Source organism: Cyrtonyx montezumae, unplaced genomic scaffold, assembly GCF_038088225.1.
Source record: "Cyrtonyx montezumae isolate F1298 unplaced genomic scaffold, pur_monq_1.0 scaffold_8, whole genome shotgun sequence".
NCBI lineage: Eukaryota > Metazoa > Chordata > Aves > Galliformes > Odontophoridae > Cyrtonyx > Cyrtonyx montezumae.
The window spans coordinates 89,996,206-90,057,153 of NW_027072089.1; the positions used below are offsets into that span (position 1 = coordinate 89,996,206).

A 60,948-nucleotide genomic window follows, 5' to 3' on the forward strand; every position below is an offset into this window, starting at 1 on the left:
GGGGAGTCAGCATGAAGCAACTGTGAATACATCATCAACATCCGTTTTGCTGCCACTAAGGGTTATGCTAAAGCATGATGTTGGTGATGGGTGGCCAGGGGGAAAGATTTTTTTTTTTCACAGTAATTTAGACAATTCTTGGTTTTCATTTGCATACTTTTGTCCTATAGGAAAAAAATAAAAAATAAAAATAAAAAAACACCTAAATTGATTTAACATTGCTTACATTCTTACTTCAATATAATTATTGATAAAACAGGGTAAAAAATGCAACTCATTCTTCAGTATTCATTTAAAATCCCTCACTGTATTTTAGAACAAATGCATTTTCTCAATTTATTATAAAAATCCTGAGTTGGGTCTAAAAACAAGTCCAAGAAAATTCATATTTCCCTAGCAGCACCAGAAACATGATATCAAACCAAAAGCAAGTCACATAAGGTTTGTTGACATATGGTGCCACCTACCTTCCATGTACTCTTTATGTTATATATTACAGATCTAAGTGAGATGGCATATACTCCTCTTATAAATTAACTAAACATGAAATATCTATCAAAACTTTTCGATCATAACTTTCAAAAATGTATATGATATTACACTTAAACAGAAAGGTAGACGTACATTAAATACAAACTATACTTCAAATAACATTTTTCAAATTCTTAATGTTTTACAGAAGTATAAGCTTACTTTTTTTTTTCTTAAAAATTTCAGTGTATTTAGTATGATCTTATATTTAACAGAAAAGAGCAAACGAGACATGGTTTAGGTTCCCTTCCCACACTTCAAATAAGTAGTAACAGGACTGGAAGAATTGAATCCTAAAGCTTTCCTTGAGCTAGAATAGAATAAATTATGAAATGCAGCATACTGCTGGCACAGGAATAGAAGAGAGGGTTCATTTTTCAACTTGGAATCAGTAAAAAAAGCACTATTACAAAAAGCTGAACAGAAAGTAGTCCCTCTATCTTAATACACTGAGTAACTTTGTAAGAAAAAAAATATGAGGCTGCAAACATAGAGTCCAATCTTTCTGGAAAGTGTAGGGGAAAGATTTCTCAAAGCCATGTAAAAGATTTCTTGAGGCATTCAGTACTCTCAGTACATTCAGAAAACAGAATTCAAGTCAATGTTTGCCATTTATGGGAAGACAAAGTAGCATACAAGAACAAAATTTTGCTTCTGGGAAGGACTCTGACTTAGGTACACTGTGTCCCATTCCTCCCTCCTCCCAAGAAAGAAGTCAGTAGGCTTATTAAAAGGGCTGTCTATCAGCCTTAGGATCTGCAGTTAGAGATTACTATGTAGAACTGACATTGCCTAAGGGTGAGGTATACTAAACAAATAGGCAAACCTTCCTAGGCACAAAGTGCTTCCTGGAGCGGTAGTAATACAAAGACTACACAACCATTTGTGCAGATAAACCACGGAATCTTAAAGGCTGATTTACAGAATTTCAGTGCTTGAACAAGTACTGTGTGCAACCCAAGAGGAATATAAGACAATGTGTTATTTCAGTTTTCAATTGTTCACAACAAAAGTTTAAGAAAAACAAACAAACCACCACGTCACTGTAGATGAGTACTTAAAACAGTGGAATTTTATTCAAGGGCAAAAGTAAGCAATGCAACAGTAACAATATTTTCACTAAAAATTTTCTCATAAACTGTAAATATTAATTAGAGTATATTACAGGAATCGATTTAGATTTACATATAGAGTATGAGAAATTAATCCTGCTGTATTAGACATCAAAAAAAGCATTAGCTTTAAATATATTTTTCAGTTATTATTCTCTTAGAGATTATTGACCAATGCAAGACTGAGTGTCCATGCAAAGACTTTCTGGCAGTCAACACTGTCCAGTGCAACAGATCATACTTGTTACTTTCTGGAACACACACCGGCCATGATGTATGCATGAGTAGTAGACAGCCTGTACACATTGCCACATTGCCAAGCACATATACACATACTTCTAACAGCTCCCAAAACAGAAAAGCTGAACTCTGTTCACTTTTGCATTGTGGCAAATGGTGGGGAAACATATATGCAACAGAAGCAGTAATTTATCTCATTCATTAGCCACCAAAAACAGTCCTTAAGCGGAACTTTTGCACTTCATCAGCCTGATATCTGGGAAAGGTTCCTAAAGACTGAAAGAGAGCAAATGTCACCTCAATCTTCGGGAAGGGAAACAGGAAAGCTATAGGGAGCTATTGGTTGGTCAGCTTAACCTCTGGGAAGATGATGGCAAAAATCCTCCTGGAAACGATTTCCAAATTACTTGAAAGTGATTGAGAGTAGTCAGAATGGAGTGATCATCCCCCTGTACTCAGCTCTGGTACGGCCGCACCTCGAGTACTGTGTTCAGTTTTGGGCCCCTCACTACAAGAAGGACATTGAGGCCCTGGAGCGTGTTCAGAGAAGGGCAACAAAACTGGTGAGGGGCCTGGAGCACAAGTCTTATGAGGAGCGGCTGAGGGAGCTGGGATTGTTCAGTCTGGAGAAGAGGAGGCTCAGAGGAGACCTTATTGCACTCTACCACTTCCTGAAGGGGGGTTGTGGTGAGGAGGGGGTAGGTCTCTTCTCCCTGATAAGTAATGACAGGACGAGAGGGAATGGCCACAAGTTGCGCCGGGGAAGATTTAGATTAGACCTGAGGAAGCATTTCTTTTCTGAAAGAGTGGTCAGGCACTGGAATGGCCTGCCTAGGGAGGTGGTTGAGGCACCATCCCTAGCGCTGTTCAAGAAGCGTTTAGATGAGGTGCTAAAGGACTTAATTTAGTAGTTGGGTAGAGATAGTGATAGGAGGATGGTTGGACTAGATGATCTTATAGGTCCTTTCCAACCTTATGAACTTATGAACTTATGAACTTATGACAAAGAGGAAATCGTGCTTAACCAACATGATAGCTTTTCACTATGAGACCAGCTGGGTTAATGAGTGGAGAGCAGTGGATATTGTTTACTTTGTCTCCTATAGCACTCTCTTAGATGAAGAGACAAAGTAAGGGTGAAATAAGTAGACAGTGAAGCGCATTGATAAGTAGCTGAAGGTCTGGTCCTATGCAAAGATTTGTAATAAACAGCTTTAAGTCCCATTGTAATCCAGTTACTCATGGCACTCCACGGTTCAATACTGGACCCAGTGTTCTCTGACATTAAACAACCTAGGCAATGGACAAGTGTACCCTTACCAGGTTTGCAGATGTTACAAAACTAAAGAGGAGTGCTTGACAGACCAGATAGATGTCCTGCAATTCAGAGGGATCTAGACAAGCTGGAGAAATGGGCAGAAAGGAGCCTCATGAAATTCAACAAAAAGAAGCGCCGTGCACCTGGAGAGGAATAACCCAATGTACCAGTAAATAACGAGAGCCCACTGTCTGGAAAGAAGCTCTGCAGGAAAGGCTCTTGGCATCCTAGTTGACATCAAGCTAACCACAAGATGCACCTCTGCATCAGAAGTGGCCACAATTTTTCTGGACTGCATTGTCAACAGATCAAGAAATATGATCCTCCTCTACTCAACTTCAGAGAGGCTGCACTTGGAAGTACTGTTCTGTGCTCCTCCCTACAGGAGAGATAAAGACATAGGGAGTTGATTCTAACACAAAACCACAAAGATGATTTAAGGAGGAGAGGCTGAGACAACTACAACTGGATTGGGGAAGAGGCATCTCAGGGTTAGGGAGTGGTCTCAGCTAATGTGTATAAATACCTAATGAAGTGAAAAAATAAACATTCTTCTCAGCAGTGCCCACTGACAGGACAAAATATGACTGGGAGAGCAGTTATCCTGACAGCCTGCTCACAAGGGCACGTTGATGTCAGCTCTGAATCTAGACACAAATACAAGGTTTTATCCTGCAGCTCTGAAAGCGCTTCAAAAAATTTCTCTCCGAAGAGGCAACTTCGGCCTCTCAACTTTCTGGGAAAGGAAAGCTGAATTCTAGAACTCTGATTTTGACTTTCCATCATGACTATGTTTTGAAGGCTAAAGAGAAATTGGTTAAAAAGGTGATTATGTTAAGGATATTCCATTCAAATACATTTGAGACAGTGAGTGGAAAAGGTGTGAAGAAGAGCATAAATTTCCATGTTATTTCTTTGGCCTTTGCACTCCATTTAAAGTTTATTTTTTTACATATTAAACAGAAATTTATGTTTTTATCTCTTGTATACTGTGTAGATTTAAAAAAAAATGAGATTCTTTGTGAATGTATTTATCATCTAGTTGGAGGTCAGTAACTAGGTGTATAGCTCAGGGGTATTGATATTGGGTCCAATAAATGTATTCATTAATGATCTGGATGGTGGAGCAGAGCGTTCCCTCAGATCGCTCACAAACACCACAAAAATGATAGGAATGGCTATCACAACTTCTACTACCAATCAGGTAGTAGTAAACCAGTACCAGTAGTAAACCTTGACAGTCTGGAAAAATGGACTGACAGGAACCTCACACACTTAAATGAGAAGTGTAAATTTCTTCTGTGTGGGGAGGCACAACGCCACGCACTAATATACACGGGGGGCCAATCAGCTGGATAACAAGTTGGAAGAAAAGGAACTAGAACTAGGGTGGATACTAAATAGAACATGAGTTGACAAAGTGCGCTCTTCAAAAAGAGAGCTGCAAGGATATCCTTGACTGCACTAGGCAAAGTACTGCTGGCAGCTCAAGGGAGATGATCCTTCCCCTCTACTCAGCCCTGCTGAAACTACATCTGGAGTACTGCAGTTCAATAGTGAGCTTCCTAGTATATGATACACTCATACTGGAGGGTACAAAGAATGAAACAAAGACAACTGATGAACATCTTGTATGATGTAAAGCAAAGATAACTGGAATTTGGAGAAGATAGAGCTGAGGGACAAATCTCAACAATTCCTACAAATACTTGAAGGGAGGGTGCAAAGACAGAACCAGGCTCTTTTCAATGCTACTTAGCACCAAAAGAAAAGGCAAACTTATACATACATAGGACGTTCCTTCTAAACATCACACTTTACTGTGAGAGTGACCAAGCTTTGGCACAGGTAGCCCAGAATGGTTGTGAAGATCTCCAAAAGGTATCTAGATGTAGCCCTAGGAAAGTGGCTGTAGGGTTGAAGAAGGGGGTGAGACCAGATGACCTCCAGAGGTCCTTTGCAACCTCAATCATTCTGTGATGCAACATAAGAATTTTTTCCAATACAGCATGTAATACGAGAATAAGTTTTTCTCTTACATATATATGAAAATATTAGCAACACTGAAGCCCCTGATTAAAAATTTTCCATAACGAAGAGGCTGAAGAGGGACTGCCATTCACTTTATGATCTGTACCTGAAGAGGGAGCTTAACCGTTCTTAATTTTTTCCCAGAGGTTATGTCTAATCAAACATTAATTTTAAAGTGGTATTAAAATATGAAAATGTGATACAAATAATCTATTTGTAAAGTGTAGTCCTCTTGGTTTCAAAAGATGCTATTAGTTGAATATATACTTTCATTCCTTGCTGTAACATATTTTCATTTAACAATCCTGAAATCCAGTTCTTCAAGTACTAAGGTAAATGCCTAGGATTTTTTTCAGAAAGGGTGTTGTGTGGTTGAAGGAAATACTAAAAGTAAATAGCAAAACATTTACCTCATAAACCTTGAACTACTACCACTTAAAGCCTAACATTTGCACTTCATTTGACCTTTCACAAATGTGACATTTTCTATTACATCTCTAGTCTGAAGAAAAAAAATCCTCCTCCACCAAATAACACATTTGTATTTTGAAATACATTTTACTATGTTCACAGAATCAATCATCCTCCCTCATTACCTCTTTTGATGAGTATATTCTTGTATTTGCTCTGACCTCTACCAGTTCTTCTTCCCATTCTAGCCTTTGTGAGTTTAACTCTTCTAGTCCAACATAAAGAGCTTACAGACATTTTGATTTTTAACTTTCTCCTTAAGAGGACTCACTGAACTGTTTCTGGAACTCAGGATGAACTGTGAAAACAAGATCTTCATCTGAAAGGCTTATTTAGGCAGGCTAGATACTTCATGTGACTATCTTATTGAAACCTTTGTGTTACTTGTTCACTATTAAAGGAAGACACCAGAAAAGATGTACTGGCAGAGTATTACTTGAGGAAGCATTTCTTTTCTTTTCTGAAAGAGTGGTCAGGCACTGGAATGGCCTGCCTAGGGAGGTGGTTGAGGCACCATCCCTAGCGCTGTTCAAGAAGCGTTTAGATGAGGTGCTAAAGGACTTAATTTAGTAGTTGGGTAGAGATAGTGATAGGAGGATGGTTGGACTAGATGATCTTATAGGTCCTTTCCAACCTTATGAACTTATGAACTTATTAGATGGGTTTTCTGCAGAATTTCATTCTCAGAGAAGAACAGATGCCAGAACTTTGACAAGCAAGAATGCTTATAAAATAATTTGCAAAGACAGGTTGATAGCAAAGGCTGCACAGGCAATATGGATGACAGCACTGGTTCCTGATCCTCACTCTTTATTGTTACAGATTTACAAAATATTATAAATTTATTGACACATCCAGCTTGCACATACCAGTAGTACGCTCCCCCCAGCCCCCACTAATTACATGAATACTGAAGTCCAAAGATTCTACTTTAGAATTTCCAAAGAGCAAGCTGCATGCAATATTTTTTCATCCAATTAAATAAAAATACTGAATACTAAAATATCAATATTGTAATCTCTTCATTTTTCAAGACACAAGTGATCATAAAAACATCTGTCTTTTTTAGACCCAGGGTAGAATTAGCATGGTAAGCATTTTAATGCAACTGCAAGTACTGTTACTCTCATATTAAATACTCTCCATCATGATGAAACAAAAGTTTTACAAAGAGACAGAAACACAAACTATTTCTACAGATTAGAGGGTAGAAGATGGAAAGTAAAATAATGACCACAATTCACTCAGTTCTGTCACTGCTGAAGTAAAATATTCCTCCTTGAGGATGTCCAAGTTAAGATCAAAAGAGAAACTGGTACATAATTCTATAGGAAGCATTTCAAGATTGCTGCCATAATGGTGGAACAATGATCACTTTTCAGTTTTTATAGCACAGAAATTTTCTAACACAGTACTTACTGTTTTCCAGTCAAGATTCACGCACTCGCAGACAAGGTACACACCAATGTGCAGAGCAAAAGCAGACCTAGGCACACTGCTAACATCATGATGCACTAGAGTATCCTACCATTTTTGGGGTTGTTTTTTTTGTTTTGTTTTTGACCAGTATATATACAACATTAAACTGGAATCCCCACACAAAGTAGGACAAAACTGAGTTTTCTGTCATGTACAAAAACTTCATATAATAACAATACAATTAAAATACAAAATATATATAACATCAAATTAGTTAGTCGTAGCATTTGAGGTTTCTGGGGACTGAAGAAATTCATAAGGATCATGAACTATGTCTTGCTGTTCTCCAACACTCAGGTGAGAAGGGCTTCCTGAAGAAAATGGGAAAAAAAAATAAAAACTTTCAGAAGTACAGAGAATTTGTATGCACGCGCGTGCGCACACAGAGACATTTAAATGAAATTTAAATATGGAGATTCTGAAAAAGAAAGCAAGATTTTTAGGAATTCACAAGCTTTTCAAAAAGGCAATTATTATCATTTCAAGTTGAAGAATTACACAAGATGTAACTTAAAAACATACAAGACGTTGTTTGGATAATATTTAAAAGTGACACCAAATTGTTTTGTTACCTTACTATCCCATCACTAAATTACACAATTGAAAATGGAAGGTTATTGCAGAATCCTATATGTGACTTGCTGCATATAAGTACATTGAAATTATATATTTATTTTTATTATATAGTATCAAAATAAATATTGTATTCCTTAGTATTTCCCAAGAGCACAGAATGCAAGAGTCGCTCAGTATCAATTTACTTCATGTATCAGGTTTATATAGCAAGATTTTGTTAGCAGGAGGCCTGCTCTGATGGCCTCTTTGAGAAGAGATCAGAAGGTGCCCCTGCATTAGACACAGCTAGTTCAACCTTGCTCCACAACAGCTGTCAATGCCAAAGCTGATCCAATAAGCAATGCCACTAGTACCCTTGTTGTGACATTTATGAAATGTTAAAAAAATTAAAAATGCCTTGCATAAGCCGCAGGAGCAAGGAGTGAGAAAAATGCAAAACAACCACGCAGACATCAATCGAGGCCAGTGAGGAAGGAGGAGGAGATGATCAATGCACTGAACTGGACTGCTCCAGTGCAATCTAAAGAGAAGATCACAGTGAATCAGGTTGTTCCCTCCTGCAGGCCATAGAGGACGCAATGCTGCAGCAAGAGGACATGCCTTTAAGTAAGCCACAGGCTGTGAAAAGCCTACAGAAGAGCAGCCCCCTCGTAGGAACTGCAGCCATATAGAAAGGAGTCCAGCCTGGAACAGGTTTGCTGACAAACTCTGGCCCATGGAGGGCTGCATCCCACGAAAAGAACCCATGCTGGAGCAGTTTGTTAAAGATTGTATCCTATGAGAGGGACTCCACATGGCCGTAATCCCGTTCCTCATCCCTCTACACCACTCATTAGGGAGAAAGAAGAATTGAGTGAAACAGCCTCGAAAGAGGAGGAGGAAGGGTTATTTCTGACTATTCTACTCTTACTAAAATTGGCAATAAATGAATTTAAGCTTCCTAAATTCAAGTCTGTTTTGCCCATAAATGGTAATTAGTGAATCACCTCTCTGTCTTTATCTTGACCCATTAATTCTTTTTCCACTGCATTTTCTCTCCATTTTGCTTAGGATGAGGAATGAGAGAAGAGCTTAAAGGGTGGGTACCGGGCAACAAGGCAGAGTTAAACCACCACACTTCACAATTACTTCAATTGTGCTTAATCTAAAACTAAAATAACTATAACTAGTATCTTCTTAGGTGCTTTTGCCATACATACTTCAAAATTAAAAAGTTATCCAATAAAACAGTGTTTAAATGGCAGGAGTAGTTTCTTGCAGAAGACGTATGTAAATTAAAAGTTAAATTAAAGATTAAAATTAAAGCAGAAATACTACAACTTCTGTGACACAGTTAACTTTACCAAGATGATGCTGATCTCTTTCAGAAGTATTGGAGAGGGAACTTAAATTAGATGATGGTCGGGATCCCACTCTGTCAGCTTGAGCCTCGTGAAGGTCCTGAAGAAGCTTAGCTGTTTCATCCAGATGTAAATGGTTATCATCATGATCAAGCTCCTTTTTCACTTTTCCTAAACGCCACAAGTTAACAAAACACATAATCAGCATATGTAGATTGACAAGTCACTTTAAATAAAATCTAAAATAACACAAGTGTTCTCTCGTGGACAAAAGACTAGAATCTTGCACTTTCCTTCGCACTTCTAAAAGGTACCAGATGCAAATCTGTTTTCAGTTTCAAGAAATAAAAGTTAAAAAACATTCAGAGATATTAGAGGACAAAGGACTCATCCCTCGGAAACAGAACTGACTTCCAGTACAACAATTTAATATATGTCTTTGCGATCTGATGATCTTTAGACAAGAAATAATAGATCTACTTTGCATCTAAGGTGATGCCAGTGGAAGGGTGACTTAAATACCTAACCTAAAATACAGTTGAAATAGACCATGCCATTCAGGAAGGTCAATAAATTGCCACTGGAGGATGTTTTTAACAGTCTCGATACACATGATGTCTTCATGTAAAAACATAAATAAATAAAGCTACTTGCCTTCTCTTTGGGCTGTCTTCAGTACAGATCTTGCCTAACTTTCCAAGAATTGTGGGAAATAGAATATACCATAATCTCTCTCCAGAAACTAGAATTTTATTTATATAAAAACAGTAGTTTTCATCAAAGCAAGGAATTAATAGCAAAACTGACACTGTTAAACATTACCAATAAAACAGGTATTTATTCATCTTTTTACTGAACTACAGTCATAAAGAGAGCTTAAAAAATGTTTTTCCAAGGCTACTGCAATCTTTCAATCACCTTGCTTACATTTTATAATAGGTAGTGTGACATCTTCCACATACAGTAAAAGCAAATTAAACTCTAAGTAATTATTATTTTTATTAAATTCTTGAAGATATTCGACCAACTCAGCAGCCAGCAGAATTGAGAATGTTATTTGCTGAATATTTTAAAATGTTGTATTTATTTGTGTCACGGTATTGTCCCTGACAGTGACCCAAGGGAAACCGAGAAGGGAGAGGGGAGAGAAAAAGAAACTGCGTCAGTGGCCGCGCGGCCGCCCGAGCAGAGCCGCGCTCCGGGAGGGGGAGGGGGAAACAGCGGGAAGAGATGGGTCTACAAGAAAACAACGGCACGATCTGAAAAGGAACCGTAACTTTACTAAATCTAATAAAACTGAACAATTGAGAAAGAGAAAAAATTCCAAACCAAAAGCTATGAGCTTACGTTAAGGAGGACCTGCAGGGGAAGCACACGTGCTGAACCTCCACGGCAGCCCAGAGCAACGCGCCCAGACCGAGCGCCGCCTGCATCCGGTGCGGAGCTCCGCCCCTCCCCTCTGCTGCTCCCCCAGCATTAACTCCTTAACTGCTGCATGATGCTCTGATGTGGAATACCGGCATCAAAACCACAAAACCACAACATTCCACCCCTTATTCCACATCATCACATCATGCTTAACACACATCTATACATAACCAAACAGTAATAACATAAGTTACATAGAAACATATATATGTATATATATATACATACATACACACGTAATTACAGACTGCATTCCCCCAATATCAAATTCCCTTGTGGGACACACTGGACGTCCCCATTTTTATCCATTACCCACCAGGTGCACCCAGGTCCCTGTGCAAAAACGGTTCCACGGGGGGGTTTGCCCTTTCCAGAGGCTGGAAGGACCCACACCGCTTTTCCCAACATGCTCCTTACATGTACCACAGGGACCTTATCTCCCTCTATGGTCTGTAGGGAGCTGGACTGTGTAGGACCCACTCGGCTGACTGATCCCCTAGTGTTGACCAGCCAGGTGGCTTCTGCCAGATGCTTCTCCCAGTGCTTAAATGTCCCGCCACCCATTGCTCTCAACGTGGTTTTTAACAACCCGTTGTAGCGCTCGATCTTACCAGCAGCTGGTGCATGGTAGGGGATATGGTAAATCCATTCAATGCCGTGTTCTTCGGCCCAGATATCCACAAGAGAATTTTTGAAATGAGTCCCATTATCGGACTCAATTCTCTCTGGAGTGCCATGTCGCCACAGGACTTGTTTCTCGAGCCCTAAGATGGTGTTTCAGGCGGTAGCGCGGGGTACTGCGTATGTCTCAAGCCACCCAGTGGTCGCCTCCACCATCTTGAGCACGTAACGCTTACCATCGCGAGTTCGTGGCAAGGTGATATAATCAACCTGCCACGCCTCCCCATATTTATACTTTTCCCATTGCCCTTCCTGCCAGAGACGTTTCATCCTCTTGGCCTGTTTAATTATGGCACATGTGTCACAGTCATGGATAACCTGTGCAACGGCATCCATAGTTAAGTCCACCCCTAGGCCTCTAGCCCACTTATAAGTTGCATCCCTTCCTTGATGGCCTGAGGTCTCATGGGCCCACCGAGCTAAAAATAGCTCTCCTTTGTTCTGCCAGTCCAAATCGATCTGAGACACCTCAATTCTGGCAGCTCGATCTACCTGATGGTTATTTCTCTGCTCTTCAGTAGCTCAATTCTTGGGCACATGAGCATCTACATGGCGCACCTTTACACCCAACCTTTTTGTTCGGGCAGCAATGTCTTTCCACAGTTCAGCAGCCCAAATAGGTTTACCCTTCTGTTGCCAGTTGTCCTGTTCCCACTGCTGTAACCACCCCCATAAAGCATTTGCCACCATCCAAGAGTCAGTATAAAGATATAGCATGGGCCACCTCTCCCGTTCAGCCACATCTAAGGCCAGCTGGACAGCCTTTACCTCCGCAAATTGGCTTGACTCTCCTTCTCCTTCGGTGGCCTCTGCAACTCGTCGTGTGGGGCTCCACACAGCAGCCTTCCATCTGCGATGCTTCCCAACAATACGACACGATCCATCAGTGAAGAGGACATACGTCTTTTCATTCTCTAGTAGTTCGTTATATGGTGGGGCCTCTTTAGCACGTGGTATCTCCTCTGATGGGGATGTTCCAAATTTCTTGCCTTCAGGCCAGTCCATGATCATCTCCAGGATTCCTGGACGGTTGAGGTTCCCCATCTGAGCTCGCTGTGTAATCAGTGCAATCCAATTACTCCAGGTGGCATCGGTAGCATGATGGGTGGGGGGAACCTTTCCTTTGAACATCCAGTTCAGCACTGGCAGTCGAGGTGCCAGGAGGAGCTGTGTCTCAGTACCAATTACTTCAGAGGCAGCCCGAACCCTCTCGTATGCTGCCAAAATCTCCTTCTCAGTTGGAGTGTAGCACTCCTCTGAACCCCTGTACGCTCTGCTCCAAAATCCAAGGGGTCGGCCTCGGGTATCCCCTGAGGCTCTTTGCCACAGACTCCAAGAGGGACCTTTCTCTCCAGCAGCAGTGTAGAGGATGTTTTCCACATCCTGTCCCAACCATACTGGCCCCAGGGCCACAGCACGGGCTATCTCCTGCTTAATTTGCTCAAAGGCCTGCTGCTGTTCAGGACCCCATGCAAAATTATTCTTTTTTCGAGTCACTTGATAGAGGGGGCTTACTATGAGGCTGTAGTTTGGGATGTGCATCCTCCAAAAACCTACTACACCCAGAAAAGACTGTGTCTCTTTCTTGCTAGTGGGTGGTGACATACTGGTGATTTTGTCAATCACATCTCCTGGAATGTGACGACGTCCATCTTGCCATTTTACTCCCAGGAACTGAATTTCTTGTGCAGGTCCCTTCACTTTGTTCCATTTAATAGCAAAACCAGCACCCAGAAGAATTTGGATTATTCGCTCTCCTTTTTTAAAAACTTCCTCTGCTGTATCACCCCACACAACAATGTCATCAATGTACTGGAGGTGCTCAGGTGCCCCACCCTGTTCCAGTGTGGTTTGAATCAGCCCATGGCAAATGGTTGGGCTTGTTTCCACTCCTGGAGAAAACGGTTCCAGGTGTACTGAACGCCCCTCCAGGTGAAAGCAAACTGTGGTCTGCACTCTGTGGCCAAAGGAATAGAAAAGAATGCATTGGCAATGTCAATGGTGGCATACCACTTGGCTGCTTTTGACTCCAGTTCATACTGCAGCTCCAACGTATCTGGCACAGCAGCACTCAGTGGGGGTGTGACTTCATTCAGGCCACGGTAATCTACCGTCAGCCTCCATTCTCCACTGGCTTTACGTACTGGCCATATGGGGCTGTTAAAAGGTGAGTGAGTCTTGCTGATCACTCCCTGGCTCTCTAGCTGACGGATCAAGTTATGAATGGGGAGCAAGGAATCCCTGTTGGTGCGGTACTGCCGTCTGTGCACCGTTTTTGTAGCGATAGGTACCTGCTGCTCTTTCACTTTCAGTACCCCCACAACAGACGGATCTTCTGACAGGCCAGGTAAAACAGACAGCTGCTGAATGTTGTCTGCATCTACAGCAGCTATTCCAAAAGCCCATCGGTACCCCTTGTGATCCTTGAAATGTCCCCTTCTGAGATAGTCAATACCGAGTATGCATGGAGCCCCCTGTCCAGTCACTATGGGATGCTTCTGCCAGGTTTTACCGGTGAGGCTTATTTCTGCCTCCAACACAGACAGTTCCTGAGAACCCCCAGTCACTCCAGAAATATGAATCAACTCTGTCCCTTTATAACTCGAGGGCATCAGAGTGCACTGTGCACCAGTGTCCACCAGTGGCTTATATCTTTGTGGCTCTAATGTGCCAGGCCATCTAATCCACACAGTCCAATACACTCTATTATCCCTTTCCCTCCCCTGGCTGAGGGCAGGGCCCCTCTATTGGTTACCTGCAGTGACGGGAGCAATTTCATTGGTGGCTGATCTCTGCTGTAGTTCTCTCACCCGTGCTCGCAGTGCAGGAGTGGGTTTTTTATGCCACTTCCTCATGTCCTCTCCGTTTTCTCGTAAGAAGCTCCACATGGCCACACGTGACATGATGTTACTGTCGTCATTTGCTCGTGCAGAGGGGCGGTTGCCTTTGGTGGACGAGACTTTCAACAGTTTGATAAATTGCTTCATCAGATTCTTTGGGTCATGCTTGTCTTCATCAGGTGTTTCCAATACTGACACAGGTTCATCCCTATTCATCAGTAATGACAGTTCCTCCAGTATAGTTTTCTGTGTCTCCTTAATCTCACCTACTTCTTCTGCTACTATAGCTGCAATGGAAGCACGTGATGGTGGAAACTGTTGTTCAAAGTTTTGGAGTATAATAGTCAATTCATAAACTGGGAGTCTTCTGTCTTGACCCTCGCATCTATGGAACACTGCTACCAGTGTACTTGCGTACCTCTCTGGTGCTGTTTTTGAGAGCTTGCGATATACATCAGGTGTGCACCTTACTCTATCAGGATCACGGTCCTGGTGTGGATTGTTAGGGACGAAATTGGGATCATACAGCATCTCTACTACGGCTGTTTCTCTCAAAAATTGAATGCCTTTCTCCACGGTGTTCCATCTTTCCATCTTAGGCTCCAGATTGTCTTCGTAAGGATATCTCACCTTTACAGCCACTAGTACTCGTTCCCAGAGGGTAGCGACTCCATTCAGACATCTGCCAATTCCTCTGTCGATAGCTGGGTCTCGGGCAATGCTTGCCAGTTGGCGGGCTTCGCTGCCATCTAGGGACACACTGCTGGCACCGCTTTCCCAACACCGCAGCAACCAGGTGACAATAGATTCACCCGAGTGCCGTACAAACTCCTTTCTTGAACCTTGTATTTCAGTCATCTTTAGGGGCCGACGAGTAGTGGTAACAGTGACTCCATCATCATCGCTGTCTTCTCCATGTCTCTCACTTTTCTTAGTGGCCTTTTTAGGTGGTGGTGGTGGTGCTGAGGAGGGCCCCTCGCCTGGATCTTCCTTTTTTTTTCTCTGCTTCTTCTTCTTTCCGTTCTAGGCGCAAAGACGGCCGTGTCCATTTCTGGCCTTCCACAGGGGCAACCGACATTGATGCCAGTGCTTCCTGTGATTGGTCAGGTCTTACTTCGAGGTTCTCATTTTTGCTTTGGACCTTGGTTTGGAAACCATTTCTCTCCAGAATATCAATTATAGCTCGATAAGCACAAGCCAGACCCCAAACAATACATTCCTTCTCAGATCGTCCTGAGTCACATGACTCCTTACCTAAATACTCACTGAATTTCTCAGGATCCCACAAGTGCTCAAGATCAAAATTGCATAACACCGGGGGTCCCCACGCTTCTAATTTCTTTCCTAATTTTTTCCACCTTCCCTGCCATTCAACACTCTCTGGTTTTGAGGAACGCTCCCTCCACATGATGTAAATTACTATTGCAGAGAGTGCATTCAGAAAAACAGCTAACACAGTTGCCAGGCTGACATCCTGAATATAGGTAAAGACCTGAAAAGAGTAACTGGAAACCAATCCAAATGCTGCATAATCTGTCACGTTAGCCAGGGTGTTTAGGCAGGAGGTATGTAACCCCCTCAGCACACTAAAGTAGCTGTATACATACATTACTCCGGTGCTGAACACGAAGAGCTTAAAAAAACGCCAGCATGCTATAAGGTACATGAAAAACCTTAGTCCACTTAGCACCAGATTTACAATTGAGTACAAATACTTCACTGCCCGCATTCTCCACCAATAATTGTCACGGTATTGTCCGTGACAGTGACCCAAGGGAAACCGAGAAGGGAGAGGGGAGAGAAAAAGAAACTGCGTCAGCTCGGCCGCCGGAGCAGAGCCGCGCTCCGGGAGGGGGAGGGGAAAACAGCGGGAAGAGATGGGTCTACAAGAAAACAACGGCACGATCTGAGAAGGAACGGTAACTTTACTAAATCTAATAAAATTGAACAATTGAGAGAGAGAGAAAAATTTCCAAACCAAAAGCTATGAGCTTACGTTAAGGAGGACCTGCAGGGGAAGCACACGTGCTGAACCTCCACGGCAGCCCAGAGGAATGCGCCCAGACCGAGCGCCGCCTCGCATCTGGTGCGGAGCTCCGCCCCTCCCCTCTGCTGCTCCCACAGCATTAACTCCTTAACTGCTGCATGATGCTCTGCTGTGGAATACCGGCATCAAAACCACAAAACCACAACAATTTGACACATCCCAATACATTATAGCCACCTTATTTGAAGGTGAAATCTTTTCAGTACCTCAAGTTTCTTTCTTTCTTTTTTTTTTTTTTTGGTCTGTTTTTGTTGTTGTTGTTGTTTTGGGACATTCAAGTGGTGGTATCATTGAGTTCTGTAGTTTTTATTACCTAATTCCCAAGTTAGTTCAAAAGATAACATCCAATGCAATAACATTCTTTAGCCAAAGCTCCACAGTGCTTCCTAGAACTTAGGTTAATATGAACATAAGATATAAGCATAGCTATCAAAATTGTAAGGTACAAATAATTAAGTTCCTACATTAGTACAGGAAAAGTTACCTTCTCTACAAAACAGCTGTCCCAAATATAAATTAAACTAAGGTTTCTTGTACCTTATATCAGCTCTAAGACTTCTGGCTAAATCAGCTGTAGATTTGTTACTACTTTTTTTTTTTTTAGCACTTCTTTGCAAATGCAAAGCCTTGCCAAAATGGTACAACTAAACCATAATAGAAAGTTTAAATATTTAATTACTTACCTAATGAACTTAACATTGAAATATCAAGAGATACATCTGAATATGATTTCATTGACAGAAAGTCCAATTCAGAAGTGTTACTGTCTCCAGCAGATTCTTCCACCTAAATAAAAATTCAAGAAATAAAAGACTAACAACAGCAGCAAGCTGCAACAAGAGTATAAAGTAAATACATGAATCCATATTCTGACAATGTGTGCACAACCAATGCTTAAGACTGGAACTTCCATAACCATACTGGTTAACCTTTAGCTTACAGGCAGCTTAATCACAGTTACATGTGATTGTCACATGAAATGGACAAAGGTCCATCAAGGGACATGCACAGTAATCCAAATCTCAACATCTGGGACTGCTAAAACCATTATCATTAAATGCTGCAGGACTGAATTTCTTCCCAAACTCATCCCTGTTGCATGAAAGAACTCTGGGAGAAGTGTTATCACAGTTACAGGGAAGGACTAGTAGGAGATGTGAAGGCTGGAGATTGTCTTGGCCAGAGTGACCATGAAATTTGCTATTCTTGGTGATGTCAAGAGGGTGACTAGCAAAACTGCTACCTTGGACTTCCGGAGGGCAGACTTTGACCTGTTCAGGACACTTGTTGCAAGGGTCCCTTGGGACTCACTCCTGAGGGGTAAAGTGGTTCAGGAAGCCTGGATGCTCCTCAAGATGGAAATCTTCAAGGCACAGGAGCAGGCTGTCCCGGAGTCCCGTAAGTCGAGCCGGAGAGAAAAAGACCAGTGTGGATGAACCGGGAACTTTTGTTGAGACTCCGAGAGAAGAGTCTATGTCCTCGGGAAGATGAGACAGGCTACTTGGGGAGACTACAGAGAACTGGCCAAGATTTGCAGGCAGGAAGTTAGAAATGCAAAAGCCCAGCTCAAACTTAGACTGGCTACTGCTGTAAAGGAGAACAGGAAACCCTTTTACAAATACATTAACAGCAAGAGAAAAAGTAAGGAAAATTTCTCTCCTTTACTCGACGAGGCAGGGAATGTAACCACAGATGATAAGGAAAAGGCTGAGGTTCTCAATGCCTTCTTCACATCTGTCTTTAATAGACAAAACAGTTGTCCACACGGTACTTGCCCTGACCTGGAAGTCCGGGATGGAGCGCATAATGCACCCCCTGTGATCCAAGCAGAGATGGTCAGAGATCTTCTCCTCCATCTGAACTGCCACAAGTCAATGGGGCCAGATGGGATCCACCCAAGGGTGCTGAGGGAGCTAGCAGAGGTGATTGCCGAGCCACTTTCTGCCATCTATCAGAATTCCTGGTTATCTGGAGAGGTCCCACAAGATTGGAGGCTTGCAGATGTGACTCCCATCTACAAGAAAGGCCGTAAGGAAGACCCGGGGAACTACAGGCCTGTCAGCCTGACCTCGGTATCAGGGAAAGTTATGGAGCAGATGATCTTGAGGGAGATCACACGACACGTGCATGGCAACCAGGGGATCAGACCCAGTCAGCACGGGTTCACCAGGGGCAGGTCATGCTTGTCCAACCTCATCTCCTTCTATGACTGGGTGACCAGACAGGTAGATGAGGGAAAGGCTGTTGATGTAGTCTACCTGGACTTCAGCAAGGCCTTTGACACGGTCTCCCACAGTATTCTCCTAAGGAAACTGGCAGCCTGTGGTGTGGACAGGTTCACTCTTCTCTGGGTGGAGAACTTGGCTAGAGGGCCGTGCCCAGAGGGTAGTGGTTAATGGAGTTAAGTCCAGCTGGCGTCCTGTTACAAGTGGTGTCCCTCAAGGGTCAGTTTTGGGGCCCATCTTGTTTAATATCTTTACTGATGACCTAGACGAGGGAATTGAGTGTACCCTCAGTAAGTTTGCAGATTACACCAAGTTGGGAGGATGTGTCAAACTGCCTGAGGGTAAGGAGGCCCTTCAGAGGGATTTGGATAGGCTGAACAGCTGGGCTGAGCTCAATGGGATGAGGTTCAATAAGGCCAAGTGCCGGGTCCTGCACTTTGGCCACAATAACCCCATGCAATGCTATAGGCTTGGGGCAGAATGGCTTGAAGACTGTAGAGAGGAAAAGGACCTGGGGGTGTTGGTTGATGCTTGGCTTAACATGAGCCGGCAGTGTGCCCGGGTGGCCAAGAAGGCCAACAGCATCCTGGCCTGTATTAGAAATAGTGTAGCCAGCAGGAGCAGGGAGGTGATCATCCCCCTGTACTCAGCTCTGGTGCGGCCGCACCTTGAGCACTGTGTTCAGTTTTGGGCCCCTCACTACAAGAAGGACATTGAGGCCCTGGAGCGTGTTCAGAGAAGGGCAACAAAACTGGTGAGGGGTCTGGAGCACAAGTCTTATGAGGAGCGGCTGAGGGAGCTGGGATTGTTTAGTCTGGAGAAGAGGAGGCTCAGAGGAGACCTTATTGCACTCTACCACTTCCTGAAGGGGGGTTGTGGTGAGGAGGGGGTCGGCCTCTTCTCCCAGATAACTAATGACAGGATGAGAGGGAATGGCCGGAAGTTGCGCCGGGGAAGGTTTAGATTAGATTTGAGGAAACATTTTTTCTCTGAATGAGTGGTCAGGCACTAGAATGGCCTGCCTAGGGAGGTGGTTGAGGCACCATCCCTAGCATTGTTCAAGAAGCGTTTAGATGAGGTGCTAAGGGATTTGATTTAGTAGTTGGGTAGGGATAGTGATAGGAGGATGGTTGGACTAGATGGTCTTGTAGGTCCTTTCCAACCTAATGAACCTATGAACCTACTGCTTGACAAAAAACTTCCAGAATCCCTCCTCCTTCTGAAAATTTTATGTAACTAAAAATCTGAGGTGTGCCTTCCTATTCTAAACAGTATCAGCTGCTCTGTATTTTTGGATAATGAAATGCAGCCTCCAATTAATTTCATCTGCAATACTTCCATATAATGACAAAAAACTTGAGTTAAAAACTCACTAAGCCTCAAGTATGTTTTATCAGAATTCTTTAGAGCTTCCTTTCTGCAGGAGGAATATGCAACCTGGTATTTCTTTTCTCCATGTCTAGAAAATAACTTAGTATTATGATAAAATAAGCTTACTTAGTCATCTTCTAGAGAAATAAACCCTTCCTAGACTAGTTTCTTCTCAGTGTAACCTGTATAATTTTTATTTGAATCGTCATTGAATACAGTGTGTATCTTCTGTTATCGCATAATCTGCAAGGCTAGTATCACTGAATAATTCGGTAATTAGTAAGTGTAAAAGCCCAAGATAAACATTGTTTTTCCCTACATTCCACCAGACATTTTTAAAGGATCAAACAAAAACTGTTTGTGCTTTTTTTCCACTTTTACTGCAAGCTGAACCTCAAATATTCATAAACCAGCAGACCAACTCTCAGTTTCCTAAATGATCTTTCTACTTCTGACATTTAGTCTATACATACTGATTTAAACAAGAGAACACAGAACAATAGGACTAACAGACACTAACTAAAACAAACTGAGAGCTTAAGAATCCTAAGGAAACTTTTTCTAGATACTGAATTTTAATGCTCTATTTTAGAGGATCCACATTTTTGCACTGAAACAAAATTGAATTTACTCAATACTCCCATTTTCTACAAACCATTTTACCATAATCTGTTTGGAAGAATCTGGACAGGTGTTACGTAGCTTGTGTTCGTCTTTTATGAGAACTGGCAGAACCTAAAAAACATCATATTTTAGATCTTAGCATTTCACAGCTTATACTTTCCAAGAATACTTCTAGCTTGTGTAATTGGCTGGTTGACCATGACCAGATCCTAAGCCACCACAGAACATTTTCCTGTTCTGTGATGTTTTCACAGATCCTTAAAAAAATTTAATAAAAGAAGACTATCCTTTCTTTAATGGATGACCATACATAGACACAACTGAGAATTACCTTTAACAGCTTTTTTTTTAAATCACAATACAAAAAAGGTTGATAAGTGGAATTATATACTATGCAGAATAGACTCACATGAATTAAAATTAAGAATTGGAATGTAGAAAGCTGAGGAAAGTAAGTTCTTAACTGTAAAGACCAATATACTTTTTCCAGTTAAAAAAGAGAGCATCAGCATAACTTACTTTAACTTCATCCAATGGTTTTACCAGGATGTTTCGTCTCTGAAGAGAAAGAATAGTACCAATTACTTCTAGACAATACATTAGAAAAGTCCCTCTTTCATAGAATTTCAAATATATTCAAGCCTCTCACATGAAATCATGCTAGAGACAGTAAACTTTCAAATATCTGCAACACAATTAAAATTCAACTGTTACTGTTTTGAAAATACCGTAGTCATTAATTCATTAACTTTTGATTCCAGATCATTCAATGTTGTGCAGAGATATACATTCTTACTCACATGAAGCAGCACAAAATACTAAAGCATAAAACACCAAAGCACACCACTACTGAAACACATTTAACTGTACAAAATCTATATCTATGTATGCGTGTGCGTATCACAACTGAAAAGCATTTCTATGTATGAAGAGGCACTGATCATTTGAAAGAATAAATTCTCTGTTAAGAAATTCTCATTTGAAACAGCATTCATATAACTAGGTATTAAAAAAGAAAGGGTAAGCTAAGGTATGCACTTTATTTTGTAAGCTAAGTTATATATATTGTATATGCACATTTCTACACACTGAATAGTATCTAGAAGATTGTTTCAGAACAACTGAATAGAACAACAAAATACTTTTTTTTTAATATTATTTTACTATTATTGAAGTTTCACATGCAATACTTTTTCCGGTACAGACAAAAACAAACAAACAAATCCTGTATACTTCTCATCCTCTTGCCTCCTTTTCACCAAGCATCACCCACCCTATCCTATTGCTAAGGCTACAAAGGTTTAGCATAATCTAATTTCCAGGACATCAGGAAGTCTGAATGTTTCACCTTAACTCTCCACAGCCCCTCCATACTTTTCCTTCAATCATTCACGGCCTGAACAATTTAACCAACATGCAATTATTTTAAATTAAGAGTGGTTTTTAAGAGTGAAGGTAACATGAAACAAAATAATGTGATTTCTGGAAGTCTATTTTGTCTTAGCAATGCAAATGTTCCCACTACTGTTATACACGCATCTGACATTTGAGAAAATTTCTTCTCCAGTCTTAGTATAGATCTCTCAGGTGGAGTGCCTTCATTAACAAGCAATAAGTTTTTCTTCAGATACACAATGCCAATTTAAGTGTTACCATTTGCAGTCAGTATCCATCAATACAGCAACATTCTCTAACATTTGTTCAATAATTTTAATATTCAACCTTCTTCCACAAGGAATGCATTTTGCATTTATACAAATGAAAATAAATCCTTATATCATGCTTTGCAATGTAACTCTGAAGCAGAACCTTAAGTCATTACAATGAGTGACATGCTACCCACACAGCCTCATTTTGTTAGTTTTCCTCCACTCTGTTGCACACTTCTACCTCTTCCTTTCTGCAGTCACATGGTAAACCACACTGGAGAACTGACCGAGCAGAGGAAAGACAGAGGAAGATTACCACTCTGCTGATTAATTTCATTTCTAACTTGGCTTGCTAGGTGGTTGTAATTAACAGCTAAGGCTGCATGGCTTAAACTGACACCACAAAACAATGCCTCTCAGCTGATATTAAAAAAAACCAGACAGGTCCATCTGTTTTCATGAACCTACGACATTTCTGTGCATCAACAGACACACCTGTTTTAGCTGATAAACAATTTTGGAATGATCTCCACTTGTGATCTGGTCCAGAAGATCATCTACAATTTTCTTGCTGTAATATCCAGCATCCTTCACAAATTCTTGTAAGCTAGCAGAAATGGAGATAAGCATTACAGAAAATGTTTATGGTCATAAAAAGTATTTCAATTTATAATATGGTTCTCTCCACCTATGCTGTACTACATTTTCCTTATTGTTTTACTCTTCCATTCTTCTTTCGAGAAGAAACTAAAGCTTCCAGGATGTTGTGGGTTTATTTTAATCCCACTACCAATGATCAAGAGAAAATTTCCCAGTAGTTTTGACAAACAAGATTGAATACTTAATTCCTTCTATTAAAAAAATAGCAACAATAATAAAAAAAAAAGTTAAGAAAACAAAATAGTTTGTGATTAATTATTTCACTGTGAGATCAACAATTCAATTAGAAGTATTTTCCTTTTCAGGTAGCTATGACTGCTTAGAAACTCCCTGAAAAACACCACAGCTTTAAAACAAGTATTTAAATTTATCACTTGCATCCAATCTCACTTATAGCTGGGGTTTAAAGCAAACTGCTAAATCATTAGCAACCCACAAATTCTTGTGCTCAGAATAGTTATTAACAAACAATCCTGCAATAAACTCAGAACAAAAATGCAAATAAAAAAAAAAACTAGCAAAAATAAACAAACAAATAAAAACACCCCAAGAAACAAGCAAAACCGAAAAAGTACGATAAAAGCTAGCATGTTTTACTACCTTGGTAAAGTTTAGGGATTTAAGGGGAGAAAAAAAAAAAAGAAAAAAGAAAAAGATTTTGTTGGCTCCTAGCTAACTTAGCTAATTTTAGTGAAAAATGACAGGAAGAGATATTAGAACTCTTAATGCTGAAACACTTACCTTAAGGCACACTGTATCCCAGTTTCATCACCATATGCTGAGTATAGGAGTTCCATTTCTTCGGCTTTCAAATCATGGAAAATAGAGTTGTTTTGTATGGAAAGGGCTGTACTAGCACTTGTAAGAAAGGTTACTAGACAGGTGGAAAAAACAGACAAGTTATTAACACAATTGTAAAGGCTAAAGAAAGGCTTTTTTTTTTTTGAAACATTATTTATTTCTCCAATAGAAATCAAGGGCAATGACACTTCCAGACTCCAGAATCAATGAGTTTTAACAATTTTACATATACAACTAGAAAATAATTAATTAACTTAATACACTCTGTCCACCCTCCCTATTTTCCCAAATTTTCTATTCCTGTGCTTACAGAGAACTGGTAGAGAATGAAAATAAAAGCTTTTTCTTCAACAACAGAAGTCCAGATTTTATTGGGAAATTAAAAAACACTTGCACTGTTTATGTGATTCTACAATGCTAAAAACACTGTTAAAAAGTATAAAACATGTCAGTACTAGAAAAAAAAGTGCACATTCTAACTAGAAAGGCTCTCCAGTTTGTGAAATTTGTCATAAGATAAACAAAATAAACAACCAAAAGGTTTTTTCTCAAACATAAGCACTGATGCTCTGGAAAAAAAAAAAAAAACAATGACAATTTTCTCCACTAAAAATGGGCTACCTTTATCAAAAAGCTTCTTCTGTAGGAAGACATGAATCAATAATCTTCACGTTATGTTTATCTAGACAAATAAATCAATTTAATTAAAACTGCATTCTGCTATAAATGAAATAATTATACATTATACAAATAACTAAGTGAACTTTTATTCTGAGACAGATCTAATCTGAAATTATTCTGTATCTGGAAATTGCTCAAATACATATCACAAACTTAAAATATTATTTGGCATTTACCTTTGTTTCTTCGTTCATCTTTAAAGCCCAGTGTAGTGAATCCAGGTAAAAATTTGCTTGACAGTGAACTCAGATCTACTGGATGAGACTCTTCCTCTAATAATTGGTTTAAAATAAGTCAATTATTTTTTGGAATTTCATGTTAAGGGTTTCTTATGGTGAGGTTTAGATTTCGCATTTTTTATAAGTCATAGTCACTACAAAAGCTGAAAGTCTTTTAAGCTGTATAGTATTCCTATGGATAATTTAAGTTCTCTATATGAATTTACAATACACAAACTAAGTATGTTTCCATATCTAAGTAATAAGGTATTTTACTTTTAAGGCATTTAGCATCACCTGAGATTCTTTTACTAGCTGATTCATAAACATTTATCATTCAGATTTTATGAAAGAAATAAAAGCAACTTCATGCACTAAGCAGTAGCTCATGTGTAGAAACCCAAACCATATAAAGAACCTCATTAAGACAGTTAACACCATGGCTACAGAAATAGTTCTTCCTGCTGCAGTTCTGAGAATTGCTTAATTAAAAAAGAACACAACAAAAACAAGACTAGCCAAAAGGGCTCGTGCATTTATCAATGCAGTAATAGGCACACTGTGAATAAATTCCAACCTCAAAATGAGCAAAGAATGAAGCACAAAATCAATAGAAGATATTGCAGCACAAAGACTGTGACATTTTATTAAATACAAGCTTTCCAGACTCATGTATTTTGAGTTCAAAACTAATAAGTGGAAAGAATATGATAACATAAATCATGTGTGGTAGCAACATACACATAAAAGATGAAGGAAAAAAAACAACACAGGAAAGATTAAATAATAAAAAAAAATTAAGCAAAATTTAATTAACTTTAACAGACATATAACCAATAATTTAAAATAGGAAATGCATACCCTGAATCATCTTTTACCTTTTTATAATCTGTGTATTGCACGTTTATGTAGCATTATAACAGTTTTATTCACCTTCTGTCTAAGAAGAATAGAACAAAAGCCTCTCCCAGTTTCTCAGGAAAGCTGTAGTAATATGCAAGTACTTATGAGTAGGTATTACTTTACCACACTGTTACCATCAATAAAAAAGAGTACCTGAAGACTGAAAACTTGAGAGACAAATCACTCTAGTACATCCAAAATAAACTACCGGGGAAAAACTGTTGTGGGAATACAAGTCAACTAAAAAAACAGAACAATTCATCTACCCTACACAGGATCTGCACATACATTAAAAAAAGTTTGCTTAAAAGATTTACCTTCTGCTTCTGGATCAGATGAATTAACTACACTGAACAACAAAGTTCCATCTCCATTTTTTTTCAGATAACCGATCTGTAAATACAACCACAAAGACACACAAGTAATCATTCAAAAAGTGTAGACTCAAAGGAGATGTCTGCTTACACAGAAAAGGACTATTTTCACCTATATTCAGATTCTGAACACCTACATTAATTCCCTTTTTACTACAGAAAATTTTTAGAAATAAATAACTATTTATCACCTTCTAGCAAATGCACTACTCATCCATGCACCTCACACGCAACTTTCAGTATTCAGAGTTACTATTGTGCACATTACATAAAATTCTTAATAAACAAGTGCTGTCCCAGACCTATTGGAGCATACATATGTGATAATACACTTAAGCGTTAAGTACTGGGGTCTGCAGTGAGCTGCCAAGCTGATTAACAACCCAGATATAAGGAACAGAACATCTAAACTCTTCCTTGAATACCACTGATTTGCTCTCCTGAGAAGTGACTATATCACAAACAGCAATTTCAGTATAGGTAGCAAGTAGCAGATTGGTATTGCTGTAAATGGTTTGTAAAAAAAAAAAAAACGGCCTTTATAGGTTTTCAAATTATGTTCACTCTTAGCGAATCTTCTTCCTAGCTTCAGAAACTATCATGGTTTTATGAATTTTGGTACTGGTATTCCACATCATAACATCATGTAGTGCATTTAGAGTTAAAGAGTTAATGCTCCAGCTCCATGGATCATCAATAGTTCCAGGTATACCTGTCTCAGAAGAGAAGAAGAACTACATTCCCCAGAGGACTTTGCGATGCTTTGTGTTCTTACGTGTTTACGCTCAGAGGGAAAGATAAAAACTGTCTGCAGTCACGGGACACTCTCTTTCCTTTGGGATGGACTCAGCAGTGGGTGCTCGCTGCCGTCCGCCTTCAGTGTTAGCGCAAGGCCTTCAGTTTATCGGACACTCTCTCTTGCTCATTTTATTTGATTTATTAGCTTTAATTCCAATTATATGGTATTACATTGTGTTATTTTGCTTTCCGATATCTATTTAGTAAATTAGCTTTCCTCTTCAGATCGTTGCCACTGTTTTGTTCCTAGGCCCATCTCCCTTTTCCCTTTCCCCTTTCCTGGGGCGTGGGTCCCCCGCACCAATTGTCACGGAACCAGGCCGAACCTGCCCGTAAACCGTTGACAGGAACACACTGAAGAAGCCAAACCTTCTACCGTTGAGGCCTTTCTTAATATAGCTGACCTAGAAATGACCATAGTCAAATGCCACAGTTCCAAAAACTCAAAGGAAAGAGAAAGTTCTATGAAATGTAGAAAAAGGGTCATCTGACCACTTGGGAAGAACACAGGAATGCTGTCAGGGCCTGCAGGGATGCAATGAGGAAGGCCAAAGCCAACCTGAAATTGGATCTGGCAAAGAAGATAAAGGATAGTAAGAGAGATTTTTTTTTTTTTTTTAAGTATGTCAACAGTAGAAGAAAGACTAGGGAAAATGTGGGTCTCCTACTAAATGACAGGGGTGTTCTGGTAGCATGGATGCATTGAAGGTAGAGATACTGAATTCCTTCTTTGCTTCTGTCTTCACTGTGGGAACTCCCCCTCGGGACTCCTGGACCCTGGGGGTAAGTGAGAGGGGCTGGGGAATGGAAGGCTCTCATTCAGTGAGGGAGAAGATGGTCTGAGTGTATGTAAACACATGGGCCCTGATGTGATGCATCCAAGTGTGCTGAGAGAGTTGGAAGAGATAATTGCTGAACCTCTCTCTATCATCTTTGAGAGAGCTTGGAGAATGAGAGGTACCTGAAGACCGGAGGATGGCCAAAGTCACTCCAGTTTTCAGAAAAAGCAAGAAGGAGGATCCAGGGAACTACAGGCCAGTCAGCCTCACTTCTGTCCCCAAAAAGGTGAGGGAACAGTTTGTTCTGGAGACGATCTCCAGGCAGGTGGAATAGAAGAGAGTTATCAGGAAGAGGTAGCATGGGTTCACCAGTGAGAGGCTGTCCTTGACAAGTCTGGTAGCCTTCTATGATGTCATTACTGGCTAGATGGATAGGGGAAGAGCAGTGGATGTAGTCTACCTTCTTTTCACCAAGGCATCCTTAGAACAAAGTTGAGGAAAAAGTGTGGAATAGATGAGTGGACAGGGAGGTGGGTTGAGAACTGGTTGACTGGCAGAGCTGAGGGTTATGATCAGTGGTGCAGAGCCCGGTTGCAGGCCAGTACATAGCAGTGTTCCTCAGAAGTCGGTGCTGGGTCTGGTCCTGTTCAACACCTTCATCAATGACCTTGATGAGGGGATAGAGTCCACCCTCAGCAAGTTTGCTGATGACACAAAGCTGGAAGGAATGGCTGACATGCTGTGCTGCCATTCAGTGAGATGTGGACAGGCTGTAGAGTTGGGCAAAAAGGAAGCAGATGAAGTTTAACAAGAGCAAGTGCAGAGTCTTGCATCTGGGAGGAATAACTGCATTGCACTGTACAGGTTGGGGGATGACCTGCTGGAGAGGAGCTCTGAGGAGAGGGACCTGGGTGTCCTGGTAGATGACAGGCTGGCCACGAGCAGTGTGCCTTGGCAGCCAAGAAGGCCAATGGCTTCCGGGGTGCATCAAAAAGCATGACCAGCACAGCAGGGAAGTGATCCTCCCCCTCTCTTCTGCACTAGTGAGGCCTCACCTGGAGTACTGTGTCCAGTTCTGGGCTCCCCTGTACAAAAAAAGGCAGAGATCTCCTTGAAAGAGTCCAGTCGAGTGCTACTAAGATGATAAAGGGTAACACCTCTCTTACAAGGAACGGTTGAGAGACCTGGGTCTGTTCAGCCTTGAAAAAAGAAGACTCAGAGGGGATCTGATCCTTATCTATTAATACCTAAGGAGCAGGAGGCAAAGGATAAACTCTTCTCAGCAGTGCACAGTGATAGGACAAGGGGAAATGGCCACAAATTGAGGCATAGAAAGTTCCTCACAGATGAGCAAAAGAACTTCTTCACAGTGAAGGTGACAGTGCACTGGCACAGGCTGCCCAGAGAGGTTGTGGGATCTCCTTCTCTGAAGATGTTCAGACCCACCCTTGATGCCTACCTGTGCAACCTGGTCTAGGGAGCTTCTTTGGCAGGGGCTTGGACTAGATGATCTCTAGAGGTCCCTTCCAACCCCTACAATACTGTGATTCTGTAAAATAGGCATTTAAGTTTGAAAACAACAGTACTACCATTCAATGCACATTTCCTCTGCAACAGAAGTTAAAGGATCAGGTGAAAAATGTAGGATGCTGTAATATCCTGTATCTTTTTTTATATTGAAGCAGTCACTACAGTATGTGATATAATGAGATACAAGACCAACATGAAATGGTGGTAATAAAGATTCCATAAGCTGCAAGAAAAACAGAGTAACATATTTAACACAACACACATCTGTAGGGAATGTCTGCAGCATTCATTCCAAACTCTAGCACGAAATAACAAAAGAAACCAGTAGTATTACATATCTAGAAAAACCACAGCCCACATACAGATCACGTTGAGAAAAATGTACTGCGAACCATGGAGGCTTTTTCAATTAGCACTCAGAACAGCACAAAATTAAAATGCCTGAAACAGGATGAGCATCACATCCAAGGTGACTAAACCTGTTGTCAATACTGTTGAAAATTCCAACGCAGACACAACCCACTGCTACCTTCTCCTACTTACCGAAGGCAGTCATATTTTATACTCACACAAGAATGTGCTATAACGGTGTATATATATACACCTATATTAGTAGGGAAAAAAATAAAAGAGGTTCTGGACTTCTGACTGAAATCATTAAGTTCATATTTAAGAATTTCTTAACTCTTCTAGAGAGAGGAAATCCTAATAACTGTTTAATCTACACCAAAATTTGCTCTTTCTGTGGTTGCAACAATAGAGTTAAAGAATCGTTTGAGCTGGAAGGAATCCTTAAGGTCATCTAGTCCAACTCCCCCACCAACAAACAGGGAGATCTACAGCTAGATCAGGCTGCACAGAGCCTGGTTCAGCCTGACCCTGAATGTCTCCACGAGCAGGGCATCCACTATCTTGGACAAGCTGATCCAGTGCTTCTTCACCCCTATTATAAAAAAACCTTCTTCCTTATAGCCAATCTAAAACTCCCATTTTTTTAGTTTAAAATCATTTCCCCTTGCCCTACATGAGTTTCATGTTATTTTAACCATCTTAAATGCTAAGAGTTGCAACTAAGGAAGCGTTCTGTGTAAGTAAATTTTTAAAAGTGCTAAAAACATTATACAACTTAAGATCCATTTTAATTAAACAAAACATGGAATTGGAAACTTTGTCATAAAGTAGACCTTGCTGTTGGGTAGGTATCGACTGATCCTATCCCGAGCTTCATCTGCTGCATGTTCCACTAGTGCCAGGACATGTTCTTCAGCAGTGCTATCTGTCAGGCTGCATGCATTTCCTTCAGGTTCAAATATGCAACTGAAGAAAGAAAAGAGTAGTAGTTGTAGAAATTAAAAGATAAAACATAAGGCTAAATTCTGAGCTTGCTGAACACATCAGTCTCACTCCTCTCCCGGGGTGTGTCTAACTCAGCACTTCAGATAAGTTATAACTACACTAAGAAATTGAAGTTTTGTAGCAGAAGGTGAGAACTAGTCATCTCTTGAACTTCAATATTTAGTTGTTTCTGTACTTCAGTGAAAATAAAGGGAGTACTTCAAAGCATAAGATGGGAATACATTTTTTGTATAATTACATGGTCAATACTATGTATATCTCCCACATGTATGAACATGTTATTATTCCAAATAAAAAAGATGCAGAGGAAAAAAAACAGATGAAGAAATTAAGAGTCTGTATTTCTGGGTGGGGGAAAACCAGTTAATAAAAACCCTCAACACATTTGTGACAGTCATCATTAAATACTTCAGAGATCAAAATCTGTGTATTACATATAGTAGGATTATATTAGACACCACAGGCCAACCATTTTCAGGTACTGTATAGAGCACCTTCTCATACCATATCCATTTCCCTCTCCTGAGGCAACTTTTCCATTTGCTTAGCTAAGAATTTGTCAGTATAATAGATTCAGATTCAATATGCAAAAAAGCTTTCTGTTAAAGAAAATAAAAAGATAACACATGATCCTGTGATAGGTTTTTCATTTCATTTGGAAAATCGTCATTCCTGTTCTTCAGAAAAGGTTGTGAAGAGCAGCAAAATTCTCTACAAGTGAAGCATTCTCTACTGTACACATAACGGACAGGAATTTTAAGTGAATGTTTCAAAGAAAAGTTACTATAAGATAATCAAGCCAATTTTTAAACTACAACAGAGGTCTAAACCACTTTAACAGCTTCCAAAATTCTGGCCTTCAGCTCTCTTTTTTTAATCAGGAATTATGAAAGCAATCTTACTGTACATCAAAAGACTATCATGTGGATGCAAAAATAGAATCGGTCTGAAGGTCAAGTTAATGAGAAAAGAAATGGTTCTGAGTATTAATATCAAAAACATTAAAGAGAACAGGAAAGTAAATTTACACCCACTATTGATGCTAAGGAAATTGAATGTCACGATAGTTAAAAATAGCTGAATTAATTCTGACTGCGCATTAGGTTGATTATGAAGACAAAGCAGTACCGTGTTGTTTGGCAACCTCATTTTCTTGCTCCGTTAGCTCACTCTGAAACTTGCTGACTTGTTTACTTAGAAAACAAGTACACAATAGGTGGCAAAGTACGAACAGACCTCTATAATGTAGTTTACTTAAGAATTAATCATAAAATAAATACATACCACACAAACAAAATCAGAGACTAATGAAAAAGAACCTGCGTAAAGTCCCATTTACAGAAAGGTACTTAATTCCTACATGCTACCTAGTAAAAAATTATTATTTGGTAATTGTCTGTCAAATAGCAGCAGTTATCTTTCAGTATGACAGTATCGGAATAGCTTCCCCTCAAAAAAATTACTCAGTTTAAAATTATTTTTGAAGATGAACGTTGCTGTCTCCTACTGCTACAAAACTAGAAATACCTGTTCTTTCTTCAGAAATGAAACAGGATTATGATTTTCTTTTCACTAAACATGAGACTGATAGAACTCTAAAACTTGTTTTTAACAAAAATTTAAAAAAAGTGAGGGAGCATGAACTTGAAATAAGATTGCTCTTCCACTCCCCCCCCCAACTTTAGATACACAAGTAAGAATCCTGCAGATATATTTACACATTCAAATTTTTTTAGATACAGTTAGCAATGCTTTGTTACGGTTTTATGAAATTTGTCAATTACATTCCAGACACCAAAGCTACAGAACACAGTGATTTTCCTTCAAATTTAGCACTTATCACAAAATAAATAAATAAAAATCAAAACTACATAAAACTGTTAAAAGATCTGTGGCTACGGTAATATGAAGAACACCTCTCATCAACACAAGAAAGAGCTACTCATTATTTTCAGCAAATATAAAGGATAAAAAATTTATATACACACATTAACTACAGGGGTTATTGTTTAAAAGAACATGCAATCATTCCACAAAGACAAGAGGCCACAGGAAATCTCAATTATTTGCTTCTGACTGATATTACAAAAACTGCATCAAACTAGAAAGCAGACTAACGAAAACCTTTACCTAATAACTTCTTTATTTTGCTTTTTGGATTTCTTGGTAGTCTCTACTTGTACAGGCATAACTTCAGGGACAGGCTCCTCAACCACTGTGTCTTCATCACCCAAAAGAGCTGCCTGCTGAGAAAAATCCATGTCCTGCATAAACGACATGCTGCGCTTCAAAGCTAACAGCCGTTCCTAGAATCAGAAAGGACAGAGCGGCAGGGACTTAACTTTTCCCTCATAGCTAAGATGCTATGATAATGGGATGGGATGGGAATGGCCATGGCCTTATTGTGTTCCTTATGCTTCATTTTCAATGGCAATGCAACATGATTTGTCATGGTAGCATGGCATCAAAATTTCTGCAGCCCAACTATCAAGGGAGAAACAAACAAACAACATATGCAAAGACAGCTACCTATTTCATACAAGACTTACCGTAAGAGAACAGCAACAAGCACATACACAAAGGAGCTCACAAAAATAACTCAAATTTTACAGATCAAGAACTGCATTTGAGTAAAAATTTACGTTTGCATACATGCATCTATGAAATCTCTGAAACCTCCCCTACACCCCCCACATTTGAAAATGTAAAGCTTTTTGTTTATGCAAAAATATAACTTAAGTAAGATTTTTATATTCAAAGTTAAAAGTCAGAAGTAACATTTTATAGTTGGGTTTTTGGCACTTAGATCCTGGTTGCTTCCACTAAAGCCCACAGAATAAGCTCCCACAGACAGTGGTGCAGATGAGATTAAAAAAAAGCAATAAGGGTGTGTTTATAACACAAATGCTATTAAGGCCCTAAATAGAGCAGTGTGAATAGACACTCTAGTGAGTAATGGCAGATAGATGAAATAATGTTTAACACTATTATTAATTCTTATTAATCCTTATAAATATGAACAAAAAAAGAATCCCCAAAACAGAGTGTTTCTGCTTTGTTTTTAAAAGGTCTCTTACTTTGCTCATCATCTTAAAGCCTGTGTGCAGTATCTTCTTGGCTAGCTTGTAGTAAACAGTATCTGGTCTGTTGTATGTCATTGCATTATCACACATGAGTTTAAAATCTGCCTGTAAATACAAAAACAAACAAAACAATTCTACCAAGGCAGCTCTGTGAATTCTTTTTCTTAGCGTACAAACAGAAGCTTAACCTAAGTGCCACATGTAACGTTTCCTCCTTTTTCAGAAATACATAACAAAAGAAATGCAAAAGTCAGTAAGAATGCTGAGGGACCAAGAAATAATTTAATGTTTTTCCTTCCTCTTAAATCACAATAGATTTGAGAAATAAGATATATATAACATGAAAAAGATGAAGTAATTTTATTTGTAGTAATCTTCAGTCACTTATACAGTAACAACAGCAAAAGCCTTCAAAACTTAAGAAACAACCTTGCAAATGCCCACTGCATGCAACAAGAGAACAAAACAGGTATTTTGTTTTCTCCTTTGAAGGGGTACCTCCCATATCCAAAAATCAAGCAATTTTAATTTAACGAATGCAACTTGCTAAAATAAGCCTTAACACGTTTCACAACCAGAAAAATTTACTGCAGATTATGAGAGGTTTTTGTTGGTGCTTGTTTGTTGTTGTTTTTTTTCCCCCTAGGGAAGATTTCATTCCAGCCAAATATTATTGGTCCATTAAGTAAAGAGAAAGCATTACCAGAAACTCCATGGAACACTGAGCTAGAAAGACATTTTTACATTCTTCTGAAAATTTGAAAAGTTGACAAATAATGCAATAGCACTTCACAAATTGGATAGCAACAAATTAAACTAGTGTATTGTTTAACGATGTATTTTTCTCCTAGTAACTTTTCAATATTGAAATAACTGTTCAAGCAATTAAGCTTTAGTTACTCTGTACAAATACAAGCACAATCTGTGCAAGAGTCCAGTATATTTGATGATTATTTCATTCTGCAGTAAAGATCCAACAGAATGGTATGCTTTTTGGAGTTAACACACCAGGTTCACAGAACAAACTTTCCTGAGACAAAGATTTCTAGGAGGTTCCTATTACAGCTTGACATGAAACTCTTACTAAAGACCTCTCCTCTGACACCCATTGTTAATTACTTAAAAATTAAAAAAACTGCCCCACTGCATTCCTGATCAAATTATGGGGAAAAATAGCTTTTTATTTCTTGTTTCTCTGCAGTGATGCCTGATGATTTACTAGTCATCAACTACATACTAGCTACGTAGATAAACAGCCATAAATGCTAGCCTGTGACTTCCTGTGACATTCAGGTTATCTACCTTCACTTAAGGAGACCATCACAAAAACAGGAATTGGAAAAGCAGCATGAAGGAGCAAACTATTAGCCAAGAAGCACTTGAAGACCAGTGGAACAATGCATCTAATAATGGTGTTTGACATACTGCAGAAAATAACAAAGGAGAGTTTTTTGCCTGTCAAACTTGGGTACTCCTGCAGCTACTTCTCCCCTACTAAATGCAGCATATGGCTCATAGTGACTTCTTTCTTTGAGGGATGTACTTGCTTCTGACTAGCCTCAGCTGGTTGTAGTACGTTTATCAGACGTGAAAGACAGAGCACTCATTTTTAGAGGTCAAAACCCTAAGAACATTTCTGTATTTTTCTGTATTACCTAAGAATTACAAAAGCATGAGCATATATTCATGTCTGGACAGAGAGTCCTACCTCTATCACTGGACTTAAGAAATTGGACAGTGATAAGAATAGATTGCTAACAAACGTTTATTACTTTTCAAAGAGTACCAGCAGAAAACAAATCCTACAGAGAAAAAGAATCTGCTAGTCTGAACAGTGCAGTGATTTTCATTTTTTGAGGTTGTTCTCGTACCAGCACCGTTACTATATCTGTAACCATGCTTATTATAATCACTGAGAAAAACAAGTAAACAGGATTTCAAAATACTATATGGCATGGCTGACTGCAATGATAATGTATCCTTATTTCCCTATAAAAGTCTGCATTAAAAAAAAACAAAAAACAACAACAAGAAAAATAAAACAACCCAATTCAATTCACACAGAACAAAACAGACTAACATCTGTCAAAACACCTGTTGGAAATCTAAGCTGCTCTTTGCTCACTTTGATGGAATTTTCTATGGAAGAAAAAACAAACCCTGAAAAACAAGCCAATGCCTTCTGTCAAGACTCTTGTTAGAACAATTCCACAGCTGAAAATAATGAATGTTAAAGGCCACTCACAGAACTTAATGAATATTTAAAAGTAAAATTCCTTCCTTTCCTGGAGCTGACAATACCATGAAAAAAAAAAAAAAAACAACCAACAAACAAACAACCAAGAAACCACTTAATGCACTGTCTATAGAATGACTATGCATTCAATAAGGTATTACTGCAGTCTCAACAGCCAAAGTAGCTAAGGCAATTTGCCAATAACCTTGCCAACTACACTACTGCCAAAACACCATTTAAAATTGAAGTTATATGGAAAACAGGGTAATTAAAGATGAAAAATAAACAGCTGTTACTGTAATGCACAAAAAATGTTACATTACCTCCAGTTTTCATGCAGATATATTTTAATTGACATTTAATCAATCTAACCAAGTCTAGATAGAAAAAACAAACATATTTCTTAAAATACCTAATATTTTTATATTTAGGATGTTATGTCTAGCAGCATGAATTCTATAGATCTTTAGAGCATGTTATTAATCTCCACAGTAATTTGTAGTGAACTCCAGTAGAGGAGGCAACTGTGAAATAAAAGAAACACGAAACCCATTCTAACATACAAAACACAGTCTTGAGCTCAGAATGAGGGCACATTAGAATATTTAAGGTAAGAAAGACTTAAGTCAAAATAAATCTGAGATTTGTTACTGAAGTGTACCAAAGTAGCTAAATCTTTAAAAATATACCTTGAATTCAGTAACAGATTTGTATTCATTTGCTGCAATTTTTTCCTTCATAGTTCCAAAATCCATGGGGTGCTTTATTATCATGGAATATCCTGGAGCGATGGCATCCGTGACTGGAAAAGCAAAAAACCCATGAGGATCTTTCCTAAAAATAGAATAAATAAATAAAATTTAAATCAGCAAACAGGATGATCACTGTTTCTATACCACACTAACAGAATAAAACAAGTAATGCCTCACTTAAAAAGAAAAAAAACAACAAACACTTCCACAAAACAGTGAAATATTTGAAGAGTTCCCTGATACAGAGCATAATTTTGATTATGCATATGAAGACTTCTTTCAAAGAGACGAAACTAGTTCTTGATTTACTTTATTATTGATTGTATTCTAAATTTCCATCTACACTCCAAATGGCGGTTATGGCTTCACTAATAACCTTTTTAAATCTTCTTGTTCATGAAGTCCTCTAGAATTAACTGCAGTCTTTTGTATTCTAGATCTAGTTCCGAATTTGACTTCTTGTATTTATTAAAAAAAGCAAAATTAAGGATATTGGTAGTTCTCTTCAAAATAGATGACATACAGAGTTAACACAAGGAAAAAACAAACAAGTTTCTCCACATCAGAACATTATCAAGCAAGTGGGTACAAACTTGCTTTGGGATCTGATGGAGAATGCAAAATAAAACAATCTAATGAGTCCAATCTTTAAAAAAAAAAAAAAAAGTTGTGAATTTTAATAATTCCCTAAACTCAGTTATTAGTATAAATCTCTAACTGTAATACAGTCTACACCCAAAACATATCTTGCTTACCCCCAGGCTAGAACGGCACCTCTGGTAATTATATTCAACAACTAATCTTTAACACCAACGAGGTCTGATTAGTCTAAAAGCTACCAAATACATTAAAGCCAGACCCTGCATGATTTTAAAACAGAAAGCCAGGATAAGAAATTGTAATGTAACATGTGTCTGTTAGACACCATCAACAAATCTGTGAATAAGATAAGCTTAATACCTTTGAAGCTGGCGAAGAAAGTGTTCTAGTAATCGCTGGATTGGTGTGCTTTCATTTTCAGCTGCAGTTTGAGATGAAAACACAGACAAATTAAAGATGTATCCATATATTTGTTCCTACCTACATATATCTATTTCAAACATACAATAACTATTTTACTTACTGAGTTTTAAACTCATTTTTTCAGAGCTAGTGGAAATTAAGTTAGATGTAATTAGCCTATTAGTTTTAATAAAATTTATTAGTAAACTAGAAGTAAGGTGTTATCTATTTTTACAGAAAAGAAAAAATGAAATTTAGCTACTCGAACTGCAATGTTGGGATACCCACATTCTGGCAACGTTTTCATCAGTGCAGTTTTAATGGTTACTTTGCTGTAACACCCACCAAATTAGCATGCCTGAAATACAGCCTTTTTTTTTTTTTCAATCAAAAAGAAGAGTGACACATATGCAAACCACTGGGAACACAGGTATAGAATAAGAATTCACTTAATTTACAGACTAAACAGATTTAAGTTCTGACAATGCTCACCTGGCTGAGTTCTGCACGCTCTAACAGGACGATCTGGAGGAGGGTCAACCTCCACTTTTTTCCCAGGATCAAAGTCATCAGTTTCTCCTTCAGTGTCACACTGTTCTTTTTCCCTTTTCCTCTTTTTCTCTTCCTACAACAGTAAAAAGTGATTTTAGAACACACGTGGAAAGCACGATCCTAGGTACAGGAAAATAAAGTGATTTTTCATTTGGAATACTCAAGGTACATCTGACCCATAATATAGTTTAAGCAATATTATGACTGCCTCTGTCTCTTTTTTAATTTCTTCCCCTCTGATTAAACACAAAGGGGAAACATAAATACCATTATATAATAAGTACTACTGTTCGCTCATTAACTGCTGAACTTCCACCAAAAGGTATGCTGTTTTTACATGCAACACACATAAAACCAGATTAAAAAAAAAATTAAAAAACTGTTTTAGACATTGAAGCTGTTACGTTCATTTAATATCGTACCTCAGGGACAAAAGTTCATTCTAGAATTATTTGAAAAGCTGGAAATACCCACTGCAAAGGATAGCAAAGCCATTTACTGACCCAGCTGAAACATGAAACATTAGATTTAAGAACAGAAGTATCCATACAGATAGACAAAACAGATGGATAGGAAAAAATATCAGTTAATTCAACAAAGTCATCACATCAATCACTCTTCTAAATGGCAGAAACCTGGATAGGGGCATTTTCTACAGTTATGAAGTGGTGCCTCCAAACAGCGGTCTACCTACTTAAATAATGATTAAAAGAAAAAAAAATGGGGGAGAGGAGAACAGAGGGGGTCCTGGACACTGCACCCAATCTGATAAGTGAACATGTTTGAATGATAGTATGTCTGTCTAAACCGTAAAAAACAACAAAAAAATAATCACAGCTTACTTTCCTCTTTCTTCGTTCCTCATCATCAAGGTGCTTTTCTTTCTCCTTCTCAGACTTCTTTTTCTTTTTTTTCTTCTTTTCTTTATGTCGCTCTCGCTCATGATCTGATCTGTCATCATAATAACTAGAATCGTGCCCTGATCCAGAAAGTTCAGTTACTTCACTTCCTCCAACTTTAAGAACCAGCTTTAAAGGTTTTTCCAAAGGCTTGTCTACATAATCTAAATTAAAAAAAAAAAAAGTCAAAGATGCACATAAAATGATAGCATGTTATCATTAAAGCATATTAGTAATGTTACTTACAGAAACTCCATTAATAATAACCTGATACAGCTTGGAAGATGGTTAGAAATAAAAGCAACAGCTAAGAGTAACAAAACAAATTAAGATCCAAATTCCACATGTTTCAACATGACTTCAAAGCCTCATAAAATACAAGCCAACTCTTTCACTTTCCATAAAAATATCACAGATGCAGACACAGTTCTTGCATTCCCCCATAAACCAAAATGTCAGTGCCTGTAAAACAAACGCAACAAACCTGCTCCTAATCTTAGAGCAGACAAAACCTACCACCGCTGGAAAATCCACGTGTAAATAAAGCAACCCTATATTCTAACCGCGAGGAATCCCACCCTCCCAGGAAACCCTCGATTTCGCCCTTTCTCTTGTCTCCACGGCCCACCCTGAAACCAGGAGCCTAGGAAAGATCTCCCGCAAGAAGCAACTTCACCCACGTAAACGAGGGCTTCTCCCTTCCTGCGTGACGCCGCCACCCACCTCCGCCAAAAGCCACACGAAACGAAGCCGGGCGCGGGCGCAGCTCCAGCCCGGCCCAGCCCCCGGCTTCTTACCGCTGTAGGCGGTGGTAGAAGCCGACCGCCACTCCGCCTTGTCCGCTTTATGCTTTTTGTGCTTCTTCCCCATCGCAAAGCCTACCTCGGCTACTGCAGCTTCCCCTCCCCTTCCGGAAACGCTCCTCCGAGGAGGAGGAAGATCCAGGTCAGGGGACGCGAGGCGGGTCTCGGCGGGGACCCGCCGTTTTACGAAACAGCCGTGGCAGCGGCGCGGCGCGCTGGCTGTTCCGTGCGCTCCGCAGCTCGGCTCTTCTGGCCCTGCGCGGCCCTTGCAGCTGTCTACGCGCGGAGGGGACAAAGAAGGACCTTGCTCGGTCCTCAGCTCCTCTCGCGAATCGGTATCCTCCGTCTTCACACCACCGTCCTCGGGGCCCTGTCTGACGTGAGCTCCTCTCCCCTCCATGCTGCGAACGCCAGCGAAGGGAGGGCCGCCTGTGCTCCCTACGCGTGCCGCGCTCTCGGGCTGGTGCCTGTATATCCCGAAGGAGGGAAGGGGTCTGCGGATGACCACGATGGGCTGGGAGGGGGCGCGCGCACACGCACACACACGCGCGCGCGCGCGAAGAAGGGCTGTTTGGGTTGCTGGCTGTAGCAGTCGCTGGACGCCTGTTTCTCATTCTTGCCACTTTCTCCTCAGGAGTGAGAAGGATGGATGAAGCAGCCGGGGATTTGAAGCGAGCCCTTCCAAACACATGCGATAATGTTCAAATACACGTGGAAGTTCATCAGAAATCAAACAGGTCTTTCTTGGCCTTTAGTCCTTGTGACACCTTGCTGTGAATTTGTAGTATGAGTAATAGAAGGAGTATATGTGCAAACAGGAAAGGGAGTTAAGTGTGTTGGAATAGATATCTGAAGACTGTCTTGTTCCAGTTTACTGCTGAAGGCAGAGCCAATTAGACTAGATTTTTCAGATTATTGGTGAATCATGTTTTGAGATTACATAGTCACTCTGGACAACTGACCAAGTATTTGACTCACCTTACTCATTGCTGGGAACTGTTTTTGTTGCCTGACTAGAACTTTACTTGCTGCAGTTGGTGTCTGATGCCTTTTATCCTTGTGCTGTGCACGCACAAGAGTCTTGTTCTACATTCTTGTGACACATCTGAGTTTTTCTGTTGTTGTTGTTGTTTTTTACTTTCTGTTAAGTATTTCTGCAGCTTGGTGTTGAACAAAACCATTTATTTTATCTTCTCTTTGTGCATCACATCTTGTTGCCCGTCTTTTGGGCTTGTTCTGGTATACTAAAATTTTTTACAGCAGAGCCCAAACTGGATACAGTAATCCAGGTGTAGCCTAAGAAACATCGAGAATCACAAATCCTTTTCAGCAGTTGTCTGTTCTTTTATCTTCATGGAGTGGTTGCAGAGGCAAGATTTCACTTTTACTTTTGTTGAATTTCCAGAGATACTTACTAAACCTTATCTCCAGCCTGCCGAGGTCCCCTGAATGGTAGCTTTGCTTTCTAATATATTGAAATGTAGTCCTCCCTGCTCTAGCATCATCCATAGGCAGTTGCATTCCATCCTGTTGTCCACTGTGTTAATGGAGGTGTAAAAATAGTGTTGGTTTACATTAATCATTCCCTACCCCCTCCCTTCCTCACAAACTTGCTGCTCCACTTGGACTACTAATCCCTCTGAGCAGGACAGTCCAGACACCTTGTCCATTCATTGACTCCTTATCTTAGCAGTTTGTCCGTTGGGACTAAATGGGTGAGTATATTGAGGGCCCTGATAAGAAATATCCACTGCTTTGATGAAGAGAATCTTCGTCGGGGTTGAAAGACAAGATAGTGGACTCAAATTATAAAATTAGCACCTTTCTAGAATCTTAAAATGCTATTCCTTTTTCCTGTAGTTTTCACCTGTTTAACTGGAGTTCTCCTTATAGTGTGCCCCTGTCTAGAGATATCAGTTATTTATAGGAGTTACGGGATAACGGAGATTCCAAGCTAATTTCAGTCTAGTAGTTTGGCTTTGAATTTTTTTACTACTTGTAGTAAAACATAGTCAACATAATGATACGTATTAATTTCTGCTAGCCTTGTCATCCCACGACCCCTGATTTGATTGCAGTCAGATTGAACAGTGTTTTCTGGCCTGTGTCTTTTAAAGTAGTAATATAAAAGGTGTTACTTTTGGAAACAAACTAAATTTATTTGTTTGTTTCTGCAGAATGTTACTGCTTTTGATGTGTGGTAGTTTTCACGTTTGTTTGTTTTTTTTAATGGAGGCTATTTTCCGTAGAGAGAGGCTTACTGTATTAGATAAAGCACTCTGCTGTTTCAGATATTAGATATTACTTGCCTTATGAATGTTAATGCCATAAATAATGCTGTTTCTTTGTTACTAGTACGGCAAAGAAAGAAGATATCAGGATGAGTGTCCTCAAACTGTTGAACAGACATAACATTGTGTTTGGTGATTACAAGTGGACAGAATTTGATGATGGCTTCCTTAACAGCAATGTGCAATCTGTGTCAATTGTGGATACAGAGCTGAAATTGAAAGAAAGACAGGTATCAATCAAAAATATACAGCTTTGTTAACATGTATATGAACTAGCTGTAGGAAGACTAGTGATAGCCTGAGATAAATAGAAGGTAGTATCTTTTACTAGACGAACTAGCATAAACAGAGAAATATTTTTTGAGCTTATGCTCATTATTAATAGAAACAGTAGGTTTTAAAGCTGAATGTTTGCTTAGTACTGTAACTTTCATATCTTCTAATTATCTCTGAAGTGAGAAATACAATGTGTTGAAAGTCTTTTTACATCTCTCCTAGCCTATTGACTTGAGCAAAAGCAGTCTTTCCCTTCATATTTTTCATCTGAATGAAGAAGGGCCAAGCATTGAAAACTTGGAAGAAGAAAATGAGGATATTGTTGCAGCTAACCACTGGGTGCTGCCTGCAGGTACCCATCTGATAATTCTGCAAGATCCTGAGCAATTACAGTGAAAGAAAATCTTGGAGAGTATATAAGTCTTTGTAGGGTTATTTTTTAAAAGAAGTATGTGTACTGACTATAATTTTGTCCTTTGTGGATGGAGCCATCTATCTGGCATGTTTTTTTGTGGTTTTGACTGAGTTACTACAGGTGATTCCATGAAGTACAATTTTTTTCTGTAATATTTGTCGTCAAAGTAATTGATCCTGTGGAATAAAGTGTGAAAATATACAGTCAAAATCACAAGTATGCAAATACTTAACCCTACAGGCATCACGTTTTAATTTGATGACCTGCAAGAAATTAATCATTTTAAATATTGACTTTCCAGAGCCCACAGCATGTTACCAGCCTGCAAGACAGTGCTGCTATTACATTCTTAAACAGAAGCCAATGATCTGGCAACACTTGAATCTCTGTATAAAACCTTTACCAAATCCACAACAGAGAAGGCCCAAAAGCTGGAAGTGACTTGTTAACCTGATGCTCTGTAGGCTCCTGATTCTTGCATCTTCTGCCTTTTATTTTCTTTCTTTTTTTTTCTTTTTTTCCTGTGGGAATTGATTTTTAACAACTAAATCATAAAGTACATTCATAAAGTCATGTGCTAGGAACCTATTGCAAAGAAAATTGGAACAAGGTTTTAATTAGATACTACTAGATACTGTTATTGTCAGCAGCTCAGTAACTTGCTTTCAGTAAACTTGTGGATTGTTTTTCTATTTCTAAAGAAAACAGTAATTCTCCTAAAAAAGGAATTGGGAAGCTTACATGTGTGGAGTAAGCTTTTTCTTTAAGTAGGAGCTAAGAAACTGAAGAGATACAGAGTCCTCAGAATGTTTCTGGAAAGAGTAATGGTTTATTTTGCTGCAGAGCATGGCCTGCCAGTTGCTATTGTCTAGTGCCCATGGAGGCTGGATTCTGTATTTGGAAGAAATATAGGTGTAAGCTTGAGGCCAAAGAGAGAGTGAGTCCATGACAATTCTTGCACTTTTCATATTGTGAAAATATTTCGTATTTTCATATTGTGAAAAGTGTAAATATTTACAACATTTCTCCTTAAGGAGAATTCAGTCCATAATTTGACATTCCCATACTATTATGGTCTATAATAATTAATCACAGTCCTTTTTCACTTTTTCCTGCTATAAGGTAGAAAGCAAATGCTAGAAATGGTTGATTTGATCACAACTATCGTTTTTTAAAATACATGATTCAGCTACTTTTTATTTCCTTCCTATATCTGTTGATGTTGTTTTTAAAAAATGTTGAATATATATATATATATATATACATAGAGAGATAGAGAGAGAGAGAGAATATATTACATATAGTAATTATATAATATATATAAATTTATGTATGGAACCCTTCTCCCACTCCAATTTTTTATCTTGGGAAGATGTAGCTCCTTCCCCTGTTCAATATGGAAAAAATTATTTGAATAGGTAGAACTAAATAATGATAAATACATACCCGTGTGTGTGTGTGTGTGTGTATATATATATATATATATATATATATATATATACATATGTATTCTTTCATGTTAGAAGTTACAGAAGATTGATAGAAGGTTGGAAAACATTAATTCTTACAATTACTTGAAGAGACAGAAGTTCTAAAGGTGCTAAATTTGTCTGTTAGAACTAGTGTTTGCTTTTTGAGAAAATAATCCATATATTTTTTCCCTATACTTCGATGGCTGTCCCAGATCTGTTCTTGATCTTTAATTTTGTCTGAGATTAATTTGAAAACTGCTTTGTGATACAATGGTAGATAACAAGTTCCTAAACTGATTTGCCCTAAACAGATATGTAATATATTGCTTTCATAGCTGAATTCCATGGCCTTTGGGAAAGCCTTATATACGACACTGAAGTAAAATCACAAGTAAGTTGAAAATTAGTAAAAATTAAAATTGCTTGAGGATAGGTAATATTTGAAATGTACCCAGTCTCAAGTTGCTGCATCATATGGAGAATTTACTTGGCAGTAACTAGCTCAAGAGAGGAAGGATTCTGTGGTCTGCTTAGTACACTCCTACGTTTTGATGGGTGGCATAGTTTTTTCCACTGTGCCACTCTATATTCTTTTCAAATTTCTGTATATTTTTAGTAATTTGATACTTAGATGTAACTGTTGTATGCTTAACAAAGAAGACAAAGTTGACATTTTAAGATTAATCATCGTATCTCAAATGTGTATGAGCAGATACTATTGCAAAGCCTGCACTGCAAAAAATATATATATATCTTAGTTTCCATGTTAGAAGTTTAAATGATGGTCATTCCAGAATTTGTTCTTCATATGTGTTTGCTCAATTAATTAAAAAAGGGAAGGGACTTAACTTCTGCAGATTTTTTGTAAAAGTTAATTTTGGTGAATTTTCATTTTTTTAAACACTGGAGCTGGCTGAGATGGTTGGCTTCTGCAGGCTCTGAAATTATTCCTGTTAAGTTTCAAAATATTATCTGTCTTTCTCAGGATGTTACTGGCAAACATGCTTGATCAGTTTCAGCTTTTTTTTGTTATTTCCCTGCTGCATACTTGCTTCATCGTGTGGCAGGAATGCTATTATATTGTCTTATTAATACAAATGGATCAAAATCATTACAGGTAATGGTAACAGAAAATAAAAAGATGTCAGGTGTTAAATAAGGGTAGAAATCAGATTAATACCTCAGGTTCATATTCATGTAATTGAAGGAATTCTCTACTTATGTGTTCTAGATAATTCTGCTATGAATGAACATTTTGTTTAGAACTGAACATTCAAGGAAACTTTATGCAGCTTTATTTGGAAGGATAACCAATCTATAAATACCTGATACAAATATGAAATAAACTAAAATGTGACAGTAAATATTTTGCTTAATAAGTTGACTACAACAGACTAAACAGATGCGTAGCTGTAGTAACAACTAAAACCAGAGTATGAGTCTGACTCTACTTGGGATCTGAATTGAGCACACACTAGAAGAAGGACAGTGAAAAGTAAAAATAAATTTCACTTCTGTAGAGCATTTAGTTTATTCATGTAAAGGTTTTGAAATCCATTTGTGGCCAGTACATGCAATTTTTTTATTTCTGACAGCAGAAGAAAATGTACCCTAAGATGGAAAGACTAAAAACCGATGTTTGTTGTTCTTAGAGATAATTAGGAGATGGCATCCACTTGTAATTGTATTTGCTGATATGTCTCTAATTTGTGTGTCTTTTTTTCCCCTACTCATCTGTCAGTTACTTGATTATGTCACGACAACATTACTGTTTTCTGACAGAAGTGTTGACAGCAACCTGATATCGTGGAATAGAGTTGTTTTGCTGCATGGTAAGAATTATCTATTTTAAAATAAGTTGATTCACTGGCAAGCTGTTTATACTTTCCTTCTGGAAGAACTTGTATGGTTCTTCTGTGTAAAGAAATTACGTGTTCCTGTGTTACAGTAAGCAGTGCTTCTAGACATATTCTCTCTGTAGTACAAAGTTCTATGAAAAGTAATCAAATCAGTGTTTGTATTTACAATATTTTACAGAAATTTAAATTGTAACATTTTATAAATGCAATGACAATAGTTAATGTTCTTCATTTGAATTTTTAAGAGTATTTTTATAAAATGCAAAAAATATTGCAGATACTGTGCACAGCAGGAATCGGTTTAATAACAGTTATAAAATTCCTTAGTTATGTGTCTTTCATGAAAATTTTTGAGGAAACTGAGAAATTTATCCAAGTGTTTTAATAGCATATTCTTTTGTCAAGTGTGAATGCAGTGTTCTCACTTATTTATTACTCTGAAATTGTAATATTCAGTTGCTCCAAGCTTACAGTAAAACTTATATCATAAATGAGATTGGTATCAACTGAATCAATTCTGTTGCAAATTGTAACTTGCTGTTGATTAATTACAATTTTGTTATCCAGACTGGTATTCAAAAAATGGCAGCAGTCTGCTGTTATCTGTTATTTAGAACCCAAAAATCAATCTCCTTGCATTCATATTCTGTTTAATAATGTTTGTGCTTTTCACTTTGGAGAAGATCTTTGTGGCTCTTCCACAGGGCATCATGACATATCCAAAGGGTTTGTTGTGCAGTATACTTCTTAAGATACTCTCAGTTGCCTCACAGTGGAGATTCAGGGAATGTGAACAGCTGATAAAACCAGACATGATAGGTTTCTGCTTTGCATGTTAGCAAGCTGTGTTCAAGAAAGATAAAAGTTTAAGCACAGATTTTTGAGAATGCTAACATACGTAAGCCCAGGTAGAGCAAAACACTGTGTTCCAATATTGTTTCATCATTTTAACTCAACGGTGTCTGTATACAAGCTAGTATACTAACCATACTAATAATGGAAAATGATACAGCTTCAAAGCTAACAGAGCACAGCTCTAGAACAGTAATCAAGTAAGCAATCTCCCCAACCCCTGATACTCCCTGTCCTTGTCTACTGTTGTCTGCCATTAGTGTTTTAATGAAATACAGTAGTTAAAAAGATATTCTGTCATCAACAATCTGATGTAGATTCTTTGTAGATATTGTATGAATTTGATTTCAATTCAGGCCCTCCTGGAACTGGTAAAACCTCTCTCTGCAAAGCATTGGCTCAGAAGCTGACAATTCGACTGTCATACAGGTGATCTTTCTAGAATTTCTTCACTTTAGCTAGCTGTTGTTAGTTGTTCCTTTTCAATAGCCCAAAGGTATATAATACTTGATTTCAAGTGCTGACATTGATGACTTTGCATTAGCAATAGAATTGATGCAATATAAACACAAGATAGATAGGGTATTATAAATCCTTCTAAATGTCTGATAGTTTGTGTCAAATTATGAAAAACAAATTCAAATGGCAATACAGTCATTTGTTTCTGCTCATAATACACATTTGTGAAGACTAAAGAGTGAAGTATCACAGAGTAGTAAGCCTAATGTTTGTATATTCATTTTCAAGAACCTGTTTTTAGTAGGTACCAGGGTACCAGTGTGTTTTGTACTTGAATTCTCTGAATGCTGAAGTCAGTCTGTATATCAGGTGTATCAGACAAGTAATGAAGTTAACCATAAACTTCTTAGCAACTAATAGCTGAATAAAAAAACATCAGACAGTAAATAAACTTCATGGTCTTACTCGGGTATACTGAAAATAATCTTGCATGAACAGAAGAATGAGCTTGTTAACATGGAAACAGTTTCCTAAACTTTATGGAAGAAACAGTCAAAACTGTTCTAATGAAGGAATGCTGGTAATGATTTATTGTGGAGACGTACAGTGAGACAAGTTTCTGGAAATTGTAATTAAAAACAAACCAGATGTTGTGTTTTAGAAATAAGTAAATTAAAGTACTAATTTAAAAAATTCCATGGTTGAAACGGGGGGAATAAGACTTAGGGGAGTTATTGACCTCACTGATTTTATTTACAATGCAATAGAATTGATGCTTATTTTTTCCTTTATATTTTAGGTATAGATATGGACAATTAATTGAAATAAACAGCCATAGTCTTTTCTCTAAATGGTTTTCTGAGGTATGTATTGATATAACTTAATAAGTGGACCCTGACTTTATTAAATAAACTGTATCTGTTGATTAATAACATAAGTATTCAGGATACTTAATGTGCTTGAAAATATTTAAATAGAAGCTATATTAGAGATTTACTTTAAAATAAACAATAACAAAAAATAGTTTTCCATTATTTAACATGGTAAGACTTGAAAAGTCTGCTAAGGGAGTAGTTAAATATATGCATATGACCTCTTTCTAGAGTGGCAAGCTTGTAACCAAGATGTTCCAGAAGATTCAAGAGTTAATAGATGACAAAGATGCTCTTGTGTTTGTACTGATCGATGAGGTATGATTCTAAAAGTACTGACATATGTAAAACATAGCAGAAAGTTTTTAATTATGAGTAGGAAAGTGTAATAATACACATTCTTAAAGTACATTAAGACAATACTTAGACTTTTCTGTATATTATTAAACTTTGTACAGAAGTGTGAATTTTAATATTGACTGAGCAATTTGAGAGATTTTGAAAGGACACAATATGATTTAGCTGACATATCCCAGCTGAAAATGAACAAAATCTTTCTTAGTGACACTTATTTTGCTACTGTGTGTTTAAAAGTGGAATATTGTTTTAAACTTCCAAGTAGGCTGGAGTCATATTTATGGTGTTCTTGCATATGTTGTAAAGCTCTAAAAAGAATTAATTTGGTTTCAGTTTATTGTTTAGCTGCTCTTCTCAGACATGGATACACAACCATTTAGTACATGGGTGTCCCACCTTTTGGCTTGCTCGGGCTATATTGAGTGAATATGAGTCGTCTTGGACCATATGTTGCTCTGAAAGTAATGCCTCCTACTTTTTTCCATGGATACTATAGTGGATACAAACAATACTACATGATAGAACAAATTCTCAGCTACAAAATGCTGTTTTTCAACAGTCTTCGTATTTTGACCAGTAATGAACAAGAGCCTGCATGCTGTTCTCATAACAGGCTGCACCAGTAGAGATGGACCATTGTTGCCACTGCTGAATTGTACCACCCTGTATTGTGGTACCACTGAATTGTACTTCACTGTGCTCACATCTACTGTTTGAATGTTTCAGCCTCTACTGCCATACCATCAACATCCACCTTGGACATCATGGCCCAACAAAATAAAACAGGAAGCATTACTTTCAGAGCAGCCCTCGCAAAATATGCAATATCAGTAATATATAAGTATCAAAACTTCTAATTTTTTAATATTTTTGCTTAACATACCTTTTAAAAAAAGGAACAAAACCATAAAACTAGTGGAATATTTGACTTTTTTTTTGCGAAATTAACACATCAGTCTGGTTTGATGTCAGTGGTTGTGATTCTTAGTGAGATCTCCAGGTGTTCATCAGAGATTTTTGATGAAACTTTACTCCTCTTGTATTTCATCCCTGAAAATAGTTGATCACAAATGTATATACTGCCAAAAAGCAATGACATGAGTAAGAGGTGACTGTGAAGTAATTGGCAATTATGAAAATCTTCACCAGCAAGGGCTCTTGCTGCACAACCCAAGTTACAGAAAGCAAGGATAAGAACTGGGTGAAGGAAGAACTGCATACTATGAGTGAAGATCAGGTTTAAGACCATCTAAAGAAACTGAAGGTGAATGTGTCCATGGGTCCTGAGGAGATCTGTCCATGGGTTTTGAGGGAACCGGGTGATGAAGTTGCCAAGCCACTATCAATCATATTAGAAAGGTCATGGCAGTTTAGTGAACATCCCGCTGACTGGAAAAGGGGAAACATAACCCCATTTTCAAGAAGGAAAAAAGGAGCCAAGGAACTACAGGCCAGTCAGTCTTGCCTCTGTGCCTGGCAAGATCATGAAGGAGATTGTGCTGAAGGCCCTACTAAAGCACTTGGAATATAAAGATGAGGTGATTGGTGGTAACCAGCATGGCTTCACCAAGTGCAAGTCATGCCTGACAAACTGGTTACCTTTTATGATGGAGTTACATCCAGTGGATGAAGGAAGAATAAATGATGTCATCTCCCTGGAATTGTGCAAAGCATTTGGAACTGCCCCACACAACATCCTGGTCACCAAATTGGAGAAAAAAGGATTTGATATATGGACCGCTCACTGTTTAAAAATTGTCTAGATGGTCACACTCAGAGATTTGCAGTCAGTGTCTCAAAGTCCAAGTGGAGACCAGTGATGAGTGGTGTTCCTCATGGATCACTACTGGGTCCAGTGCTGTTTACCATCTTTGTAGGCAATGTGGATAGTGGGATTGAGTACACCCTCATCAAGTTTGCAGACAACACAAAGTTGATTAGTGCAGTTGACAAACCAGAGGGAAAGGCCATCCAGCAGGACCTGGACAGGGTTGAGAGGTGGGCCCAACCTTGTGTGCAACATGACCAAGTGCAAGGTCCTGCACCTGGATTGGGCTGTCCCAAGCACAGATACAGGCTGGGTGGAGAACAGCCCTGAGAAGAATAATTTGGGGTTGTTAGTTGATAAAGACTCAGCACGAACTGGCACTGTGTGCTTGCAGCCCAGAAGGCCGACTGTATCCTGGGTTGCACCAAGAGAAGAGTGACCAGCAGGTAGAGGAAGGTGATTCTGCCTCTGTGCTCTTGTGAGATCCCACCTGGAGTACTGCATCTAGTTCTGGGGCCTCCAACACAAGAAGGACATCAAACTGTTGGAGCAGGTCCAGAGCAGGGCCCCAAAGATGATCAGAGGGCTGGAGCTCCTCCTCTACAGGGATAGGATGAGAGCATTGAGACTTTGGGAAGACCTTATATAGCCTTCCAGTACCTGAAGGGGACATACAGGAAAGCTGGGAGGGACTTTTTATAAGGGCATGTAGTGTCAGTAGTAGGAGAAATGGCTTTAAACTGGAAAAGGATAGGTTTAGACTAGATATTAGGAAGAAATTCTTTACTATGAGGTTGGTGAGACACTGGAATAGGTTGCCCAGAGATGATGTGGATGCCCCCACCCTGGAGGCATTCGAGGCCTTGAGCAACCTGGTCTAATGGGAGGTGTCCCTGCCTATAGCAGGGAGATTGGAACTAGATGATCTTAAAGGTCCCTTCCAACCATTCTATGAAAGTGTTAAAAGACATGGTCAGATTTTGGAGTTGAGTATTTGATTGCATCTCCATGTTCCATTTCATAATTTGCAGGTAATGCACTTATATCAACTGAAAATGATGTTGTAAACATAAAATACATACATTTAATTGTAAGTTGGGGTTTTTTTTGCAATCTTAAAACCTATTTTCTAATTCCTTTGGTAGAAGTAAAAGCACAGCTGCATATTCTTTGCTGTTCAGAGCACTGTGTTTTGCCAGTGTATAAAAATGCATGCAGTTATTTGCCATCACTTGAGTCAGTGCTGCTCAGCACTATTCTCCCCATGCCCTGGTTTCAGTCAACAGTGTGTTAATGGCTCACTGTTTGTTGCTGAGCAATGGGTGTGTGTACCTGGGGCCATTCCGTGGAAAAGAACTGGTGCCTTCACTGTGCAGGACAGTGGCAGGATGCATTGCCAACCCACCTAGGCTGCGAGTTGGACGTGCCCAATTTAGTTCTCAAGTACTTCATTAGCTTTATTATTTGAAGTTCCTATTGCAAATCTTGTTTTAAATTGAATTTATTTATATTATCCTTTTTATTTCCCGGAACTTGAATTAATGAAGACAGCCTGAATTCTGCACTCTATACAGGGATTTTACTCATTCGACTTTTCTCCCTTGATATTCTCTTCACTCTTTTCCTAAATTTTTCCTTGACAAACTATTTTGAAGTTGAAATTTCAGATACTGAACTGGATCTGAAGGTGTACTTGCTTACTGACAGCATTCCAAATTGCAACATTTTGCGTGTGTGTAGGGATTGTTTGCTTTTTTAGTTTGGCGTTTTGTTGCTGTTGTTTTTCGGAGGTTTCTGTGGTTTTTGTTTCTTTGTTTTTTGTGTGTGTTTGTTTTTTTGTAGGTGGAGAGCCTCACAGCAGCCCGCAGTGCCTTTAAGGCAGGCACTGAGCCTTCAGATGCTATTCGTGTAGTGAATGCTGTACTGATGCAAATAGATCATATTAAAAGGTAAATTAATTTTATTGCAACAGCAAAAGGTAACTGCTGTAACTCTAAATCTTAATTCATAATTGGAATACTAATCCAAATTGGTTAACAAATGATTCTTCATTAATGGTGCTAATTGTGAAAAGAAATTTGAATAATCCACTAGAACATTTTGCTTGTGGGTAGATGAACTAATCTGGGTTTGATAAACTAATGATAATATAATTCAAACAAAGCTGGGAAGGAATGCAGCACAGATGCATCTACTTTGGTGAGACAAGAATAAGATGAGTGAAAAATTTGTTATTAACAGCTTCTGAATATCAGCCTAAAGCAGACTTGTACAACGTATTGCTTAAAAGCAGTCATTAATGGACCACTTTCCTGGATTTAATATAGCACATCTCTTGTTTTATTACTGCATTTTCCTCTCTGGGCATACTTGGCCCTGTTCACACTAAGACAGATGCCCTGGTATTTGGGCCTGTGTTGCAGCTAATTAAAGGTGAGTAGTTTATTCAAACACAGTACACAAGCTTCATCAAAAAATAGATGTGGTTAAACCTTTTCTTTCTATTTTTGTTAAAGTAAGGAGTCATTACTTCCTGTTTAAGCTCACTCTAATGTCATGCAGTGTTGAATGTGTCATGTTAGCAGTTACACTACATACTTCCTTCTGAAGTGAAATGGAAAACATAGATGAAATATTCCAATTTACAAGTCTTAATTTTGTAAATTTATGTTAAAAACTATGCTGGTAAACTCTCTTCATACGAAGAAGTTAATGTATGCTACTAAAATAGAGAAACTATGTATACTTGCAAAACAGCTAAGGAAGGAGACTATGCATTGAAATAATTAGTGATATCTGTCAAAGAGCATATAATTATTAGTTGATAAGAGTGATGTGGCTGCTGACTGCAGGAAACATTTTGAGTCAAAAAAGAAAGGAATCTATTTGCCAGTGCCAGGAGGAACTAATTCATGTGCATGTGATCTAAGAATGTGCTTTTATCTTGAAGGTATCCCAATGTAGTTATCCTGACAACTTCAAATATTACAGAGAAAATTGACATGGCATTTGTAGACAGAGCAGACATAAAGCAGTACATTGGCCCTCCATCTGCTGCAGCAATATTCCGAATCTATCTTTCTTGCCTGGAAGAGCTGATGAAGGTAATATTTTGAAAGTAGAACTATAAAACATCCTATTTTATTACAGTTGATGTTTTCATCAAACTTCCTAAGTAACAAAAGCACACAGATTTTATTCCTTCTATGTTTTAAAAATTAACTTTACATGATTTTTTTACGGTTTCATACATAAATGTGTAACTCTTCTTTATAGTGCCAAATAATATATCCTCGACAACATCTCTTGTCACTCAGAGAGTTGGAAATGATTGGATTTGTAGAAAATAATGTGTCCAGGTTAAGTCTTGTACTAAAAGAAATCTCAAGGTAATATTTTTTTTTAATTCTGTGTGATAAATATATATGTGTGTGCATGCATTCATATTTATATGTATAATATATATAATATATTATATATACATTAATGCATATAAAAATATGCATTCATATTTATATGTAAATGAACTGTGTAATTATGTCTAAAAGTAATTGAATTTAGTAATTGCTAGAGCGTTGAAACATCTTGAACTTATTTGTTGTTTTGGGTTTCATTTTTGTTTGTTGTTTGTTGGTTTTTTTTTTAATATTCTGGTTAGTGCAAAATGTGTCAGCAGATAATAAATGGAATTGATCAGGATTTGTAAATGTTTCTTGGTATCAAATGTGACTGGTTTCTACTCTGTCCTTTGAAGTTCTCTAGACAAATTGCTGTCTGACTTAATGAAATGCCTGAAGTTTCAGTGGATATTATGGAATCATAGTTTGATCTTAAAGGTCCCTTCCAAACCAGTTGGTTTGCAAATCATGATCAATAGGTATTCTCTACATTCATGAGTTATGTCACAGTGATGATAGAGGAGCATGATGATAACATTGGCAGGCAAATATGACTGCTATTTCTCTCTACCCTTTCTTACCTGTATGGGAGGGCACATGGTACAAAAACTGTATTCATTTCCAGCTTCTGCTAAAACTTCAGGAAATGAGCATGCAACGTATTATGACTTGAGTGTTGTCTTTAGAATAATTTATGGGTGAGGGAGAAAGGAAATGTCATCTTTTAAGAGCAAATATTTAGCATTTAAACAGTGCTTATGTCTCTCTTTTACTATAGAAGAAGTGAAGGGCTTAGTGGCCGGGTCCTCAGAAAACTTCCTTTCCTAGCACATGCGCTTTATATTCAAGTAAGTTTATTCTATTCTCTATATTTTGGGTTGATTCTGAGCCAGGTAGGAAGACCTTTGAACACTAGCCTGAAGTAAAGGATTAGTTCTAAAACTTTTTGCTAATCTAAACTATACTATTTCTATAGCACTCTAGGACTGAAACAATTTTCTGCTGACCATAATTTAAAATGAAATCGAAGACAACTGATATCATTACTGATATATTGTGACTAATCGTTAATGTTTAATATACTGCTTTGTTTAATATATTGTTACTGAAAGAAACCCCTATCACTTCATAAATAATATGAATTTGTTCAAATCTTTGTTGAAGCAAATTCTCAGTAATGTTGATTGATTCAAGACTTTATATAAGTCAAGCTATGTTAGCTGGTTTAAAATAAAGCTTCCTTTATATGAGGTTTAGCATTACGAATATTTTGTAACATGAAAGTCAAATATTTCCTTTTCAAATAACTGTGCTTTGTATGCCTATTGTTGTGAGGGATCTAACAGAATATTTTTATGTTTTCAGTCCCCCAGTGTTACAATGACAACATTTCTTCAGGCTCTTTCACTTGTAGTAGACAAACAATTTGAAGAAAGAAAAAATCTTGCAGACTGTGTGTGATAGTTTACTGCTTTATGCTTTTCTGTATTGTTACCATTGAAAAATAATTAACTTTGCATACAAACTGTGCAACTTCTGTGTATCTATAAAACAGATTGTCAACACCTTAAAAACCCTGGAATGCTTAATCTAGTTTTTCAGAACATTTATTAATAAACTGTTAATTTTTACAGCACACTGTGGAATTTTATTTCAAATGCTGTGAGACAATTGGAAATGTCCTTTCAGAAAGAATTTTTTTACATCACTTGCAGTCATTAAAAGACAGCAGACTTCTGATCCTTATATCTTAACTTTCTATCCATGTGTTTGTTTTTATACTTTTAGTGTGTTTCAAATAATTTATTCTGAAATAATAATGAAACTAGAAAAGACTTAAAGTGCTCAGTGATATGCAGACATTTTATACTGACCTCCTTTTATCCTGAACCTAAATATCAAGGTTTATTTTTATTATGCCCTATTCAAATTTTAAAGTCAAGAGATGACTTACATGTATTTCTGTAATACTTCTTCATGTTGCTGAAAAGTAATTCACTGAAAAGTAACTAAAAGAAAGCTACTTCTTCAAAAGGCAACAGCGTTATACCAGATACTGTGAAGTAAAGATCACCTCTGACCCAGGATACTAACCTATAAATCTTAGAGTAACCTTAATACTATGCCCAGGCCCTAAGCTAAACCCCAACCTGAACTGTAACCCAAATCATACACAGAACAACTCTAACCCCTAAACATAAACCTAACCATAACCCTAACCCTACACCTAAACATTAACCCTAACCTGTACTCCTAACCCTCCAATCTAATTCTAAACCTGAATCATAACTCTAAATTTCACATTAACAATGATCCCTATCTCTGACAGGAACCCTAAATAGAACACTAATCCTTTACAAAACCATAACGCTAAACTTAGCACCTGACAACCAAAACTCTAAAAAAACTCTAAACATAATCCCAATTATAATCCTGATCCCAAAAGTTTGTGTCAGCCTAACCCAAAAATGATAAACCTAATACTAAAACCAAATAAAAACCCTTTATCTAAACCTGATTATAGCTCTAATGTTAAGCTCTAACCAGTATGCCTAAATCTAGCCCTAAACCTAATGATAAACCTAAATCTAACTTCAAAGAAAATCCCTAATCATAATACCTGACAATAAGCCTAAAGCTAATCATAACTCCATCTCTATTTCTAATGCAAATCCCTAACATGAACCGTAGCCATAGCTCAAACTTATTTTAAACCTAAACCCTAATCCTAAATTTAAACCACAGGCAAACCTTAAAACTAACCCAAGATCCCAAGTATAGTCTTAAAACCTAACCACACTCCGAAACCTAAACAAAACCATAAGACAAATGCTAAATCTAACCCTTAATCTCTCTCTAAATGGAACCCTGACTCTAAACACTAACCCTAACGCCTAATCATAACTCTACGAAATGTAACACATGACTCTAATGCCTAACTCTAATCATAACCTTAATAATAATAAACCTAACTATAAGCAATAAGTAACAAGATATCCTAATGCTAACCCTAGCTCTAACCTTAATTATAAGTCTAAATGTAACTCTAACACTTGCAGTAACTCAGACCCTAAGAATGTAATCCGTGACTGTAACCAATACCTTAACACACTGGTGTTCAACCTTTTGGCTTGCTGGGCCACATCGAGTGAATAGGAATTGTCTTAGGCCATGTGCATAAAGGTTGCTCTAAAAGTAATGCCTCTTCTGTTTCCATGGAACTACAGCAGATAGCAAAGAGTACAATAGCACTGTTTGATAGAGTAAAATCTCAGTACAAAACACTTTTTCAGCACAGTCAACACCTTTAGATATGTGTTTTTGCCAACAGTGAACAAGAGTCTGCATGCCCCACTGCTGCTGTTGCCACTGCTGAAATGCACCGCCCACCACTCAACTGTGCTTGCATCCACTGTTTGGTCTCCAAAAGCATTCAACAGGTGTCAATGAAAGTCAACAGGTGTCATTTTTTCTGCATGGAGGAATTCATTTCCACTCATTTGCTTCATCTGCACTTCCAAGTCAGATACTGTTTTGTCAGACTGCCCCTCTGCTACCATCTATCAAACACCAACAAAATGTAGTGAAATATTGGTGGGAATGTTAAGCTTCTACTGCCATACCACCAATATCCACTTCTGACATCGTAAGCAAACATAATAAAATGAGGCATTACTTTTGGAAGAGCTGTCATACATAATATAGTTTGTGTATATAAGTAACAAATTTTAATCATCATTTTATTAAAAAAAAAAACCATACAACTAATGGGATAGTTACTCTGGTTTTGTGAAAATAACACATCAGGCTGTTTTGATGGCAGTGGTTGGAATTTATAGTGACATCCTCAGGGTCTTTATCAGGTTTTTGATGAAATTTTACACCTCCTCTACTTCTTCCTTGCAAATAATTGTTCACAGATGTGCATACTGTCAAAAAGTGATGACAAGAATAAGGTGTGATTGTATTTTTCTCTGATAAGAGTGGGATTATAAGAGTAAAGAGAGTGTGGTCTGATTTTTGAGTTGAATGTCTGATTGCAACTCTGTACAGTCCATTTGAAAATTCCCAGTTGATTTATATCAACTGAAAATGAAGTTGCAAATATACAAAAAAAATTGTGCTGGTAGTGGGTTTTGTTTTTGCAATCTTGAAACCTGCTTGCAAATTCCTTCATCAAAACAAAGCATGGCTGCATATTTTTTGCTGTTCACAGGAGTGTGTTTAGCCAGTGAATCACTGAAAGTAATTATTTGCTATAATAATTTGCAGCTGGCACTGCACCCTCCCCATATCCTGCTTGCAGCTCAGACAGCCTTCATAGCGCATCGATGTTTAGCTGTTGGTGAGCAGTGGGTGCATTCCCGGGGCTGGGCTGGGCCAGGCTGCTTGGTGGTGCAAAACTGCAGTGGCAGCATGTGGCAGATGGTGCAGGGCAGCAGCCAGGCCACATTACTCTCTGTGCTGAGTCATAGGTTGGATATGCCTGCCTTAGCTGTAACAATGATCCTAAACTGAACCCTAACCCTAAACCTAACCTTAATGCTAACTCTAACACTAAACTTAACCCTAACCCAAAAACTAATTCTAGTCTCCAGCCCTATTCCAAGACCTAAACATAATCCTAAACTTAACACTAAGTCAAATGCTAATCCAAACCCTAATTCTAAACCTAAACCCGGTAGCTGTAAAAATTGCCACAAACCTAAGACTAATCTAACCTATTTTAATTCCCTAATACTAAACCAAAAAATACCTGGAAATTAAACCCTAACACTTAAGCTAACCCTAGCCCCAGCCCTAATGAAGTAATATAACTCATCTAAACTCAAATATAATCTTAATTCCAATGCTAATCATAACCATAAGCTGAACTCTAACTCTAAACCTAACCTAACACTAACATATAATGCTACCCTAATTAACTCCCCTAATCATAAACTTAAACCCTAACTCTTTCCGCTAAACCATGGCCCTAACCTTAACCCCTAACTACAACTCTAAACCTAATTCAAATCTTAAAGGAAAATGCTAACCCTGATCCTAATACCTAGCCCTAGACCTAATCCTAGCATTATGCAGTTCCCCAAAACCAAACCTTACATTGTAACGTTAATTCAGTCCTACCACTACACCTAATACAGGGGTGGGAGTTCATCTCGCCCTCTTCTGCTGCTCAGGTCCCTATCTAGGCATCAGTTGGTAGGTGCTGAGCAGATACTTGTGCTTATTATATACATAAATGTATATATATGTATGTAGTCATAACTATTTTAATAGATTGCAGGTAGATGTTTGGACTGGATGATCTCAGAAGTTGTTTCCAACCTTGGTGATTCTATGATTCTGTTTTTCTTTTCCTTTTCTCTTTCTACCCTGTTTTTATTTTTAATTCTCTCCCCCATCCCACTGGTAAGGGCTTCAAGTGGTGTTGAGCTGGGTTAAATCACAATATTATAATTTAGTATACCATCTACTAGCCACTTCCCTTATGTTCCAGAGTATACATTAGCCACCATTGATTACTGTACATAAAATTATAGTGTTCCTCTCTTGAATATGAAACAGCTACTCTCTGCCTGCAGAGGGGTCCATGTAAAAATTATACAGTATTTGTTGAAATCTTATTTACAACACCCTCTTGGCAGCAGCAAGAAGCTAAATGAAATTCAGTCTGACTGTCTTTGTTATTTCTTATTTATGGCCAATTAGATGTTTGAAGATAAACCTTCCTTTTCAGGTTATTTTTCCTAGATAAGCAGGACTTCTGGAACTTAAAGCAGAACTTAAGCTTGAGCAAAATATCTCAGCCAGATAAAAGTGTTAAATAGTTAGCTTTTGATACATATGTTCACCTCCTTTGGAAGTTTCAAATCCCATATTTGAGACTTCCATACTGTTTGTGATCTCCATAATCTTGAAGTAGCATCAAATTATGAGTAAAGAGCACCCACATCAGGGTGATTTTTATACACAAGTCAAAGATGTATGGGCCAGTTTGGCCTGGTTCTGTGACTAATGGAGTGAGGGACCACAGACCCACCCCAGAAGAGTGGGGAGGGAGAAGAAGGGAAAAAGGTAGCGAGAAAGGCAATGATCTGGGGGGAAATAACTTACTTAATGAATAAGACATTGGAATGCAAGATAGCAGTATAATACGATATAATTGGAATTGAGGTAAATAAATCAAAGAAAATGAGAGACAACATCCAAAATCTGAAGGCCTTATCATAATGCTGAAAGTGAGACAGCTAGGGAGCACACAACCACAAAGACAATCAGTAAAATTAAAAAGGGATATCTTGAGACTTGCAAACTGTTTTAAATTTCCCACTGAAAAGTAAATGGAAATGGAACAGAGGAAGCCTTCTGGGGTTTATAGATCATTTTCCCTTCTCAGAACCAGGTACCCGGAAATAACAACAGTCCATGGAACTGGAGCATTAACATATTAACACCAGTGCACCACATGACGTTATGATGTGGAATACCAATAATAAAAGTAATAAAACTATGACATTCTACCTATTATTCTACATCATTACATCAAGCTTAATATATGTATACAAACCAACAATAGTAAACATGCATTACATGCACATACATATGTATACACACACACACACACACACAAACACACACATATATATATATATACACACTTACTGAATTACTGACTGTATTCCCCCAACATCAAATTCCCTTGTGGTACATACTGAACATCCCCATTTTTCTGCATCACTCCCAATTGGGCCCACGTCCCTGAGCAAAAACTGTTCCACAGAGAGGTTTGCCCTTTCCAGAAGCTGGGAAGACTCACACTGCTTTTCCCAGCATGCTCTTTGTATGAACATCAGAGCCCTTATCTCCCTCTACAGTATGTAGGGAGCTGGATTGGGTAGGACCATCAAGATTGATAGATCCTCAAGTGTTGACCAACCAGGTGGCTTCTGCCAAATTTTTCTCCCAATGCTTAAATGTTCCGCCACCCATTGCTTTCAACATGGTTTTTAAAAATCCATTTTATCTTTCAATTTTACCAGAAGCTGGTGCGTGACAGGGGATATCATAAATCCACTCAATGCCACGATGCCCAAGTATTTACAGGATAATTTTTAAAATTAGTCCCATTATCTGACTCAATTCTTTGTGGAATGCCATGTCGCCATAGGACTTGTTTCTCAAGAACTAAGATGGTGTTTCGGGTGGCAGCATGGGGTACTGCATATGTTTCAAGCCACCCAGTGGTTGACGGTAAGCACATAATGCTTACCATTCTGAGTTTGTGGCAAGGTAATATTATCATTCCTTGATGGCCCAAGGTCTCATGGGCCCACCGAGCTAAAAATAATTCACTCTTGTGTTGCCAGTCCAAGTCTACTTGAGCCACCTTAACTTTGGCAGCTCGATCTACCTGATGGTTATTTTGTAGTTCTTCAGTACCCCAACTCTTGGGCACATGAGCATCTACATGACACACCTTTACAACCATATTCTTTATTCAAGCAGCAATGTTTTTCCACAGTTCAGCAGCCCAAA

At 38.4% G+C, this 60,948-nt stretch overlaps 2 protein-coding genes across 9 annotated transcripts; one reads left to right on the forward strand and one right to left on the reverse strand.

Annotated features, from left to right (window-relative positions):
* Positions 1–7,182: 7,182 nt before the first annotated feature.
* BRD9 (bromodomain containing 9) lies at positions 7,183–39,515 on the reverse strand. 7 transcript variants are annotated; one of them, XM_065753029.1, is made up of 17 exons: positions 39,385–39,515; positions 38,531–38,751; positions 37,629–37,761; positions 37,095–37,155; positions 36,072–36,216; positions 33,141–33,251; positions 32,194–32,369; positions 29,892–30,024; positions 25,544–25,619; positions 24,282–24,377; positions 23,365–23,497; positions 22,459–22,570; positions 20,834–20,872; positions 20,354–20,425; positions 16,778–16,880; positions 9,102–9,269; positions 7,183–7,493 (listed from the first exon to the last, which is right to left on the reverse strand). In XM_065753029.1, the coding sequence occupies exons 1-17, from the start codon at positions 39,455–39,457 to the stop codon at positions 7,393–7,395; spliced, it is 1,953 nt and encodes a 650-aa protein (XP_065609101.1). In that variant the 5' UTR covers positions 39,458–39,515; the 3' UTR covers positions 7,183–7,392. The 7 variants fall into 7 exon arrangements, with proteins under 7 accessions (XP_065609101.1, XP_065609104.1, XP_065609103.1 ...); XM_065753032.1 differs by having other exon boundaries at positions 7,184–7,493; positions 32,194–32,306; XM_065753031.1 differs by having other exon boundaries at positions 7,184–7,493; positions 32,194–32,309.
* A 170-nt stretch (positions 39,516–39,685) lies between these two features.
* TRIP13 (thyroid hormone receptor interactor 13) lies at positions 39,686–54,873 on the forward strand. Of its 2 annotated transcripts, none has more exons than XM_065753595.1 (14): positions 39,686–39,769; positions 40,025–40,127; positions 41,746–41,911; positions 42,180–42,309; positions 44,180–44,235; positions 45,586–45,676; positions 46,912–46,984; positions 47,814–47,877; positions 48,118–48,204; positions 51,854–51,960; positions 52,962–53,115; positions 53,288–53,400; positions 54,188–54,257; positions 54,775–54,873. In XM_065753595.1, exons 2-14 carry the CDS (start codon positions 40,036–40,038, stop codon positions 54,868–54,870), a joined length of 1,299 nt encoding a protein of 432 aa, XP_065609667.1. In that variant the 5' UTR covers positions 39,686–39,769; positions 40,025–40,035; the 3' UTR covers positions 54,871–54,873. The 2 variants fall into 2 exon arrangements, with proteins under 2 accessions (XP_065609667.1, XP_065609669.1); XM_065753597.1 differs by having other exon boundaries at positions 39,705–39,725.
* The last annotated feature ends 6,075 nt before the right edge of the window (positions 54,874–60,948 follow it).

Bases quoted from the DNA above. Each gene is read 5' to 3' on its own strand.
- BRD9 (XM_065753029.1), bottom strand. From the start codon at position 39,457: ATGGGGAAGAAGCACAAAAAGCATAAAGCGGACAAGGCGGAGTGGCGG. The intron at 38,752-39,384 runs GTAAGAAGCCGG...TTTTTAATTTAG, and splicing joins TTCTACCACCGCCTACAGCG to ATTATGTAGACAAGCCTTTG. The intron at 7,494-9,101 runs GTAAAGTTAACT...CATTTTCTTCAG, and splicing joins AAGAGATCAGCATCATCTTG to GAAGCCCTTCTCACCTGAGT.
- TRIP13 (XM_065753595.1), top strand. From the start codon at position 40,036: ATGGATGAAGCAGCCGGGGATTTGAAGCGAGCCCTTCCAAACACATGC. The intron at 44,236-45,585 runs GTAAGTTGAAAA...CTCATCTGTCAG, and splicing joins ACACTGAAGTAAAATCACAA to TTACTTGATTATGTCACGAC. The intron at 48,205-51,853 runs GTATGATTCTAA...GTTTTTTTGTAG, and splicing joins TGTTTGTACTGATCGATGAG to GTGGAGAGCCTCACAGCAGC.